Raw genomic sequence first — 72,089 nt, forward strand, 5'->3', positions numbered from 1 at the left:
GGAGGATATTGCCTTTGGCCCTATAGTCTCCAAAGGGATCCGAAATATCTGTTCTCAGATGCCACAGAAATAAGGCTAGCAAAGAGATCCACGAAATACAGATGTAACTCTGTGAGATGAATTAACGGAACACTAAGCCGTTTCTCAGAAAGCTTCTTTCCAGATTTCATCTGAGGATATTTCCTTTTTCACCAAAGCCCTCTAAGGGCTTCCAAATATCACTATGCCAAATCTACAAGAACTGTCTTAGCGAAAGGCTTCTTCATGAGAAAGCTGTAACTCTGTGAATTGATTTCACAGAACACAAAGAAGTTTCTCAGAAAGCTTCTTTCTCTTTGTTATCGGAGTATATTTCCTTTGGCCATATAGTCTCCACAGGTATCCGAATATCTGTTCTCAGATTCCACAGAAATAAGGCTAGCAAAGAGATCCACGAAATACAGATGCAACCCTGTGAGATGAATTAACAGAACACTAAGCAGTTTCTCATAAAGCTTCTTTCCAGATTTCATCTGAGGATATTTCCTTTTTCACCACAGCCCTCTAAGGGCTTACAAATATCACTTTGTCAATTCCACAAGAACTCTCTTAGCGAAAGGCTTCTTGAGGGTAAAGCTGTAACTCTGTGAGATGATTTCACAGAACACAAAGAAGTTTCTCAGAAAGCTTCTTTCTCTTTGTTATCGGAGGATATTTCCTTTGGCCCTATAGTCTCCAAAGGGATCCGAAATATCTGTTCTCAGATTCCACAGAAATAAGGCTAGCAAAGAGATCCACGAAATACAGATGTAACTCTGTGAGATGAATTAACAGAACACTAAGCAGTTTCTCAGAAAGCTTCTTTCCAGATTTCATCTGAGGATATTTCCTTTTTCACCATAGCCCTCTATGGGCTTCCAAATATCACTTTGCCAATTCCACAAGAACTGTCTTAGCGAAAGGCTTCTTGAGGGGAAAGCTGTAACTCTGTGAGAAGATTTCACAGAACACAAAGAAGTTTCTCAGAAAGCTTCTTTCTCTTTGTTATCGGAGGATATTTCCTTTGGCCCTATAGTCTCCAAAGGGATCCGAAATATCTGTTCTCAGATTCCACAGAAATAAGGCTAGCAAAGAGATCCACGAAATACAGATGTAACTCTGTGAGATGAATTAACAGAACAATAAGCAGTTTCTCAGAAAGCTTCTTTCCAGATTTCATCTGAGGATATTTCCTTTTTCACCATAGCCCTCTATGGGCTTGCAAATATCACTTTGCCAATTCCACAAGAACTGTATTTGAGAAAGGCTCTTGAGGGGAAAGCTGTAACTCTGTGAGATGATTTCACAGAACACAAAGAAGTTTCTCAGAAAGCTTCTTTCTCTTTGTTATCGGAGGATATTTCCTTTGGCCCTATAGTCTCCAAAGCGATCCGAAATATCTTTTCTCAGACTCCACAGAAATAAGCCGAGCAAAGAGATCCAGGAAATACAGATGTAGCTCTGTGAGATGAATTAACAGAACACTAAGCAGTTTCTCAGAAAGCTTCTTTCCAGATTTCATCTGAGGATATTTCCTTTTTCACCATAGCCCTCTATGGGCTTCCAAATATCACTTTGCCAATTCCACAAGTACTGTCTTAGCGAAAGGCTTCTTGAGGAGAAATCTGTAACTCTGTGAGATGATTTCACAGAACACAAAGAAGTTTCTCAGAAAGATTCTTTCTCTTTGTTATCGGAGGATATTTCCTTTGGCCCTATAGTCTCCAAAGGGATCCGAAATATCTGTTCTCAGATTCCACAGAAATAAGTCTAGCAAAGAGATCCACGAAATACAGATGTAACTCTGTGAGATGAATTAACAGAACACTAAGCAGTTTCTCAGAAAGCTTCTTTCCAGATTTCATCTGAGGATATTTCCTTTTTCACCATAGCCCTCTATGGGCTTCCAAATATCACTTTGCCAATTCCACAAGAACTGTCTTAGCGAAAGGCTTCTTGAGGGGAAAGCGGTAACTCTGTGAGATGATTTCACAGAACACTAAGAAGTTTCTCAGAAAGCTTCTTTCTCTTTGTTATCGGAGGATATTTCCTTTGGCCCTATAGTTTCCAAAGGGATCCGAAATATCTGTTCTCAGATTCCACAGAAATAAGGCTAGCAAAGAGATCCACGAAATACAGATGTAACTCTGTGAGATGAATTAACAGAACACTAAGCAGTCTCTCAGAAAGCTTCTTTCCAGATTTCATCTGAGGATATTTCCTTTTTCACCATAGCCCTCTATGGGGTTCCAAATATCACTTTGCCAATTCCACAACTACTGTCTTAGCGAAAGGCTTCTTGAGGGGAAAGCTGTAACTCTGTGAGATGATTTCACAGAACACAAAGAAGTTTCTCAGAAAGCTTCTTTCTCTTTGTTATCGGAGGATATTTCCTTTCGCCCTATAGTCTCCAAAGGGATCCGAAATATCTGTTCTCAGATTCCACAGAAATAAGGCTATCAAAGAGATCCACGAAATACAGATGTAACTCTGTGAGATGAATTAACAGAACACTAAGCATTTTCTCAGAAAGCTTCTTTCCAGATTTCATCTGAGGATATTTCCTTTTTCACCATAGCCCTCTATGGGCTTCCAAATATCACTTTGCCAATTCCACAAGAACTGTCTTAGCGAAAGGCTTCTTGAGGGGAAAGCTGTAACTCTGAGAGATGATTTCACAGAACACAAAGAAGTTTCTCAGAAAGCTTCTTTCTCTTTGTTATCGGAGGATATTTCCTTTGGCCCTATATTCTCCAAAGGGATCCGAAATATCTGTTCTCAGATTCCACAGAAATAAGGCTAGCAAAGAGAATCACGAAATACAGATGTAAATCTGTGAGATGAATTAACAGAACACTAAGCAGTTTCTCAGACAGCTTCTTTCCAGATTTCATCTGAGGATATTTCCTTTTTCACCGTAGCCCTCTATGGGCTTCCAAATATCACTTTGCCAATTCCACAAGAACTGTCTTACCGAAAGGCTTCTTGAGGGGAAAGCTGTAACTCTGTGAGATGATTTCACAGAACACAAAGAAGTTTTTCAGAAAGCTTCTTTCTCTTTGTTATCGGAGGATATTTCCTTTGGCCCTATAGTCTCCAAAGGGATCCGAAATATCTGTTCTCAGATTCCACAGAAATAAGGCTAGCAAAGAGATCCACGAAATACAGATGTAACTCTGTGAGATGAATTAACAGAACGCTAAGCAGTTTCTGAGAAAGCTTCTTTCCAGATTTCATCTGAGGATATTTCCTTTTTCACCATAGCCCTCTATGGGCTTCCAAATATCACTTTGCCATATCTACAAGAACTGTCTTAGCGAAAGGCTTCTTGAGGGGAAAGCTGTAACTCTGTGAGATGATTTCACAGAACACAAAGAAGTTTCTCAGAAAGCTTCTTTCTCTTTGTTATCGGAGTATATTTCCTTTGGCCATATAGTCTCCACAGGGATCCGAATTATCTGTTCTCAGATTCCACAGAAATAAGGCTAGCAAAGAGATCCACGAAATACAGATGTAACTCTGTGAGATGAATTAACAGAACACTAAGCAGTTTCTCAGAAAGCTTCTTTCCAGATTTCATCTGAGGATATTTCCTTTTTCACCATAGCCCTCTATGGGCTTCCAAATATCACTTTGCCAATTCCACAAGTACTGTCTTAGCGAAAGGCTTCTTGAGGAGAAATCTGTAACTCTGTGAGATGATTTCACAGAACACAAAGAAGTTTCTCAGAAAGATTCTTTCTCTTTGTTATCGGAGGATATTTCCTTTGGCCCTATAGTCTGCAAAGGGATCCGAAATATCTGTTCTCAGATTCCACAGAAATAAGTCTAGCAAAGAGATCCACGAAATACAGATGTAACTCTGTGAGATGAATTAACAGAACACTAAGCATTTTCTCAGAAAGCTTCTTTCCAGATTTCATCTGAGGATATTTCCTTTTTCACCATAGCCCTCTATGGGCTTCCAAATATCACTTTGCCAATTCCACAAGAACTGTCTTAGCGAAAGGCTTCTTGAGGGGAAAGCGGTAACTCTGTGAGATGATTTCACAGAACACTAAGAAGTTTCTCAGAAAGCTTCTTTCTCTTTGTTATCGGAGGATATTTCCTTTGGCCCTATAGTTTCCAAAGGGATCCGAAATATCTGTTCTCAGATTCCACAGAAATAAGGCTAGCAAAGAGATCCACGAAATACAGATGTAACTCTGTGAGATGAATTAACAGAACACTAAGCAGTCTCTCAGAAAGCTTCTTTCCAGATTTCATCTGAGGATATTTCCTTTTTCACCATAGCCCTCTATGGGGTTCCAAATATCACTTTGCCAATTCCACAACTACTGTCTTAGCGAAAGGCTTCTTGAGGGGAAAGCTGTAACTCTGTGAGATGATTTCACAGAACACAAAGAAGTTTCTCAGAAAGCTTCTTTCTCTTTGTTATCGGAGGATATTTCCTTTCGCCCTATAGTCTCCAAAGGGATCCGAAATATCTGTTCTCAGATTCCACAGAAATAAGGCTAGCAAAGAGATCCACGAAATACAGATGTAACTCTGTGAGATGAATTAACAGAACACTAAGCAGATTCTCAGAAAGCTTCTTTCCAGATTTCATCTGAGGATATTTCCTTTTTCACCATAGCCCTCTATGGGCTTCCAAATATCACTTTGCCAATTCCACAAGAACTGTCTTAGCGAAAGGCTTCTTGAGGGGAAAGCTGTAACTCTGAGAGATGATTTCACAGAACACAAAGAAGTTTCTCAGAAAGCTTCTTTCTCTTTGTTATCGGAGGATATTTCCTTTGGCCCTATATTCTCCAAAGGGATCCGAAATATCTGTTCTCAGATTCCACAGAAATAAGGCTAGCAAAGAGAATCACGAAATACAGATGTAAATCTGTGAGATGAATTAACAGAACACTAAGCAGTTTCTCAGACAGCTTCTTTCCAGATTTCATCTGAGGATATTTCCTTTTTCACCGTAGCCCTCTATGGGCTTCCAAATATCACTTTGCCAATTCCACAAGAACTGTCTTACCGAAAGGCTTCTTGAGGGGAAAGCTGTAACTCTGTGAGATGATTTCACAGAACACAAAGAAGTTTTTCAGAAAGCTTCTTTCTCTTTGTTATCGGAGGATATTTCCTTTGGCCCTATAGTCTCCAAAGGGATCCGAAATATCTGTTCTCAGATTCCACAGAAATAAGGCTAGCAAAGAGATCCACGAAATACAGATGTAACTCTGTGAGATGAATTAACAGAACGCTAAGCAGTTTCTCAGAAAGCTTCTTTCCAGATTTCATCTGAGGATATTTCCTTTTTCACCATAGCCCTCTATGGGCTTCCAAATATCACTTTGCCATATGTACAAGAACTGTCTTAGCGAAAGGCTTCTTGAGGGGAAAGCTGTAACTCTGTGAGATGATTTCACAGAACACAAAGAAGTTTCTCAGAAAGCTTCTTTCTCTTTGTTATCGGAGTATATTTCCTTTGGCCATATAGTCTCCACAGGGATCCGAATTATCTGTTCTCAGATTCCACAGAAATAAGGCTAGCAAAGAGATCCACGAAATACAGATGTAACTCTGTGAGATGAATTAACAGAACACTAAGCAGTTTCTCAGAAAGCTTCTTTCCAGATTTCATCTGAGGATATTTCCTTTTTCACCATAGCCCTCTATGGGCTTCCAAATATCACTTTGCCAATTCCACAAGAACTGTCTTAGCGAAAGGCTTCTTGAGGGGAAAGCTGTAACTCTGAGAGATGATTTCACAGAACACAAAGAAGTTTCTCAGAAAGCTTCTTTCTCTTTGTTATCGGAGGATATTTCCTTTGGCCCTATATTCTCCAAAGGGATCCGAAATATCTGTTCTCAGATTCCACAGAAATAAGGCTAGCAAAGAGAATCACGAAATACAGATGTAAATCTGTGAGATGAATTAACAGAACACTAAGCAGTTTCTCAGACAGCTTCTTTCCAGATTTCATCTGAGGATATTTCCTTTTTCACCGTAGCCCTCTATGGGCTTCCAAATATCACTTTGCCAATTCCACAAGAACTGTCTTACCGAAAGGCTTCTTGAGGGGAAAGCTGTAACTCTGTGAGATGATTTCACAGAACACAAAGAAGTTTTTCAGAAAGCTTCTTTCTCTTTGTTATCGGAGGATATTTCCTTTGGCCCTATAGTCTCCAAAGGGATCCGAAATATCTGTTCTCAGATTCCACAGAAATAAGGCTAGCAAAGAGATCCACGAAATACAGATGTAACTCTGTGAGATGAATTAACAGAACGCTAAGCAGTTTCTCAGAAAGCTTCTTTCCAGATTTCATCTGAGGATATTTCCTTTTTCACCATAGCCCTCTATGGGCTTCCAAATATCACTTTGCCATATCTACAAGAACTGTCTTAGCGAAAGGCTTCTTGAGGGGAAAGCTGTAACTATGTGAGATGATTTCACAGAACACAAAGAAGTTTCTCAGAAAGCTTCTTTCTCTTTGTTATCGGAGTATATTTCCTTTGGCCATATAGTCTCCACAGGGATCCGAATTATCTGTTCTCAGATTCCACAGAAATAAGGCTAGCAAAGAGATCCACGAAATACAGATGTAACTCTGTGAGATGAATTAACAGAACACTAAGCAGTTTCTCAGAAAGCTTCTTTCCAGATTTCATCTGAGGATATTTCCTTTTTCACCATAGCCCTCTATGTGCTTCCAAATATCACTTTGCCAATTCCACAAGAACTGTCTTAGCGAAAGGCTTCTTGAGGGGAAAGCTGTAACTCTGTGAGATGATTTCACAGAACACAAAGAAGTTTCTCAGAAAGCTTCTTTCTCTTTGTTATCGGAGGATATTTCCTTTGGCCCTATAGTCTCCAAAGGGAACCGAAATATCTGTTCTCAGATTCCACAGAAATAAGGCTAGCAAAGAGATCCACGAAATACCGATGTAACTCTGTGAGATGAATTAACAGAACACTAAGCAGTTTCTCAGAAAGCTTCTTTCCAGATTTCATCTGAGGATATTTCAATTTTCACCATAGCCCTCTATGGGCTTCCAAATATTACGTTGCCAATTCCACAGGAACTGTCTTTGCGAAAGGCTTCTTGAGGGGAAAGCTGTAACTCTGTGAGATGATTTCACTGAACACAAAGAAGTTTCTCTGAAAGCTTCTTTCTCTTTGTTATCGGAGGATATTTCCTTTGGCCCTATAGTCTCCAAAGCGATCCGAAATATCTTTTCTCAGACTCCACAGAAATAAGCCTAGCAAAGAGATCCAGGAAATACAGATGTAGCTCTGTGAGATGAATTAACAGAACACTAAGCAGTTTCTCAGAAAGCTTCTTTCCAGATTTCATCTGAGGATATTTCCTTTTTCAACATAGCCCTCTATGGGCTTCCAAATATCACTTTCCCAATTCCACAAGTACTGTCTTAGCGAAAGGCTTCTTGAGGAGAAATCTGTAACTCTGTGAGATGATTTCACAGAACACAAAGAAGTTTCTCAGAAAGATTCTTTCTCTTTGTTATCGGAGGATATTTCCTTTGGCCCTATAGTCTCCAAAGGGATCCGAAATATCTGTTCTCAGATTCCACAGAAATAAGTCTAGCAAAGAGATCCACGAAATACAGATGTAACTCTGTGAGATGAATTAACAGAACACTAAGCATTTTCTCAGAAAGCTTCTTTCCAGATTTCATCTGAGGATATTTCCTTTTTCACCATAGCCCTCTATGGGCTTCCAAATATCACTTTGCCAATTCCACAAGAACTGTCTTAGCGAAAGGCTTCTTGAGGGGAAAGCGGTAACTCTGTGAGATGATTTCACAGAACACTAAGAAGATTCTCAGAAAGCTTCTTTCTCTTTGTTATCGGAGGATATTTCCTTTGGCCCTATAGTTTCCAAAGGGATCCGAAATATCTGTTCTCAGATTCCACAGAAATAAGGCTAGCAAAGAGATCCACGAAATACAGATGTAACTCTGTGAGATGAATTAACAGAACACTAAGCAGTCTCTCAGAAAGCTTCTTTCCAGATTTCATCTGAGGATATTTCCTTTTTCACCATAGCCTTCTATGGGGTTCCATATATCACTTTGCCAATTCCACAACTACTGTCTTAGCGAAAGGCTTCTTGAGGGGAAAGCTGTAACTCTGTGAGATGATTTCACAGAACACAAAGAAGTTTCTCAGAAAGCTTCTTTCTCTTTGTTATCGGAGGATATTTCCTTTCGCCCTATAGTCTCCAAAGGGATCCGAAATATCTGTTCTCAGATTCCACAGAAATAAGGCTAGCAAAGAGATCCACGAAATACAGATGTAACTCTGTGAGATGAATTAACAGAACACTAAGCAGATTCTCAGAAAGCTTCTTTCCAGATTTCATCTGAGGATATTTCCTTTTTCACCATAGCCCTCTATGGGCTTCCAAATATCACTTTGCCAATTCCACAAGAACTGTCTTAGCGAAAGGCTTCTTGAGGGGAAAGCTGTAACTCTGAGAGATGATTTCACAGAACACAAAGAAGTTTCTCAGAAAGCTTCTTTCTCTTTGTTATCGGAGGATATTTCCTTTGGCCCTATATTCTCCAAAGGGATCCGAAATATCTGTTCTCAGATTCCTCAGAAATAAGGCTAGCAAAGAGAATCACCAAATACAGATGTAAATCTGTGAGATGAATTAACAGAACACTAAGCAGTTTCTCAGACAGCTTCTTTCCAGATTTCATCTGAGGATATTTCCTTTTTCACCGTAGCCCTCAATGGGCTTCCAAATATCACTTTGCCAATTCCACAAGAACTGTCTTACCGAAAAAGGCTTCTTGAGGGGAAAGCTGTAACTCTGTGAGATGATTTCACAGAACACAAAGAAGTTTTTCAGAAAGCTTCTTTCTCTTTGTTATCGGAGGATATTTCCTTTGGCCCTATAGTCTCCAAAGGGATCCGAAATATCTGTTCTCAGATTCCACAGAAATAAGGCTAGCAAAGAGATCCACGAAATACAGATGTAACTCTGTGAGATGAATTAACAGAACGCTAAGCAGTTTCTCAGAAAGCTTCTTTCCAGATTTCATCTGAGGATATTTCCTTTTTCACCATAGCCCTCTATGGGCTTCCAAATATCACTTTGCCATATCTACAAGAACTGTCTTAGCGAAAGGCTTCTTGAGGGGAAAGCTGTAACTCTGTGAGATGATTTCACAGAACACAAAGAAGTTTCTCAGAAAGCTTCTTTCTCTTTGTTATCGGAGTATATTTCCTTTGGCCATATAGTCTCCACAGGGATCCGAATTATCTGTTCTCAGATTCCACAGAAATAAGGCTAGCAAAGAGATCCACGAAATACAGATGTAACTCTGTGAGATGAATTAACAGAACACTAAACAGTTTCTCAGAAAGCTTCTTTCCAGATTTCATCTGAGGATATTTCCTTTTTCACCATAGCCCTCTATGGGCTTCCAAATATCACTTTGCCAATTCCACAAGAACTGTCTTAGCGAAAGTCTTCTTGAGGGGAAAGCTGTAACTCTGTGAGATGATTTCACAGAACACAAAGAAGTTTCTCAGAAAGCTTCTTTCTCTTTGTTATCGGAGGATATTTCCTTTGGCCCTATAGTCTTCAAAGGGATCCGAAATATCTGTTCTCAGATTCCACAGAAATAAGGCTAGCAAAGAGATCCACGAAATACAGATGTAACTCTGTGAGATGAATTAACAGAACACTAAGCAGTTTCTCAGAAAGCTTCTTTCCAGATTTCATCTGAGGATATTTCCTTTTTCACCATAGCCCTCTATGGGCTTCCAAATATCATTTTGCCAATTCCACAAGAACTGTCTTAGCGAAAGGCTTCTTGAGGGGAAAGCTGTAACTCTGTGAGATGATTTCACAGAACACAAAGTAATTTCTCAGAAAGCTTCTTTCTCTTTGTTATCGGAGGATATTTCCTTTGGCCCTATAGTCTCCAAAGGGATCCGAAATATCTGTTCTCAGATTCCACAGAAATAAGGCTAGCAAAGAGATCCACGAAATACAGATGTAACTCTGTGAGATGAATTAACAGAACACTAAGCAGTTTCTCAGAAAGCTTCTTTCCAGATTTCATCTGAGGATATTTCCTTTTTCACCACAGCCCTCTAAGGGCTTACAAATATCACTTTGTCAATTCCACAAGAACTCTCTTAGCGAAAGGCTTCTTGAGGGGAAAGCTGTAACTCTGTGAGATGATTTCACAGAACACAAAGAAGATTCTCAGAAAGCTTCTTTCTCTTTGTTATCGGAGGATATTTCCTTTGGCCCTATAGTCTCCAAAGGGATCCGAAATATCTGTTCTCAGATTCCACAGAAATAAGGCTAGCAAAGAGATCCACGAAATACAGATGTAACTCTGTGAGATGAATTAACAGAACACTAAGCAGTTTCTCAGAAAGCTTCTTTCCAGATTTCATCTGAGGATATTTCCTTTTTCACCATAGCCCTCTATGGGCTTCCAAATATCACTTTGCAAATTCCACAAGAACTGTCTTAGCGAAAGGCTTCTTGAGGGGAAAGCTGTAACTCTGTGAGATGATTTCACAGAACTCAAAGAAGTTTCTCAGAAAGCTTCTTTCTCTTTGTTATCGGAGGATATTTCCTTTGGCCCTATAGTCTCCAAAGGGAACCGAAATATCTGTTTTCAGATTCCACAGAAATAAGGCTAGCAAAGAGATCGACGAAATACAGATGTAACTCTGTGAGATGAATTAACAGAACACTAAGCAGTTTCTCAGACAACTTCTTTCCAGATTTCATCTGAGGATATTTCCTTTTTCACCATAGCCCTCTATGATCTTCCAAATATTACGTTGCCAATTCCACAGGAACTGTCTTAGCGAAAGGCTTCTTGAGGGGAAAGCTGTAACTCTGTGAGATGATTTCACAGAACTCAAAGAAGTTTCTCAGAAAGCTTCTTTCTCTTTGTTATCGGAGGATATTTCCTTTGGCCCTATAGTCTCCAAAGGCATCCGAAATATCTGTTCTCAGATTCCACAGAAATAAGGCTAGCAAAGAGATCCACGAAATACAGATGTAACTCTGTGAGATGAATTAACAGAACAATAAGCAGTTTCTCAGAAAGCTTCTTTCCAGATTTCATCTGAGGATATTTCCTTTTTCACCATAGCCCTCTATGGGCTTCCAAATATCACTTTGCCAATTCCACAAGAACTTTCTTTGAGAAAGGCTCTTGAGGGGAAAGCTGTAACTCTGTGAGATGATTTCACAGAACACAAAGAAGTTTCTCAGAAAGCTTCTTTCTCTTTGTTATCGGAGGATATTTCCTTTGGCCCTATAGTCTCCAACGCGATCCGAAATATCTTTTCTCAGACTCCACAGAAATAACCCTAGCAAAGAGATCCAGGAAATACAGATGTAGCTCTGTGAGATGAATTAACAGAACACTAAGCAGTTTCTCAGAAAGCTTCTTTCCAGATTTCATCTGAGGATATTTCCTTTTTCACGATAGCCCTCTATGGGCTTCCAAATATCACTTTGCCAATTCCACAAGTACTGTCTTAGCGAAAGGCTTCTTGAGGAGAAATCTGTAACTCTGTGAGATGATTTCACAGATCACAAAGAAGTTTCTCAGAAAGATTCTTTCTCTTTGTTATCGGAGGATATTTCCTTTGGCCCTATAGTCTCCAAAGGGATCCGAAATATCTGTTCTCAGATTCCACAGAAATAAGTCTAGCAAAGAGATCCACGAAATACAGATGTAACTCTGTGAGATGAATTAACAGAACACTAAGTATTTTCTCAGAAAGCTTCTTTCCAGATTTCATCTGAGGATATTTCCTTTTTCACCATAGCCCTCTATGGACTTCCAAATATCACTTTGCCAATTCCACAAGAACTGTCTTAGCGAAAGGCTTCTTGAGGGGAAAGCGGTAACTCTGTGAGATGATTTCACAGAACACAAAGAAGTTTCTCAGAAAGCTTCTTTCTCTTTGTTATCGGAGGATATTTCCTTTGGCCCTATAGTTTCCAAAGGGATCCGAAATATCTGTTCTCAGATTCCACAGAAATAAGGCTAGCAAAGAGATTCACGAAATACAGATGTAACTCTGTGAGATGAATTAACAGAACACTAAGCAGTCTCTCAGAAAGCTTCTTTCAGATTTCATCTGAGGATATTTCCTTTTTCACCATAGCCCTCTATGGGCTTCCAAATATCACTTTGCCAATTCCACAACTACTGTCTTAGCAAAAGGCTTCTTGAGGGGAAATCTGTAACTCTGTGAGATGATTTCACAGAACACAAAGAAGTTTCTCAGAAAGCTTCTTTCTCTTTGTTATCGGAGGATATTTCCTTTCGCCCTATAGTCTCCAAAGGGATCCGAAATATCTGTTCTCAGATTCCACAGAAATAAGGCTAGCAAAGAGATCCACGAAATACAGATGTAACTCTGTGAGATGAATTAACAGAACACTAAGCAGATTCCCAGAAAGCTTCTTTCCAGATTTCATCTGAGGATATTTCCTTTTTCACCATAGCCCTCTAAGGGCTTCCAAATATCACTTTGCCAATTCCACAAGAACTGTCTTAGCGAAAGGCTTCTTCAGGGGAAACCTGTAACTCTGTGAGATGATTTCACAGAACACAAAGAAGTTTCTCAGAAAGCTTCTTTCTCTTTGTTATCGGAGGATATTTCCTTTGGCCCTATATTCTCCAAAGGGATCCGAAATATCTGTTCTCAGATTCCACAGAAATAAGGCTAGCAAAGAGATCCACGAAATACCGATGTAAATCTGTGAGATGAATTAACAGAACACTAAGCAGTTTCTCAGACAGCTTCTTTCCAGATTTCATCTGAGGATATTTCCTTTTTCACCGTAGCCCTCTATGGGCTTCCAAATATCACTTTGCCAATTCCACAAGAACTGTCTTAACGAAAGGCTTCTTGAGGGGAAAACTGTAACTCTGTGAGATGATTTCACAGAACACAAAGAAGTTTCTCAGAAAGCTTCTTTCTCTTTGTTATCGGAGGATATTTCCTTTGGCCCTATAGTCTCCAAAGGGATCCGAAATATCTGTTCTCAGATTCCACAGAAATAAGGCTAGCAAAGAGATCCACGAAATACAGATGTAACTCTGTGAGATGAATTAATAGAACGCTAAGCAGTTTCTCAGAAAGCTTCTTTCCAGATTTCATCTGAGGATATTTCAATTATCACCATAGCCCTCTATGGGCTTCCAAATATTACGTTGCCAATTCCACAGGAACTGTCTTAGCGAAAGGCTTCTTGAGGGGAAAGCTGTAACTCTGTGAGATGATTTCACTGAACACAACGAAGTTTCTCTGAAAGCTTCTTTCTCTTTGTTATCGGAGGATATTTCCTTTGGCCCTATAGTCTCCAAAGGGATCCGAAATATCTCTTCTCAGATTCCACAGAAATAATGCTACCAATGGGATCCACGAATTACAGATGTAGCTCTGTGAGATGAATTAACAGAACACTAAGCAGTTTCTCAGAAAGCTTCTTTCCAGATTTCATCTGAGGATATTTCCTTTTTCACCATAGCCCTCTATGGGCTTCCAAATATCACTTTGCCAAATCTACAAGAACTGTCTTAGCGAAAGGCTTCTTGAGGGGAAAGCTGTAACTCTGTGAGATGATTTCACAGAACAGAAAGAAATTTCTCAGAAAGCTTCTTTCTCTTTGTTATCGGAGGATATTTCCTTTGGCCATACATTCTCCACAGGGATCCGAAATATCTGTTCTCTGATTCCACAGAAATAAGGCTAGCAAAGAGATCCACGAAATACAGATGTAACTCTGTGAGATGAATTAACAGAACACTAAGCAGTTTCTCAGAAAGCTTCTTTCCAGATTTCATCTGAGGATATTTCCTTTTTCACCATAGCCCTCTATGGGCTTCCAAATATCACTTTGCCAATTCCACAAGAACTGTCTTAGCGAAAGGCTTCTTGAGGGGAAAGCTGTAACTCTGTGAGATGATTTCACAGAACACAAAGAAGTTTCTCAGAAAGCTTCTTTCTCTTTGTTATCGGAGGATATTTCCTTTGGCCCTATAGGCTCTAAAGGGAACCGAAATATCTGTACTCAGATTACACAGAAATAAGGCTAGCAAAGAGATCCACGAAATACAGATGTAACTCTGTGAGATGAATTAACAGAACACTAAGCAGTTTCTCAGAAAGCTTCTTTCCAGATTTCATCTGAGGATATTTCCTTTTTCACCATAGCCCTCTAAGGGCTTCCAAATATCACTTTGACAAATCTACAAGAACTGTCTTAGCGAAAGGCTTCTTGAGGAGAAAGCTGTAACTCTGTGAGATGATTTCACAGAACACAAAGAAGTTTCTCAGAAAGCTTCTTTCTCTTTGTTATCGGAGTATATTTCCTTTGGCCCTATAGTCTCCACAGGGATCCGAAATATCTGTTCTCAGATTCCACAGAAATAAGGCTAGCAAAGAGATCCACGAAACACAGATGTAACTCTGTGAGATGAATTAACAGAACACTAAGCAGTTTCTCAGAAAGCTTCTTTCCAGATTTCATCTGAGGATATTTCCTTTTTCACCATAGCCCTCTATGGGCTTCCAAATATTACGTTGCCAATTCCACAGGAACTGTCTTAGCGAAAGGCTTCTTGAGGGGAAAGCTGTAACTCTGTGAGATGATTTCACAGAACACAAAGAAGTTTCTCAGAAAGCTTCTTTCTCTTTGTTATCGGAGGATATTACCTTTGGCCCTATAGTCTCCAAAGGGATCCGAAATATCTGTTCTCAGATTCCACAGAAATAAGGCTAGCAAAAAGATCCACGAAATACAGATGTAACTCTGTGAGATGAATTAACAGAACACTAAGCAGTTTCTCAGAAAGCTTCTTTCCAGATTTCATCTGAGGATATTTCCTTTTTCACCATAGCCCTCTATGGGCTTCCAAATATCACTTTGCCAATTCCACAAGAACTGTCTTAGCGAAAGGCTTCTTGAGGGGAAAGCTGTAACTCTGTGAGATGATTTCACAGAACACAAAGTAATTTCTCAGAAAGCTTCTTTCTCTTTGTTATCGGAGGATATTTCCTTTGGCCCTATAGTCTCCAAAGGGATCCGAAATATCTGTTCTCAGATGCCACAGAAATAAGGCTAGCAAAGAGATCCACGAAATACAGATGTAACTCTGTGAGATGAATTAACGAAACACTAAGCAGTTTCTCAGAAAGCTTCTTTCCAGATTTCATCTGAGGATATTTCCTTTTTCACCATAGCCCTCTATGGGCTTCCAAATATCACTATGCCAAATCTACAAGAACTGTCTTAGCGAAAGGCTTCTTCATGGGAAAGCTGTAACTCTGTGAATTGATTTCACAGAACACAAAGAAGTTTCTCAGAAAGCTTCTTTCTCTTTGTTATCGGAGTATATTTCCTTTGGCCATATAGTCTCCACAGGGATCCGAATATCTGTTCTCAGATTCCACAGAAATAAGGCTAGCAAAGAGATCCACGAAATACAGATGTAACTCTGTGAGATGAATTAACAGAACACTAAGCAGTTTCTCAGAAAGCTTCTTTCCAGATTTCATCTGAGGATATTTCCTTTTTCACCATAGCCCTCTATGGGCTTCCAAATATCACTTTGCCAATTCCACAAGAACTGTCTTAGCGAAAGGCTTCTTGAGGGGAAAGCTGTAACTCTGTGAGATGATTTCACAGAACACAAAGTAATTTCTCAGAAAGCTTCTTTCTCTTTGTTATCGGAGGATATTTCCTTTGGCCCTATAGTCTCCAAAGGGATCCGAAATATCTGTTCTCAGATGCCACAGAAATAAGACTAGCAAAGAGATCCACGAAATACAGATGTAACTGTGTGAGATGAATTAACGGAACACTAAGCAGTTTCTCAGAAAGCTTCTTTCCAGATTTCATCTGAGGATATTTCCTTTTTCACCATAGCCCTCTATGGGCTTCCAAATATCACTTTGCCAAATCCACAAGAACTGTCTTAGCGAAAGGCTTCTTGAGGGGAAAGATGTAACTCTGTGAGATGATTTCACAGAACACAAAGAAGTTTCTCAGAAAGCTTCTTTCTCTTTGTTATCGGAGGATATTTCCTTTGGCCCTATAGTCTCCAAAGGGAACCGAAATATCTGTTCTCAGATTCCACAGAAATAAGGCTAGCAAAGAGATCGACGAAATACAGATGTATCTCTGTGAGATGAATTAACAGAACACTAAGCAGTTTCTCAGAAAACTTCTTTCCAGATTTCAACTGTGGATATTTCCTTTTTCACCATAGCCCTCTTTGGGCTTCCAAATATTACGTTGCCAATTCCACAGGAACTGTCTTAGCGAAAGGCTTCTTGAGGGGAAAGCTGTAACTCTGTGATATGATTTCACAGAACACCAAGAAGTTTCTCAGAAAGCTTCTTTCTCTTTGTTATAGGAGGATATTTCCTTTGGCCCTATAGTCTTCAAAGGGATCCGAAAAATCTGTTCTCAGATTCCACAGAAATAAGGCTAGCAAAGAGATCCACGAAATACAGATGTAACTCTGTGAGATGAATTAACAGAACACTAAGCAGTTTCTCAGAAAGCTTCTTTCCAGATTTCATCTGAGGATATTTCCTTTTTCACCACAGCCCTCTAAGGGCTTACAAATATCACTTTGTCAATTCCACAAGAACTCTCTTAGCGAAAGGCTTCTTGAGGGGAAAGCTGTAACTCTGTGAGATGATTTCACAGAACACAAAGAAGATTCTCAGAAAGCTTCTTTCTCTTTGTTATCGGAGGATATTTCCTTTGGCCCTATAGTCTCCAAAGGGATCCGAAATATCTGTTCTCAGATTCCACAGAAATAAGGCTAGCAAAGAGATCCACGAAATACAGATGTAACTCTGTGAGATGAATTAACAGAACACTAAGCAGTTTCTCAGAAAGCTTCTTTCCAGATTTCAACTGAGGATATTTCCTTTTTCACTGTAGCCCTCTATGGGTTTCCAAATATCACTTTGCCAATTCCACAAGAACTGTCTTAGCGAAAGGCTTCTTGAGGGGAAAGCTGTAACTCTGTGAGATGATTTCACAGAACACAAAGAAGTTTCTCAGAAAGCTTCTTTCTCTTTGTTATCAGAGGATATTTCCTTTGGCCCTATAGTCTCCAAAGGGATCCGAAATATCTGTTCTCAGATTCCACAGAAAGAAGGCTAGCAAAGAGATCCACGAAATACAGATGTAACTCTGTGAGATGAATTAACAGAACAATAAGCAGTTTCTCAGAAAGCTTCTTTCCAGATTTCATCTGAGGATATTTCCTTTTTCACCATAGCCCTCTATGGGCTTCCAAATATCACTTTGCCAATTCCACAAGAACTGTCTTTGAGAAAGGCTTCTTGAGGGGAAAGCTGTAACTATGTGAGATGATTTCACAGAACACAAAGAAGTTTCTCAGAAAGCTTCTTTCTCTTTGTTATCGGAGGATATTTCCTTTGGCCCTATAGTCTCCAAAGGGATCCGAAATATCTGTTCTCAGATTCCACAGAAATAAGGCTAGCAAAGAGATCCACGAAATACAGATGTAACTCTGTGAGATGAATTAACAGAACACTAAGCAGTTTCTCAGAAAGCTTCTTTCCAGATTTCATCTGAGGATATTTCCTTTTTCACCATAGCCCTCTATGGGCTTCCAAATATAACTTTGCCAATTCCACAAGTACTGTCTTAGCGAAAGGCTTCTTGAGGGGAAATCTGTAACTCTGTGAGATGATTTCACAGAACACAAAGAAGTTTCTCAGAAAGCTTCTTTCTCTTTGTTATCGGAGGATATTACCTTTGGCCCTATAGTCTCCAAAGGGATCCGAAATATCTGTTCTCAGATTTCACAGAAATAAGGCTAGCAAAGAGATCCACGAAATACAGATGTAACTCTGTGAGATGAATTAACAGAACAATAAGCAGTTTCTAAGAAAGCTTCTTTCCAGATTTCATCTCAGGATATTTCCTTTTTCACCATAGCCCTCTACGGGCTTCCAAATATCACTTTGCCAATTCCACAAGAACTGTCTTTGAGAAAGGCTTCTTGAGGGGAAAGCTGTAACTCTGTGACATGATTTCACAGAACACAAAGAAGTTTCTCAGAAAGCTTCTTTCTCTTTGTTATCGGAGGATATTTCCTTTGGCCCTATAGTCTCCAAAGGGATCCGAAATATCTGTTCTCAGATTCCACAGAAGTAAGGCTAGCAAAGAGATCCACGAAATACAGATGTAACTCTGTGAGATGAATTAACAGAACACTAAGCAGTTTCTCAGAAAGCTTCTTTCCAGATTTCATCTCAGGATATTTCCTTTTTCACCATAGCCCTCTATGGGCTTCCAAATATCACTTTGCCCAATCCACAAGAACTGTCTTAGCGAAAGGCTTCTTGAGGAGAAAGCTGTAACTCTGTGAGATGATTTCACAGAACACAAAGAAGTTTCTCAGAAAGCTTCTTTCTCTTTGTTATCGGAGGATATTTCCTTTGGCCATATAGTCTCCACAGGGATCCGAAATATCTGTTCTCATATTCCACAGAAATAAGGCTACCAAAGAGATCCAGGAAATACAGATGTAACTCTGTGAGATGAATTAACAGAACACTAAGCAGTTTCTCAGAAAGCTTCTTTCCAGATTTCATCTGAGGATATTTCCTTTTTCACCCTAGCCCTCTATGGGCTTCCAAATATCACTTTGCCAATTCCACAAGAACTGTCTTAGCGAAAGGCTTCTTGAGGGGAAAGCTGTAACTCTGTGAGATGATTTCACAGAACACAAAGAAGTTTCTCAGAAAGCTTCTTTCTCTTTGTTATCAGAGGATATTTCCTTTGGCCCTATAGTCTCCAAAGGGATCCGAAATATCTGTTCTCAGATTCCACAGAAAGAAGGCTAGCAAAGAGATCCACGAAATACAGATGTAACTCTGTGAGATGAATTAACAGAACAATAAGCAGTTTCTCAGAAAGCTTCTTTCCAGATTTCATCTGAGGATATTTCCTTTTTCACCATAGCCCTCTATGGGCTTCCAAATATCACTTTGCCAATTCCACAAGAACTGTCTTTGAGAAAGGCTTCTTGAGGGGAAAGCTGTAACTATGTGAGATGATTTCACAGAACACAAAGAAGTTTCTCAGAAAGCTTCTTTCTCTTTGTTATCGGAGGATATTTCCTTTGGCCCTATAGTCTCCAAAGGGATCCGAAATATCTGTTCTCAGATTCCACAGAAATAAGGCTAGCAAAGAGATCGACGAAATACAGATGTAACTCTGTGAGATGAATTAACAGAACACTAAGCAGTTTCTCAGAAAGCTTCTTTCCAGATTTCATCTGAGGATATTTCCTTTTTCACCATAGCCCTCTATGGGCTTCCAAATATCACTTTGCCAATTCCACAAGTACTGTCTTAGCGAAAGGCTTCTTGAGGGGAAATCTGTAACTCTGTGAGATGATTTCACAGAACACAAAGAAGTTTCTCAGAAAGCTTCTTTCTCTTTGTTATCGGAGGATATTTCCTTTGGCCCTATAGTCTCCAAAGGGATCCGAAATATCTGTTCTCAGATTTCACAGAAATAAGGCTAGCAAAGAGATCCACGAAATACAGATGTAACTCTGTGAGATGAATTAACAGAACAATAAGCAGTTTCTCAGAAAGCTTCTCTCCAGATTTCATCTGAGGATATTTCCTTTTTCACCATAGCCCTCTATGGGCTTCCAAATATCACTTTGCCAATTCCACAAGAACTGTCTTAGCGAAAGGCTTCTTGAGGGGAAAGCTGTAACTCTGTGACATGATTTCACAGAACACAAAGAAGTTTCTCAGAAAGCTTCTTTCTCTTTGTTATCGGAGGATATTTCCTTTGGCCCTATAGTCTCCAAAGGGATCCGAAATATCTGTTCTCAGATTCCACAGAAGTAAGGCTAGCAAAGAGATCCACGAAATACAGATGTAACTCTGTGAGATGAATTAACAGAACACTAAGCAGTTTCTCAGAAAGATTCTTTCCAGATTTCATCTCAGGATATTTCCTTTTTCACCATAGCCCTCTATGGGCTTCCAAATATCACTTTGCCCAATCCACAAGAACTGTCTTAGCGAAAGGCTTCTTGAGGAGAAAGCTGTAACTCTGTGAGATGATTTCACAGAACACAAAGAAGTTTCTCAGAAAGCTTCTTTCTCTTTGTTATCGGAGGATATTTCCTTTGGCCATATAGTCTCCACAGGGATCCGAAATATCTGTTCTCATATTCCACAGAAATAAGGCTAGCAAAGAGATCCAGGAAATACAGATGTAACTCTGTGAGATGAATTAACAGAACACTAAGCAGTTTCTCAGAAAGCTTCTTTCCAGATTTCATCTGAGGATATTTCCTTTTTCACCATAGCCCTCTATGGGCTTCCAAATATCACTTTGCAAATTCCACAAGAACTGTCTTAGCGAAAGGCTTCTTGAGGGGAAAGCTGTAACTCTGTGAGATGATTTCACAGAACTCAAAGAAGTTTTTCAGAAAGCTTCTTTCTCTTTGTTATCGGAGGATATTTCCTTTGGCCCTATAGTCTCCAAAGGGAACTGAAATATCTGTTTTCAGATTCCACAGAAATAAGGCTAGCAAAGAGATCGACGAAATACAGATGTAACTCTGTGAGATGAATTAACAGAACACTAAGCAGTTTCTCAGAAAGCTTCTTTCCAGATTTCATCTGTGGATATTTCCTTTTTCACCATAGCCCTCTATGGGCTTCCAAATATCACTTTGCCAATTCCACAAGAACGGTCTTAGTGAAAGGCTTCTTGAGGGGAAAGCTGTAACTCGGTGAGATGATTTCACAGAACACAAAGAAGTTTCTCAGAAAGCTTCTTTCTCTTTGTTATCGGAGGATATTACCTTTGGCCCTATAGTCTCCAAAGGGATCCGAAATATCTGTTCTCAGATTCCACAGAAATAAGGCTAGCAACGAGATCCACGAAATACAGATGTAACTCTGTGAGATTAATTAACAGAACACTAAGCAGTTTCTCAGAAAGCTTCTTTCCAGATTTCATCTGAGGATATTTCCTTTTTCACCATAGCCCTCTATGGGCTTCCAAATATCACTTTGCCAATTCCACAAGAACTGTCTTTGAGAACGGCTTCTTGAGGGGAAAGCTGTAACTCTGTGACATGATTTCACAGAACACAAAGAAGTTTCTCAGAAAGCTTCTTTCTCTTTGTTATCCGAGTTTATTTCCTTTGGCCCTGTAGTCTCCAAAGGGATCCGAAATATCTCTTCTCAGATTCCACAGAAATAAGGCTAGCAAAGAGATCCACGAAATACAGATGTAACCCTGTGAGATGAATTAACAGAACACTAAGCAGTTTCTCAGAAAGCTTCTTTCCAGATTTCATCTGGGGGTATTTCCTTTTTCACCATAGCCCTCTATGGGCTTCCAAATATCACAATGTCAATTCCACAAGAACTGTCTTAGCGAAAGGCTTCTTGAGGGGAAAGCTGTAACTCTGTGAGATGATTTCACAGAACACGAAAAAGTTTCTCAGAAAGCTTCTTTCTCTTTGTTATCGGAGGATATTTCCTTTGGCCCTGTAGTCTCCATAGGGAACAGAAATATCTATTCTCAGATTCCACAAAAAAAAGGGTAGCAAAGAGATCCACGAAATACAGATGTAACTCTGTGAGATGAATTAACAGAACACTAAGCAGTTTCTCAAAAAGCTTCTTTCCAGATTTCATCTGAGAATATTTCCTTTTTCACCATAGCCCTCTATGGACTTCCAAATATCACTTTGCCAATTCCACAAGAACTGTCTTAGCGAAAGGCTTCTTGAGGGGAAAGCTGTAACTCTGTGAGATGATTTCACAGAACACAAAGAAGATTCTCAGAAAGCTTCTTTCTCTTTGTTATCGGAGGATATTTCCTTTGGCCCTATAGTCTCCAAAGGGAACCGAAATATCTGTTCTCAGATTCCACAGAAATAAGGCTAGCAAAGAGATCCACGAAATACAGATGTAACTCTGTGAGATGAATTAACAGAACACTAAGCGTTTCTCAGAAAGCTTCTTTCCAGATTTCATCTGAGGATATTTCCTTTTTCACCATAGCCCTCTAGGGGTTCCAAATATCACTTTGCCAATTCCACAAGAACTGTCTTTGAAAAAGGCTTCTTGAGGGGAAAGCTGTAACTCTGTGAGATGATTTCACAGAACACAAAGAAGTTTCTCAGACAGCTTCTTTCTCTTTGTTATCGGAGGATATTTCCTTTGGCCCTATAGTCTCCAAAGGGATCCGAAATATCTGTTCTCAGATTCCACAGAAATAAGGCTAGCAAAGAGATCCACGAAATAGAGATGTAACTCTGTGAGATGGATTAACAGAACGCTAAGCAGTTTCTCAGAAAGCTTCTTTCCAGATTTCATCTGAGGATATTTCCTTTTTCACCATAGCCTCTATGGGCTTCCAAATATTACGTTGCCAATTCCACAGGAACTGTGTTAGCGAAAGGCTTCTTGAGGGGAAAGCTGTAACTCTGTGAGATGATTTCACAGAACACAAAGAAGTTTCTCAGAAAGCTTCTTTCTCTTTGTTATCGGAGGATATTTCCTTTGGCCCTATAGTCTCCAAAGGGATCCGAAATATCTGTTCTCAGATTTCACAGAAATAAGGCTAGCAAAGAGATCCACGAAATACAGATGTAACTCTGTGAGATGTATTAACAGAACAATAAGCAGTTTCTCAGAAAGCTTCTCTCCAGATTTCATCTGAGGATATTTCCTTTTTCACCATAGCCCTCTATGGGCTTCCAAATATCACTTTGCCAATTCCACAAGAACTGTCTTAGCGAAAGGCTTCTTGAGGGGAAAGCTGTAACTCTGTGACATGATTTCACAGAACACAAAGAAGTTTCTCAGAAAGCTTCTTTCTCTTTGTTATCGGAGGATATTTCCTTTGGCCCTATAGTCTCCAAAGGGATCCGAAATATCTGTTCTCAGATTCCACAGAAGTAAGGCTAGCAAAGAGATCCACGAAATACAGATGTAACTCTGTGAGATGAATTAACAGAACACTAAGCAGTTTCTCAGAAAGATTCTTTCCAGATTTCATCTCAGGATATTTCCTTTTTCACCATAGCCCTCTATGGGCTTCCAAATATCACTTTGCCCAATCCACAAGAACTGTCTTAGCGAAAGGCTTCTTGAGGAGAAAGCTGTAACTCTGTGAGATGATTTCACAGAACACAAAGAAGTTTCTCAGAAAGCTTCTTTCTCTTTGTTATCGGAGGATATTTCCTTTGGCCATATAGTCTCCACAGGGATCCGAAATATCTGTTCTCATATTCCACAGAAATAAGGCTAGCAAAGAGATCCAGGAAATACAGATGTAACTCTGTGAGATGAATTAACAGAACACTAAGCAGTTTCTCAGAAAGCTTCTTTCCAGATTTCATCTGAGGATATTTCCTTTTTCACCATAGCCCTCTATGGGCTTCCAAATATCACTTTGCAAATTCCACAAGAACTGTCTTAGCGAACGGCTTCTTGAGGGGAAAGCTGTAACTCTGTGAGATGATTTCACAGAACTCAAAGAAGTTTTTCAGAAAGCTTCTTTCTCTTTGTTATCGGAGGATATTTCCTTTGGCCCTATAGTCTCCAAAGGGAACTGAAATATCTGTTTTCAGATTCCACAGAAATAAGGCTAGCAAAGAGATCGACGAAATACAGATGTAACTCTGTGAGATGAATTAACAGAACACTAAGCAGTTTCTCAGAAAGCTTCTTTCCAGATTTCATCTGTGGATATTTCCTTTTTCACCATAGCCCTCTATGGGCTTCCAAATATCACTTTGCCAATTCCACAAGAACGGTCTTAGTGAAAGGCTTCTTGAGGGGAAAGCTGTAACTCGGTGAGATGATTTCACAGAACACAAAGAAGTTTCTCAGAAAGCTTCTTTCTCTTTGTTATCGGAGGATATTACCTTTGGCCCTATAGTCTCCAAAGGGATCCGAAATATCTGTTCTCAGATTCCACAGAAATAAGGCTAGCAACGAGATCCACGAAATACAGATGTAACTCTGTGAGATTAATTAACAGAACACTAAGCAGTTTCTCAGAAAGCTTCTTTCCAGATTTCATCTGAGGATATTTCCTTTTTCACCATAGCCCTCTATGGGCTTCCAAATATCACTTTGCCAATTCCACAAGAACTGTCTTTGAGAACGGCTTCTTGAGGGGAAAGCTGTAACTCTGTGACATGATTTCACAGAACACAAAGAAGTTTCTCAGAAAGCTTCTTTCTCTTTGTTATCCGAGTTTATTTCCTTTGGCCCTGTAGTCTCCAAAGGGATCCGAAATATCTCTTCTCAGATTCCACAGAAATAAGGCTAGCAAAGAGATCCACGAAATACAGATGTAACCCTGTGAGATGAATTAACAGAACACTAAGCAGTTTCTCAGAAAGCTTCTTTCCAGATTTCATCTGGGGATATTTCCTTTTTCACCATAGCCCTCTATGGGCTTCCAAATATCACAATGTCAATTCCACAAGAACTGTCTTAGCGAAAGGCTTCTTGAGGGGAAAGCTGTAACTCTGTGAGATGATTTCACAGAACACGAAAAAGTTTCTCAGAAAGCTTCTTTCTCTTTGTTATCGGAGGATATTTCCTTTGGCCCTGTAGTCTCCATAGGGAACAGAAATATCTATTCTCAGATTCCACAAAAAAAAGGGTAGCAAAGAGATCCACGAAATACAGATGTAACTCTGTGAGATGAATTAACAGAACACTAAGCAGTTTCTCAAAAAGCTTCTTTCCAGATTTCATCTGAGAATATTTCCTTTTTCACCATAGCCCTCTATGGACTTCCAAATATCACTTTGCCAATTCCACAAGAACTGTCTTAGCGAAAGGCTTCTTGAGGGGAAAGCTGTAACTCTGTGAGATGATTTCACAGAACACAAAGAAGTTTCTCAGAAAGCTTCTTTCTCTTTGTTATCGGAGGATATTTCCTTTGGCCCTATAGTCTCCAAAGGGAACCGAAATATCTGTTCTCAGATTCCACAGAAATAAGGCTAGCAAAGAGATCCACGAAATACAGATGTAACTCTGTGAGATGAATTAACAGAACACTAAGCGTTTCTCAGAAAGCTTCTTTCCAGATTTCATCTGAGGATATTTCCTTTTTCACCATAGCCCTCTAGGGGTTCCAAATATCACTTTGCCAATTCCACAAGAACTGTCTTTGAAAAAGGCTTCTTGAGGGGAAAGCTGTAACTCTGTGAGATGATTTCACAGAACACAAAGAAGTTTCTCAGACAGCTTCTTTCTCTTTGTTATCGGAGGATATTTCCTTTGGCCCTATAGTCTCCAAAGGGATCCGAAATATCTGTTCTCAGATTCCACAGAAATAAGGCTAGCAAAGAGATCCACGAAATAGAGATGTAACTCTGTGAGATGGATTAACAGAACGCTAAGCAGTTTCTCAGAAAGCTTCTTTCCAGATTTCATCTGAGGATATTTCCTTTTTCACCATAGCCTCTATGGGCTTCCAAATATTACGTTGCCAATTCCACAGGAACTGTGTTAGCGAAAGGCTTCTTGAGGGGAAAGCTGTAACTCTGTGAGATGATTTCACAGAACACAAAGAAGTTTCTCAGAAAGCTTCTTTCTCTTTGTTATCGGAGGATATTTCCTTTGGCCCTATAGTCTCCAAAGGGATCCGAAATATCTGTTCTCAGATTTCACAGAAATAAGGCTAGCAAAGAGATCCACGAAATACAGATGTAACTCTGTGAGATGTATTAACAGAACAATAAGCAGTTTCTCAGAAAGCTTCTCTCCAGATTTCATCTGAGGATATTTCCTTTTTCACCATAGCCCTCTATGGGCTTCCAAATATCACTTTGCCAATTCCACAAGAACTGTCTTAGCGAAAGGCTTCTTGAGGGGAAAGCTGTAACTCTGTGACATGATTTCACAGAACACAAAGAAGTTTCTCAGAAAGCTTCTTTCTCTTTGTTATCGGAGGATATTTCCTTTGGCCCTATAGTCTCCAAAGGGATCCGAAATATCTGTTCTCAGATTCCACAGAAGTAAGGCTAGCAAAGAGATCCACGAAATACAGATGTAACTCTGTGAGATGAATTAACAGAACACTAAGCAGTTTCTCAGAAAGATTCTTTCCAGATTTCATCTCAGGATATTTCCTTTTTCACCATAGCCCTCTATGGGCTTCCAAATATCACTTTGCCCAATCCACAAGAACTGTCTTAGCGAAAGGCTTCTTGAGGAGAAAGCTGTAACTCTGTGAGATGATTTCACAGAACACAAAGAAGTTTCTCAGAAAGCTTCTTTCTCTTTGTTATCGGAGGATATTTCCTTTGGCCATATAGTCTCCACAGGGATCCGAAATATCTGTTCTCATATTCCACAGAAATAAGGCTAGCAAAGAGATCCAGGAAATACAGATGTAACTCTGTGAGATGAATTAACAGAACACTAAGCAGTTTCTCAGAAAGCTTCTTTCCAGATTTCATCTGAGGATATTTCCTTTTTCACCATAGCCCTCTATGGGCTTCCAAATATCACTTTGCAAATTCCACAAGAACTGTCTTAGCGAAAGGCTTCTTGAGGGGAAAGCTGTAACTCTGTGAGATGATTTCACAGAACTCAAAGAAGTTTCTCAGAAAGCTTCTTTCTCTTTGTTATCGGAGGATATTTCCTTTGGCCCTATAGTCTCCAAAGGGAACTGAAATATCTGTTTTCAGATTCCACAGAAATAAGGCTAGCAAAGAGATCGACGAAATACAGATGTAACTCTGTGAGATGAATTAACAGAACACTAAGCAGTTTCTCAGAAAGCTTCTTTCCAGATTTCATCTGTGGATATTTCCTTTTTCACCATAGCCCTCTATGGGCTTCCAAATATCACTTTGCCAATTCCACAAGAACGGTCTTAGTGAAAGGCTTCTTGAGGGGAAAGCTGTAACTCGGTGAGATGATTTCACAGAACACAAAGAAGTTTCTCAGAAAGCTTCTTTCTCTTTGTTATCGGAGGATATTACCTTTGGCCCTATAGTCTCCAAAGGGATCCGAAATATCTGTTCTCAGATTCCACAGAAATAAGGCTAGCAACGAGATCCACGAAATACAGATGTAACTCTGTGAGATTAATTAACAGAACACTAAGCAGTTTCTCAGAAAGCTTCTTTCCAGATTTCATCTGAGGATATTTCCTTTTTCACCATAGCCCTCTATGGGCTTCCAAATATCACTTTGCCAATTCCACAAGAACTGTCTTTGAGAACGGCTTCTTGAGGGGAAAGCTGTAACTCTGTGACATGATTTCACAGAACACAAAGAAGTTTCTCAGAAAGCTTCTTTCTCTTTGTTATCCGAGTTTATTTCCTTTGGCCCTGTAGTCTCCAAAGGGATCCGAAATATCTCTTCTCAGATTCCACAGAAATAAGGCTAGCAAAGAGATCCACGAAATACAGATGTAACCCTGTGAGATGAATTAACAGAACACTAAGCAGTTTCTCAGAAAGCTTCTTTCCAGATTTCATCTGGGGATATTTCCTTTTTCACCATAGCCCTCTATGGGCTTCCAAATATCACAATGTCAATTCCACAAGAACTGTCTTAGCGAAAGTCTTCTTGAGGGGAAAGCTGTAACTCTGTGAGATGATTTCACAGAACACGAAAAAGTTTCTCAGAAAGCTTCTTTCTCTTTGTTATCGGAGGATATTTCCTTTGGCCCTGTAGTCTCCATAGGGAACAGAAATATCTATTCTCAGATTCCACAAAAAAAAGGGTAGCAAAGAGATCCACGAAATACAGATGTAACTCTGTGAGATGAATTAACAGAACACTAAGCAGTTTCTCAAAAAGCTTCTTTCCAGATTTCATCTGAGAATATTTCCTTTTTCACCATAGCCCTCTATGGACTTCCAAATATCACTTTGCCAATTCCACAAGAACTGTCTTAGCGAAAGGCTTCTTGAGGGGAAAGCTGTAACTCTGTGAGATGATTTCACAGAACACAAAGAAGTTTCTCAGAAAGCTTCTTTCTCTTTGTTATCGGAGGATATTTCCTTTGGCCCTATAGTCTCCAAAGGGAACCGAAATATCTGTTCTCAGATTCCACAGAAATAAGGCTAGCAAAGAGATCCACGAAATACAGATGTAACTCTGTGAGATGAATTAACAGAACACTAAGCGTTTCTCAGAAAGCTTCTTTCCAGATTTCATCTGAGGATATTTCCTTTTTCACCATAGCCCTCTAGGGGTTCCAAATATCACTTTGCCAATTCCACAAGAACTGTCTTTGAAAAAGGCTTCTTGAGGGGAAAGCTGTAACTCTGTGAGATGATTTCACAGAACACAAAGAAGTTTCTCAGACAGCTTCTTTCTCTTTGTTATCGGAGGATATTTCCTTTGGCCCTATAGTCTCCAAAGGGATCCGAAATATCTGTTCTCAGATTCCACAGAAATAAGGCTAGCAAAGAGATCCACGAAATAGAGATGTAACTCTGTGAGATGGATTAACAGAACGCTAAGCAGTTTCTCAGAAAGCTTCTTTCCAGATTTCATCTGAGGATATTTCCTTTTTCACCATAGCCTCTATGGGCTTCCAAATATTACGTTGCCAATTCCACAGGAACTGTGTTAGCGAAAGGCTTCTTGAGGGGAAAGCTGTAACTCTGTGAGATGATTTCACAGAACACAAAGAAGTTTCTCAGAAAGCTTCTTTCTCTTTGTTATCGGAGGATATTTCCTTTGGCCCTATAGTCTCCAAAGGGATCCGAAATATCTGTTCTCAGATTCCACAGAAATAAGGCTAGCAAAGAGATCCACGAAATACAGATGTAACCCTGTGAGATGAATTAACAGAACACTAAGTAGTTTCTCAGATAGCTTCTTTCCAGATTTCATCTGAGGATATTTCCTTTTTCACCATAGCCCTCTATGGGCTTCCAAATATCACTTTGTCAATTCCACAAGAACTGTCTTAGCGAAAGGCTTCTTGAGGGGAAAGCTGTAACTCTGTGAGATGATTTCACAGAACACAAAGAAGTTTCTCAGAAATCTTCTTTCTCTTTGTTATCGGAGGATATTTCCTTTGGCCCTGTAGTCTCCATAGGGAACAGAAATATCTGTTCTCAGATTCCACAAAAATAAGGCTAGCAAAGAGATCCACGAAATACAGATGTAACTCTGTGAGATGAATTAACAGAACACTAAGCAGTTTCTCAGAAAGCTTCTTTCCAGATTTCATCTGAGGATATTTCCTTTTTCACTATAGCCCTCTATGGACTTCCAAATATCACTTTGCCAATTCCACAAGAACTGTCTTAGGGAAAGGCTTCTTGAGGGGAAAGCTGTAACTCTGTGAGATGATTTCACAGAACACAAAGAAGTTTCTCAGAAAGCTTCTTTCTCTTTGTTATCGGAGGATATTTCCTTTGGCCCTGTAGTCTCCAAAGGGATGCGAAATATCTTTTCTCAGATTCCACAGAAATAAGGCTAGCAAAGAGATCCACGAAATACAGATGTAACTCTGTGAGATGAATTAACAGAACACTAAGCAGTTTCTCAGAAAGCTTCTTTCCAGATTTCATCTGAGGATATTTCCTTTTTCACCATAGCCCTCTATGGACTTCCAAATATCACTTTGCCAATTCCACAAGAACTGTCTTAGCGAAAGGCTTCTTGAGGGGAAAGCTGTAACTCTGTGATATGATTTCACAGAACACAAAGAAGTTTCTCAGAAAGCTTCTTTCTCTTTGTTATCGGAGGATATTTCCTTTGGCCCTATAGTCTCCAAAGGGATCTGAAATATCTGTTCTCAGATTCCACAGAAATAAGGCTAGCAAAGACATCCACGAAATACAGATGTAACTCTGTGAGATGAATTAACAGAACACGAAGCAGTTTCTCAGAAAGCTTCTTTCCAGATTTCATCTGAGGATATTTCCTTTTTCACCATAGCCCTCTATGGGCTTCCAAATATTACGTTGCCAATTCCACAGGAACTGTCTTAGCGAAAGGCTTCTTGAGGGGAAAGCTGTAACTCTGTGAGATGATTTCACAGAACACAAAGAAGTTTCTCAGAAAGCTTCTTTCTCTTTGTTATTGGAGGATATTTCCTTTGGCCCTATAGTCTTCAAAGGGATCCGAAATATCCGTTCTCAGATTCCACAGAAATAAGGCTAGCAAAGAGATCCACGAAATACAGATGTAACTCTGTGAGATGAATTAACAGAACACTAAGCAGTTTCTCAGAAAGCTTCCTTCCAGATTTCATCTGAGGATATTTCCTTTTTCACCATAGCCCTCTATGGGCTTCCAAATATCACTTTGCCAATTCCACAAGAACTGTCTTTGAGAAAGGCTTCTTGAGGGGAAAGCTGTAACTCTGTGAGATGATTTCACAGAACACAAAGAAGTTTCTCAGAAAGCTTCTTTCTCTTTGTTATCGGAGGATATTTCCTTTGGCCCTATAGTCTCCAAAGGGATCCGAAATATCTGTTCTCAGATTGCACAGAAATGAGGCAAGCAAAGAGATCCACGAAATACAGATGTAACGCTGTGAGATGAATTAACAGAACACTAAGCAGTTTCTCAGAAAGCTTCTTTCCAGATTTCCTCTCAGGATATTTCCTTTATAACCATAGCCCTCTATGGGCTCCCAAATATCACTTTGCCAATTCCACAAGAACTGTCTTAGCGAAAGGCTTCTTGAGGGGAAAGCTGTAACTCTGTGAGATGATTTCACAGAACACAAAGAAGTTTCTCACAAAGCTTCTTTCTCTTTGTTATCGGAGGATATTTCCTTTGGCCCTATAGTCTTCAAAGGGATCCGAAATATCTGTTCTCAGATTCCACAGAAATAACGCTAGCAAAGAGATCCACGAAATACAGATGTAACTCTGTGAGATGAATTAACAGAACACTAAGCAGTTTCTCAGAAAGCTTCTTTCCAGATTTCATCTGAGGATATTTCCTTTTTCACCATCGCCCTCTATGGGCTTCCTAATATCACTTTGCCAATTCCACAAGAACTGTCTTAGCGAAAGGGTTCTTGAGGGGAAAGCTGTAACTCTGTGAGATGATTTCACAGAACACAAAGAAGTTTCTCAGAAAGCTTCTTTCTCTTTGTTATCGGAGGATATTTCCTTTGGCCCTATAGTCTCCAAAGGGATCCGAAATATCTGTTCTCAGATTCCACAGAAATGAGGCAAGCAAAGAGATCCACGAAATACAGATGTAACGCTGTGAGATGAATTAACAGAACACTAAGCAGTTTCTCAGAAAGCTTCTTTCTAGATTTCCTCTCAGGATATTTCCTTTTTAACCATAGCCCTCTATGGGCTCCCAAATATCACTTTGCCAATTCCACAAGAACTGTCTTAGCGAAAGGCTTCTTGAGGGGAAAGCTGTAACTCTCTGAGATGATTTCACAGAACACAAAGAAGTTTCTCACAAAGCTTCTTTCTCTTTGTTATCGGAGGATATTTCCTTTGGCCCTATAGTCTTCAAAGGGATCCGAAATATCTGTTCTCAGATTCCACAGAAATAAGGCTAGCAAAGAGATCCACGAAATACAGATGTAACTCTGTGAGATGAATTAACAGAACACTAAGCAGTTTCTCAGAAAGCTTCTTTCCAGATTTCATCTGAGGATATTTCCTTTTTCACCATCGCCCTCTATGGGCTTCCTAATATCACTTTGCCAATTCCACAAGAACTGTCTTAGCGAAAGGGTTCTTGAGGGGAAAGCTGTAACTCTGTGAGATGATTTCACAGAACACAAAGAAGTTTCTCAGAAAGCTTCTTTCTCTTTGTTATCGGAGGATATTTCCTTTGGCCCTATAGTCTCCAAAGGGATGCGAAATATCTGTTCTCAGATTCCACAGAAATAAGGCTAGCAAAGAGATCCACGAAATACAGATGTAACTCTGTGAGATGAATTAACAGAACACTAAGCAGTTTCTCAGAAAGCTTCTTTCCAGATTTCATCTGAGGATATTTCCTTTTTCACCATAGCCCTCTATGGGCTTCCAAATATCACTTTGCCAATTCCACAAGAACTGTCTTAGCGAAAGGCTTCTTGAGGGTAAAGCTGTAACTCTGTGAGATGATTTCACAGAACACAAAGAAGTTTCTCAGAAAGCTTCTTTCTCTTTGTTATCGGAGGATATTACCTTTGGCCCTGTAGTCTCCAAAGGGATCCGAAATATCTGTTCTCAGATTCCACAGAAATAAGGCTAGCAAAGAGATCCACGAAATACAGATGTACCTCTGTGAGATGAATTAACAGAACACTAAGCAGTTTCTCAGAAAGCTTCTTTCCAGATTTCATCTGAGGATGTTTCCTTTTTCACCATAGCCCTCTATGGGCTTCGAAATATCACTTTGCCAATTCCACAAGAACTGTCTTTGAGAAAGGCTTCTTGAGGGGAAAGCTGTAACTCTATGAGATGATTTCACAGAACACAAAGAAGTTTCTCAGAAAGCTTCTTTCTCTTTGTTATCGGAGGATATTTCCTTTGGCCCTATAGTCTCCAAAGGGATCCGAAATATCTGTTCTCAGATTCCACAGAAATAAGGCTAGCAAAGAGATCCACGAAATAGAGATGTAACTCTGTGAGATGAATTAACAGAACACTAAGCAGTTTCTCAGAAAGCTTCTTTCCAGATTTCATCTGAGGATATTTCCTTTTTCACCATAGCCCTCTATGGGCTTCCAAATATTACGTTGCCAATTCCACAGGAACGGTCTTAGGGAAAGGCTTCTTGAGGGGAAAGCTGTAACTCTGTGAGATGATTTCACAGAACACAAAGAAGTTTCTCAGAAAGCTTCTTTCTCTTTGTTATCGGAGGATATTTCCTTTGGCCCTCTAGTCTTCAAAGGGATCCGAAATATCTGTTCTCAGATTCCACAGAAATAAGGCTAGCAAAGAGATCCACGAAATACAGATGTAACTCTGTGAGATGAATTAACAGAACACTAAGCAGTTTCTCAGAAAGCTTCTTTCCAGATTTCATCTGAGGATATTTCCTTTTTCACCGTAGCCCTCTATGGGCTTCCAAATATCACTTTGTCAGTTCCACAGAACTGTCTTAGCGAAAGGCTTCTTGAGGGGAAAGCTGTAACTCTGTGAGATGATTTCACAGAACACGAAGAAGTTTCTGAGAAAGCTTCTTTGTCTTTGTTATCGGAGGATATTTCCTTTGGCCCTGTAGTCTCCATAGGGAACAGAAATATCTGTTCTCAGATTCCACAAAAATAAGGGTAGCAAAGAGATCCACGAAATACAGATGTAACTCTGTGAGATGAATTAACAGAACACTAAGCAGTTTCTCAGAAAGCTTATTTCCAGATTTCATCTGAGGATACTACCTTTTTCACCATACCCCTCTATGGACTTCCAAATATCACTTTGCCAAATCCACAAGAACTGTCTTAGGGAAAGGCGTCTTGAGGGGAAAGCTGTAACTCTGTGAGATGATTTCACAGAACAGAAAGAAGTTTCTCAGAAAGTTTCTTTCTCTTTGTTATCGGAGGATATTTCCTTTGGCCCTATAGTCTCCACAGGGATCCGAAATATCTGTTCTCAGATTCCACAGAAATAAGGCTAGCAAGGAGATCCACGAAATACAGATGTAACTCTGTGAGATGAATTAACAGAACACTAAGCAGTTTCTCAGAAAGCTTCTTTGCAGATTTCATCTGAGGATATTTCCTTTTTCACCATAGCCCTCTATGGGCTTCCAAATATCACTTTGTCAATTCCACAAGAACTGTCTTATCGAAAGGCTTCTTGAGGGGAAAGCTGTAACTCTTTGAGATGATTTCACAGAACACGAAGAAGTTTCTCACAAAGCTTCTTTCTCTTTGTTATCGGAGGATATTTCCTTTGGCCCTGTAGTCTCTATCGGGAACAGAAATATCTGTTCTCAGATTCCACAAAAATAAGGGTAGCAAAGAGATCCACGAACTACAGATGTAACTTTGTGAGATGAATTAACAGAACACTAAGCAGTTTCTCAGAAAGCTTCTTTCCAGATTTCATCTGAGGATATTTCCTTTTTCACCGTAGCCCTCTATGGACTTCCAAATATCACTTTGCCAATTCCACAAGAACTGTCTTAGCGAAAGGCTTCTTGAGGGGAAAGCTGTAACTCTGTGAGATGATTTCACAGAACACAAAGAAGTTTCTCAGAAAGCTTCTTTCTCTTTGTTATCGGAGGATATTTCCTTTGGCCCTATAGTCTAAAAAGAGATCCGAAATATCTGTTCTCAGATTCCACAGAAATAAGGCTTGCAAAGAGATCCACGAAATACAGATGTAACTCTGTGAGATGAATTAACAGAACACTAAGCAGTTTCTCAGAAAGCTTCTTTCCAGATTTCATCTGAGAATATTTCCTTTTTCACCATAGCCCTCTATGGACTTCCAAATATCACTTTGCCAATTCCACAAGAACTGTCTTAGCGAAACGCTTCTTGAGGGGAAAGCTGTAACTCTGTGAGATGATTTCACAGAACACAAAGAAGTTTCTCAGAAAGCTTCTTTCTCTTTGTTATCAGAGGATATTTCCTTTGGCCCTATAGTCTCCAAAGGGAGGCGAAATATCTGTTCTCAGATTCCACAGAAATAAGGCTAGCAAAGAGATCCACGAAATACAGATGTAACTCTGTGAGATGAATTAACAGAACACTAAGCAGTTTCTCAGAAAGCTTCTTTCCAGATTTCATCTGAGGATATTTCCTTTTTCACCATAGCCCTCTAAGGGCTTCCAAATATCACTTTGCCAATTCCACAAGAACTGTCTTAGCGAAAGGCTTCTTGAGGGGAAAGCTGTAACTCTGTGAGATGATTTCACAGAACACAAAGAAGTTTCTCAGAAAGCTTCTTTCTCTTTGTTATCGGAGGATATTACCTTTGGCCCTATAGTCTCCAAAGGGATCCGAATTATCTGTTCTCAGATTTCACAGAAATAAGGCTAGCAAAGAGATCCACGAAATACAGATGAAGCTCTGTGAGATGAATTAACAGAACACTAAGCGTTTCTCAGAAAGCTTCTTTCCAGATTTCATCTGAGGATATTTCCTTTTTCCCCATAGCCCTCTATGGGCTTCCAAATATCACTTTGCCAATTCCACGAGAACTGTCTTTGAGAAAGGCTCCTTGAGGGGAAAGCTGTAACTCTCTGAGATGATTTCACAGAACACAAAGAAGTTTCTCAGAAAGCTTCTTTCTCTTTTTTATCGGAGGATATTTCCTTTGGCCCTATAGTCTTCAAAGGGATCCGAAATATCTGTTCTCGGATTCCACAGAAATAAGGCTAGCAAAGAGATCCACGAAATACAGATGTAACCCTGTGAGATGAATTAACAGAACACTAAGCAGTTTCTCAGAAAGCTTCTTTCCAGATTTCATCTGAGGATATTTCCTTTTTCACCATCGCCCTCTATGGGCTTCCTAATATCACTTTGCCAATTCCACAAGAACTGTCTTAGCGAAAGGGTTCTTGAGGGGAAAGCTGTAACTCTGTGAGATGATTTCACAGAACACAAAGAAGTTTCTCAGAAAGCTTCTTTCTCTTTGTTATCGGAGGATATTTCCTTTGGCCCTATAGTCTCCAAAGGGATGCGAAATATCTGTTCTCAGATTCCACAGAAATAAGGCTAGCAAAGAGATCCACGAAATACAGATGTAACTCTGTGAGATGAATTAACAGAACACTAAGCAGTTTCTCAGAAAGCTTCTTTCCAGATTTCATCTGAGGATATTTCCTTTTTCACCATAGCCCTCTATGGGCTTCCAAATATCACTTTGCCAATTCCACAAGAACTGTCTTAGCGAAAGGCTTCTTGAGGGGAAAGCTGTAACTCTGTGAGATGATTTCACAGAACACAAAGAAGTTTCTCAGAAAGCTTCTTTCTCTTTGTTATCGGAGGATATTACCTTTGGCCCTGTAGTCTCCAAAGGGATCCGAAATATCTGTTCTCAGATTCCACAGAAATAAGGCTAGCAAAGAGATCCACGAAATACAGATGTAACTCTGTGAGATGAATTAACAGAACACTAAGCAGTTTCTCAGAAAGCTTCTTTCCAGATTTCATCTGAGGATGTTTCCTTTTCCACCATAGCCCTCTATGGGCTTCGAAATATCACTTTGCCAATTCCACAAGAACTGTCTTTGAGAAAGGCTTCTTGAGGGGAAAGCTGTAACTCTATGAGATGATTTCACAGAACACAAAGAAGTTTCTCAGAAAGCTTCTTTCTCTTTGTTATCGGAGGATATTTCCTTTGGCCCTATAGTCTCCAAAGGGATCCGAAATATCTGTTCTCAGATTCCACAGAAATAAGGCTAGCAAAGAGATCCACGAAATAGAGATGTAACTCTGTGAGATGAATTAACAGAACACTAAGCAGTTTCTCAGAAAGCTTCTTTCCAGATTTCATCTGAGGATATTTCCTTTTTCACCATAGCCCTCTATGGGCTTCCAAATATTACGTTGCCAATTCCACAGGAACGGTCTTAGGGAAAGGCTTCTTGAGGGGAAAGCTGTAACTCTGTGAGATGATTTCACAGAACACAAAGAAGTTTCTCAGAAAGCTTCTTTCTCTTTGTTATCGGAGGATATTTCCTTTGGCCCTCTAGTCTTCAAAGGGATCCGAAATATCTGTTCTCAGATTCCACAGAAATAAGGCTAGCAAAGAGATCCACGAAATACAGATGTAACTCTGTGAGATGAATTAACAGAACACTAAGCAGTTTCTCAGAAAGCTTCTTTCCAGATTTCATCTGAGGATATTTCCTTTTTCACCGTAGCCCTCTATGGGCTTCCAAATATCACTTTGTCAGTTCCACAGAACTGTCTTAGCGAAAGGCTTCTTGAGGGGAAAGCTGTAACTCTGTGAGATGATTTCACAGAACACGAAGAAGTTTCTGAGAAAGCTTCTTTGTCTTTGTTATCGGAGGATATTTCCTTTGGCCCTGTAGTCTCCATAGGGAACAGAAATATCTGTTCTCAGATTCCACAAAAATAAGGGTAGCAAAGAGATCCACGAAATACAGATGTAACTCTGTGAGATGAATTAACAGAACACTAAGCAGTTTCTCAGAAAGCTTATTTCCAGATTTCATCTGAGGATACTACCTTTTTCACCATACCCCTCTATGGACTTCCAAATATCACTTTGCCAAATCCACAAGAACTGTCTTAGGGAAAGGCGTCTTGAGGGGAAAGCTGTAACTCTGTGAGATGATTTCACAGAACAGAAAGAAGTTTCTCAGAAAGCTTCTTTCTCTTTGTTATCGGAGGATATTTCCTTTGGCCCTATAGTCTCCACAGGGATCCGAAATATCTGTTCTCAGATTCCACAGAAATAAGGCTAGCAAGGAGATCCACGAAATACAGATGTAACTCTGTGAGATGAATTAACAGAACACTAAGCAGTTTCTCAGAAAGCTTCTTTGCAGATTTCATCTGAGGATATTTCCTTTTTCACCATAGCCCTCTATGGGCTTCCAAATATCACTTTGTCAATTCCACAAGAACTGTCTTATCGAAAGGCTTCTTGAGGGGAAAGCTGTAACTCTTTGAGATGATTTCACAGAACACGAAGAAGTTTCTCACAAAGCTTCTTTCTCTTTGTTATCGGAGGATATTTCCTTTGGCCCTGTAGTCTCTATCGGGAACAGAAATATCTGTTCTCAGATTCCACAAAAATAAGGGTAGCAAAGAGATCCACGAACTACAGATGTAACTCTGTGAGATGAATTAACAGAACACTAAGCAGTTTCTCAGAAAGCTTCTTTCCAGATTTCATCTGAGGATATTTCCTTTTTCACCGTAGCCCTCTATGGACTTCCAAATATCACTTTGCCAATTCCACAAGAACTGTCTTAGCGAAAGGCTTCTTGAGGGGAAAGCTGTAACTCTGTGAGATGATTTCACAGAACACAAAGAAGTTTCTCAGAAAGCTTCTTTCTCTTTGTTATCGGAGGATATTTCCTTTGGCCCTATAGTCTAAAAAGAGATCCGAAATATCTGTTCTCAGATTCCACAGAAATAAGGCTTGCAAAGAGATCCACGAAATACAGATGTAACTCTGTGAGATGAATTAACAGAACACTAAGCAGTTTCTCAGAAAGCTTCTTTCCAGATTTCATCTGAGAATATTTCCTTTTTCACCATAGCCCTCTATGGACTTCCAAATATCACTTTGCCAATTCCACAAGAACTGTCTTAGCGAAACGCTTCTTGAGGGGAAAGCTGTAACTCTGTGAGATGATTTCACAGAACACAAAGAAGTTTCTCAGAAAGCTTCTTTCTCTTTGTTATCAGAGGATATTTCCTTTGGCCCTATAGTCTCCAAAGGGAGGCGAAATATCTGTTCTCAGATTCCACAGAAATAAGGCTAGCAAAGAGATCCACGAAATACAGATGTAACTCTGTGAGATGAATTAACAGAACACTAAGCAGTTTCTCAGAAAGCTTCTTTCCAGATTTCATCTGAGGATATTTCCTTTTTCACCATAGCCCTCTAAGGGCTTCCAAATATCACTTTGCCAATTCCACAAGAACTGTCTTAGCGAAAGGCTTCTTGAGGGGAAAGCTGTAACTCTGTGAGATGATTTCACAGAACACAAAGAAGTTTCTCAGAAAGCTTCTTTCTCTTTGTTATCGGAGGATATTACCTTTGGCCCTATAGTCTCCAAAGGGATCCGAATTATCTGTTCTCAGATTTCACAGAAATAAGGCTAGCAAAGAGATCCACGAAATACAGATGAAGCTCTGTGAGATGAATTAACAGAACACTAAGCGTTTCTCAGAAAGCTTCTTTCCAGATTTCATCTGAGGATATTTCCTTTTTCCCCATAGCCCTCTATGGGCTTCCAAATATCACTTTGCCAATTCCACGAGAACTGTCTTTGAGAAAGGCTCCTTGAGGGGAAAGCTGTAACTCTCTGAGATGATTTCACAGAACACAAAGAAGTTTCTCAGAAAGCTTCTTTCTCTTTTTTATCGGAGGATATTTCCTTTGGCCCTATAGTCTTCAAAGGGATCCGAAATATCTGTTCTCGGATTCCACAGAAATAAGGCTAGCAAAGAGATCCACGAAATACAGATGTAACCCTGTGAGATGAATTAACAGAACACTAAGTAGTTTCTCAGAAAGCTTCTTTCCAGATTTCATCTGAGGATATTTCCTTTTTCACCATAGCCCTCTATGGGCTTCCAAATATCACTTTGTCAATTCCACAAGAACTGTCTTAGCGAAAGGCTTCTTGAGGGGAAAGCTGTAACTCTGTGAGATGATTTCACAGAACACAAAGAAGTTTCTCAGAAAGCTTCTTTCTCTTTGTTATCGGAGGATATTTCCTTTGGCCCTGTAGTCTCCATAGGGAACAGAAATATCTGTTCTCAGATTCCACAAAAATAAGGGTAGTAAAGAGATCCACGAAATACAGATGTAACCCTGTGAGACGAATTAACAGAACACTAAGCAGTTTCTCAGAAAGCTTCTTTCCAGATTTCATCTGAGGATATTTCCTTTTTCACCATAGCCCTCTATGGACTTCCAAATATCACTTTGCCAATTCCACAAGAACTGTCTTAGCGAAAGGCTTCTTGAAGGGAAAGCTGTAACTCTGTGAGATGATTTCACAGAACACAAAGAAGTTTCTCAGAAAGTTTCTTTCTCTTTTTTATCGGAGGATATTTCCATTGGCCCTATAGTCTCCAAAGGGATCCGAAATATCTTTTCTCAGATTCCACAGAAATAAGGCCAGCAAAGAGATTCACGAAATACAGATGTAACTCTGTGAGATGAATTAACAGAACACTAAGCAGTTTCCCAGAAAGCTTCTTTCTAGATTTCATCTGAGGATATTTCCTTTTTCACCATAGCCCTCTATGGGCTTCCAAATATCACTTTGCCAAATCTATAAGAACTGTCTTAGCGAAAGGCTTCTTGAGGGGAAAGCTGTAACTCTGTGAGATGATTTCACAGAACACGAAGAAGTTTCTCAGAAAGCTTCTTTCTCTTTGTTATCGGAGGATATTTCCTTTGGCCCTATAGTTTCCAAAGGGAACCGAAATATCTGTTCTCAGATTCCACAGAAATAAGACTAGCAAAGAGATCGACGAAATACAGATGTAACTCTGTGAGATGAATTAACAGAACACTAAGCAGTTTCTCAGAAAGCTTCTTTCCAGATTTCATCTGAGGATATTACCTTTTTCACCATAGCCCTCTATGGGCTTCCAAATATTACGTTGCCAATTCCACAGGAACTGTCTTAGCGAAAGGCTTCTTGAGGGGAAAGCTGTAACTCTGTGAGATGATTTCACAGAACACAAAGAAGTTTCTCAGAAAGCTTCTTTCTCTTTGTTATCCGAGTTTATTTCCTTTGGCCCTATAGTCTCCAAAGGGATCCGAAATATCTGTTCTCAGATTCCACAGAAATAAGGCTAGCAAAGAGATCCACGAAATACAGATGTAACTCTGTGAGATGAATTAACAGAACACTAAGCAGTTTCTCAGAAAGCTTCATTCCAGATTTCATCTGAGGATATTTCCTTTTTCACCATAGCCCTCTATGGGCTTCCAAATATCACATTGTCAATTCCACAAGAACTGTCTTAGCGAAAGGCTTCTTGAGGGGAAAGCTGTAACTCTGTGAGATGATTTCACAGAACACGAAAAAGTTTCTCAGAAAGCTTCTTTCTCTTTGTTATCGGAGGATATTTCCTTTGGCCCTGTAGTCTCCATAGGGAACAGAAATATCTATTCTCAGAATCCACAAAAAAAAGGGTAGCAAAGAGATCCACGAAATACAGATGTAACTCTGTTAGATGAATTAACAGAACACTAAGCAGTTTCTCAAAAAGCTTCTTTCCAGATTTCATCTGAGAATATTTCCTTTTTCACCATAGCCCTCTATGGACTTCCAAATATCACTTTGCCAATTCCACAAGAACTGTCTTAGCGAAAGGCTTCTTGAGGGGAAAGCTGTTACTCTGTGAGATGATTTCACAGAACACAAAGAAGTTTCTCAGAAAGCTTCTTTCTCTTTGTTATCGGAGGATATTTCCTTTGGCCCTATAGTCTCCAAAGGGAACCGAAATATCTGTTCTCAGATTCCACAGAAATAAGGCTAGCAAAGAGATCCACGAAATACAGATGTAACTCTGTGAGATGAATTAACAGAACACTAAGCGTTTCTCAGAAAGCTTCTTTCCAGATTTCATCTGAGGATATTTCCTTTTTCACCATAGCCCTCTAGGGGTTCCAAATATCACTTTGCCAATTCCACAAGAACTGTCTTTGAGAAAGGCTTCTTGAGGGGAAAGCTGTAACTCTGTGAGATGATTTCACAGAACACAAAGAAGTTTCTCAGAAAGCTTCTTTCTCTTTGTTATCGCAGGATATTTCCTTTGGCCCTATAGTCTCCAAAGGGATCCGAAATATCTGTTCTCAGATTCCACAGAAATAAGGCTAGCAAAGAGATCCACGAAATAGAGATGTAACTCTGTGAGATGAATTAACAGAACGCTAAGTAGTTTCTCAGAAAGCTTCTTTCCAGATTTCATATGAGGATATTTCCTTTTTCACCATAGCCCTCTATGGGCTTCCAAATATCACTTTGTCAATTCCACAAGAACTGTCTTAGCGAAAGGCTTCTTGAGGGGAAAGCTGTAACTCTGTGAGATGATTTCACAGAACACAAAGAAGTTTCTCAGAAATCTTCTTCCTCTTTGTTATTGGAGGATATTTCCTTTGGCCCTATAGTCTTCAAAGGGATCCGAAATATCTGTTCTCAGATTCCACAGAAATAAGGCTAGCAAAGAGATCCACGAAATACAGATGTAACTCTGTGAGATGAATTAACAGAACACTAAGCAGTTTCTCAGAAAGCTTCTTTCCAGATTTCATCTGAGGATATTTCCTTTTTCACCATAGCCCTCTATGGGCTTCCAAATATCACTTTGCCAATTCCACAAGAACTGTCTTAGCGAAATGCTTTTGAAGGGAAAGCTGTAACTCTATGAGTAATTTCACAGAACACAAAGAAGTTTCTCAGAAAGCTTTTTTCTCTTTGTTATCGGAGGATATTTCCTTTGGCCCTATAGTCTCCTAAGGGAACCGAAATATCTGTTCTCAGATTCCACAGAAATAAGGCTAGCAAAGAGATCCACGAAATACAGATGTAACTCTGTGAGATGAATTAACAGAACACTAAGCAGTTTCTCAGAAGGCTTCTTTCCAGATTTCATCTGAGGATATTTCCTTTTTCACCATAGCCCTCTATGCGCTTCCAAATATCACTTTGCCAATTCCACAAGAACTGTCTTAGCGAAAGACTTCTTGAGGGGAAAGCTGTAACTCTGTGAGATGATGTCAAAGAACACAAAGAAGTTTCTCAGAAAGCTTCTTTTTCTTTGTTATCGGAGGATATTTCCTTTGGCCCTATAGTCTTCTAAGGGATCCGAAATATCTCTTCTCAGATTCCACAGAAATAAGGCTAGCAAAGATATCCACGAAATGGAGATGCAACTCCGAGAGAGGAATTAACAGAACACTAAGCAGTTTCTCAGAAAGCTTCTTTCCAGATTTCATCTCAGGATATTTCCTTTTTCACCATAGCCGTCTAAGGGCTTCCAAATTTCACTTTGCCAATTCCACAAGAACTGTCTTAGCGAAAGGCTTCTTGAGGGGAAAGCTGTAACTCTGTGAGATGATTTCACAGAACACAAAGAAGTTTCTCAGAAGATTTCTTTCTCCTTGTTATCGGAGGATATTTCCTTTGACCCTATATTCTTCTAAGGGATCCAAAATATCTGTTCTGAGATTCCACAGAAATAAGGCTAGCAAGGAGATACACGAAATACAGATGTAACTGTGTGAGATGAATTAACAGAACACTAAGCAGTTTCTCAGAGAGCTGCTTTCCAGATTTCATCTGAGTATATTTCCTTTTTCACCATAGCCCTCTATGTGCTTCCTAATATCACTTTGCCAATTCCACAAGAACCGTGTTAGCGAAAGTCTTCTTGGGGGAAAGCTGTAACTCTGTGAGATGATTTCACAGAACACAAAGAAGTTTCTCAGAAACCTTCTTTCTCTTTTTTATCGGAGGATATTTCCTTTGGCCCTATAGTCTTCAAAGGGATCTGAAGTATCTGTTCTCAGATTCCACAGAAGTAAGGCTAGCAAAGAGATCCACGAAATACAGATCTAACTCTACGAGATGAATTAACAGAACACTAAACAGATTCTCAGAAAGCTTCTTTCCAGATTTCATCTGAGGATATTTCCTTTTTCACCATAGCCCTCTATGGGCTTCCAAATATCACTTTGCCAATTCCACAAAAACTGTCTTACCGAAAGACTTCTTGAGGGGAAAGCTGTAACTCTGCGAGATGATTTCACAGAACACAAAGAAGTTTCTCAGAAAGCTTCTTTATCTTTGATATCGGAGTTTATTTCCTTTGCCCCTATAGTCTTCAAAGGGATCCGAAATATCTGTTGTCAGATTCCACAGAAATAAGGCTAGCAAAGAGATCCACGAAATGCAGATGTAACTCTGTGAGATGAATTAACAGAACACTAAGCAGTTTCTCAGAAATCTTCTTTCCAGATTTCATCTGAGGATATTTCCTTTTTCAGCATAGCCCTCTATGGGCTTCCAAATATCACTTTGCCACTTCCACAAGAACTGTCTTAGCGAAAGGCTTCTTGAGGGGAAAGGTGTAACTCTGTGAGATGATTTCAAAGAACACAAAGAAATTTCTCAGAGAGCTTCTTTCTCTTTGTTATCGGAGGATATTTCCTTTCCCCTTTAGTGTTCTAAGGGATCCGAATTATCTGTTCTCAGATTCCACAGAAATAAAGCTAGCAAAGAGATCCACGAAACACAGATGTAACTCTGTGAGATGAATTAACAGAACACTAAGCAGTTTCTCCAAAAGCTTCTTTCCAGATTTCATCTGAGGATATTTCCTTTTTCACCATAGCCCTCTATGGGATCCCAAATATCACTTTGCCATTTCCACAAGAACTATCTTAGCGAAAGGCTTCTTGTGGGTAAAGCTGTAACTCTCTGAGGTGCTTTCACAGATCCCAAAGAAGTTTCTCTGAAAGCTTCTTTTTGTAATCGGAGGATACTTCCTTTGGCCCTATAGTCTTCTAAGGGATCCGAAATATCTGTTCTCAGATTCCACAGAAATAAGGCTAGCAAGGAGATCCACGAAATACAGATGTAACTCTGTGAGATGAATTAACAGAACACTAAGCAGTTTCTAAGAAAGCTTTTTTCCAGATTTCATCTGAGGATATTTCCTTTTTCACCGTAGCCCTCTATGGGCTTCCAAATATCACTTTGCCAATTCTACAAGAACTGTCTTAGCGAAAGGCTTCTTGAGGGGAAAGCTGTAACTCTGTGAGATGATTTCACAGAACATAAAGAAGTTTCTCAGAAAGCTTCTTTCTCTTTGTTATCGGAGGATATTTCCTTTGGTCCTGTAGTGTTCTAACAGATCCGAAATATCTGTTCTCAGATTCCACAGAAATAAGGCTAGCAAAGAGATCCAGGAAATACAGATGTAACTCTGTGAGATGAATTAACAGAACACTAAGCAGTTTCTCAGAAAGCTTCTTTCCAGATTTCATCTGAGGATATTTCCTTTTTCACCATAGCCCTCTATGGGCTTCCAAATATTACGTTGCCAATTCCACAGGAACGGTCTTAGGGAAAGGCTTCTTGAGGGAAAAGCTGTAACTCTGTGAGATGATTTCACAGAACACAAAGAAGTTTCTCAGAAAGCTTCTTTCTCTTTGTTATCGGATGATATTTCCTTTGGCCATATAGTCTCCACAGGGATCCGAAATATCTGTTCTCAGATTCCACAGAAATAAGGCTAGCAAGGAGATCCACGAAATACAGATGTAACTCTGTGAGATGAATTAACAGAACACTAAGCAGTTGCTCAGAAAGCTTCTTTCCAGATTACATCTGAGGATATTTCCTTTTTCACCATAGCCCTCTATGGGCTTCCAAATATCACTTTGTCAATTCCACAAGAACTGTCTTAGCGAAAGGCTTCTTGAGGGGAAAGCTGTAACTCTGTGAGATGATTTCACAGAACACGAAGAAGTTTCTCACAAAGCTTCTTTCTCTTTGTTATCGGAGGATATTTCCTTTAGCCCTGTAGTCTCCATCGGGAACAGAAATATCTGTTCTCAGATTCCACAAAAATAAGGGTAGCAAAGAGATCCACGATCTACAGATGTAACTCTGTGAGATGAATTAACAGAACACTAAGCAGTTTCTCAGAAAGCTTCTTTCCAGATTTCATCTGAGGATATTTCCTTTTTCACCGTAGCCCTCTATGGACTTCCAAATATCACTTTGCCAATTCCACAAGAACTGTCTTAGGGAAAGGCTTCTTGAGGGGAAAGCTGTAACTCTGTGAGATGATTTCACAGAACACAAAGAAGTTTCTCAGAAAGCTTCTTTCTCTTTGTTATCGGAGGATATTTCCTTTGGCCCTATAGTCTCCAAAGAGATCCGAAATATCTGTTCTCAGATTCCACAGAAATAAGGCTTGGAAAGAGATCCACGAAATACAGATGTAACTCTGTGAGATGAATTAACAGAACACTAAGCAGTTTCTCAGAAAGCTTCTTTCCAGATTTCATCTGAGGATATTTCCTTTTTCACCATAGCCCTCTATGGGCTTCCAAATATTACGTTGCCAATTCCACAGGAACGGTCTTAGGGAAAGGCTTCTTGAGGGAAAAGCTGTAACTCTGTGAGATGATTTCACAGAACACAAAGAAGTTTCTCAGAAAGCTTCTTTCTCTTTGTTATCGGATGATATTTCCTTTGGCCATATAGTCTCCACAGGGATCCGAAATATCTGTTCTCAGATTCCACAGAAATAAGGCTAGCAAGGAGATCCACGAAATACAGATGTAACTCTGTGAGATGAATTAACAGAACACTAAGCAGTTTCTCAGAAAGCTTCTTTCCAGATTACATCTGAGGATATTTCCTTTTTCACCATAGCCCTCTATGGGCTTCCAAATATCACTTTGTCAATTCCACAAGAACTGTCTTAGCGAAAGGCTTCTTGAGGGGAAAGCTGTAACTCTGTGAGATGATTTCACAGAACACGAAGAAGTTTCTCACAAAGCTTCTTTCTCTTTGTTATCGGAGGATATTTCCTTTAGCCCTGTAGTCTCCATCGGGAACAGAAATATCTGTTCTCAGATTCCACAAAAATAAGGGTAGCAAAGAGATCCACGATCTACAGATGTAACTCTGTGAGATGAATTAACAGAACACTAAGCAGTTTCTCAGAAAGCTTCTTTCCAGATTTCATCTGAGGATATTTCCTTTTTCACCGTAGCCCTCTATGGACTTCCAAATATCAGTTTGCCAATTCCACAAGAACTGTCTTAGGGAAAGGCTTCTTGAGGGGAAAGCTGTAACTCTGTGAGATGATTTCACAGAACACAAAGAAGTTTCTCAGAAAGCTTCTTTCTCTTTGTTATCGGAGGATATTTCCTTTGGCCCTATAGTCTCCAAAGAGATCCGAAATATCTGTTCTCAGATTCCACAGAAATAAGGCTTGGAAAGAGATCCACGAAATACAGATGTAACTCTGTGAGATGAATTAACAGAACACTAAGCAGTTTCTCAGAAAGCTTCTTTCCAGATTTCATCTGAGCATATTTCCTTTTTCACCATAGCCCTCTATGGACTTCCAAATATCACTTTGCCAATTCCACAAGAACTGTCTTAGCGAAAGACTTCTTGAGGGGAAAGCTGTAACTCTGTGAGATGATGTCAAAGAACACAAAGAAGTTTCACAGAAAGCTTCTTTTTCTTTGTTATCGGAGGATATTTCCTTTGGCCCTATAGTGTTCTAAGGGATCCGAAATATCTCTTCTCAGATTCCACAGAAATAAGGCTAGCAAAGATATCCACGAAATAGAGATGCAACGCCGAGAGAGGAATTAACAGAACACTAAGCAGTTTCTCAGAAAGCTTCTTTCCAGATTTCATCTCAGGATATTTCCTTTTTCACCATAGCCCTCTATGGGCTTCCAAATATCCCTTTGCCAATTCCACAAGAACTGTCCTAGCGAAAGGCTTCTTGAGGGGAAAGCTGTAACTCTGTGAGATGATTTCACAGAACATAAAGAACTTTCTCAGAAAGCTTCTTTCTCTTTGTTATCGGAGGTTATTTGCTATGGCCCTATAGTGTTCTAAGGGATCCGAATTATCTGTTCTCAGATTCCACAGAAATAAGGCTAGCAAAGAGATCCTCGAAACACTGATGCAACTCTGTGAGATGAATTAACCGAACACTAAGCAGTTTCTCAGAAAGCTTCTTTCCAGATTTCATCTGAGGATATTTCCTGTTTCAGCATAGCCCTCTATGGGCTTCCAAATATCACTTTGCCAATTCCACAAGAACTGTCTTAGCGAAAGGCTTCTTGAGGGGAAAGCTGTAACTCTGTGAGATGATTTCACAGAACACAAAGAAGTTTCTCAGAAATCTTCTTTCTCTTTGTAATCGGAGGATATTTCCTTTGGCCCTATAGTCATCTAAGGGATCCGTAATATCTGTTCTCAGATTCCACAGAAATAAGACCAGCAAAGAGATCCATGAAATACAGATGTAACTATGTGAGATGAATTAACAGAACACTAAGCAGTTTCTCAGAAAGCTTCTTTCCAGATATCATCTCAGGATATTTCCTTTTTCACCATAGCCCTCTATGGGCTTCCAAATATCACTTTGCCAATTCCACAAGAACTGTCTTAGCGAAAGGCTTCTTGACGTGAAAGCTGTAAGTCTGTGAGATGATTTCACAAAACACAAAGAAGTTTCTCAGAAAGCTTCTTTCTCTTTGTTATCCGAGTATATTTCCTTTGGCCCTACAGTCTTCCAAGGGATCCGAAATATCTGTTCTCAGCTTCCACAGAAATAAGGCTAGCAAAGAAATCCACGAAATACAGATGTAATGCTCTGAGATGAATTAACAGAACACTAAGCAGTTTCTCAGAAAGCTTCTTTCCAGATTTCATCTGAGGATATTTCCTTTTTCACCGTAGCCCTCTATGGGCTTCCAAATATCACTTTGCCAATTCCACAAGAACTGTCTTAGCGAAAGGCTTCTTGAGGGGAAAGCTGTAACTCTCTGAGATGATTTCACAGAACACAAAAAAGTTTCTCAGAAAGCTTCTTTCTCTTTGTAATCGGAGGATATTTCCTTTGGCCCTATAGTGTGGTAAGAGATCCGAAATATCTGTTCTCAGAGTCCACAGAAATAAGGCTAGCAAAGAGATCCACGAAATACAGATGTAACTCTGTGAGATGAATTAACAGAACACTAAGCAGTTTCTCAGAAAGCTTCTTTCCAGATTTCATCTGAGGATATTTCCTTTTTCACCATAGCCCTCTATGGGCTTCCAAATATTACGTTGCCAATTCCACAGGAACTGTCTTAGCGAAAGGCTTCTTGTGGGGAAAGATGTAACTCTGCGAGAAGATTTCACAGAACACAAAGAAGTTTCTCAGAAAGCTTCTTTCTCTTTGTTATCGGAGGATATTTCCTTTGGCCCTATAGTCTCCAAAGGGAACCGAAATATCTGTTCTCAGATTGCACAGAAATAAGGCTAACAAAGGGATCCACGAAATACAGATGTAACTCTGTGAGATGAATAAACAGAACACTAAGCAGTTTCTCAGAAAGCTTCTTTCCAGATTTCATCTGAGGATATTTCCTTTTTCACCATAGCCATATATGGGCTTCCAAATATCACTTTGCCAATTCCACAAGTACTGTCTTATCGAAAGGCTTCTTGAGGGGAAATCTGTAACTCTGTGAGATGATTTCATAGAACACAAAGAAGTTTCTCAGAAAGCTTCTTTCTCTTTGTTATCGGAGGATATTTCCTTTGGCCCTATAGTCTCCAAAGAGATCAGAAATATCTGTTCTCAGATTCCACAGAAATAAGGCTAGCAAAGAGATCCACGAAATACAGATGTAACTCTGTGAGATGAATTAACAGAACACTAAGCAGTTTCTCAGAAAGCTTCTTTCCAGATTTCATCTCAGGATATTTCCTTTTTCACCATAGCCCTCTATGGGCTTCCAAATATCACTTTGCCAAATCCACAAGAACTGTATTAGCGAAAGGCTTCTTGAGGGGAAAGCTGTAACTCTGTGAGATGATTTCACAGAACACAAAGAAGTTTCTCAGAAAGCTTCTTTCTCTTTGTTATCGGAGGATATTTCCTTTGGCCATATAGTCTCCACAGGGATCCGAAATATCTATTCTCTGATTCCACAGAAAGAAGGCTAGCAAAGAGATCCACGAAATACAGATGTAACTCTGTGAGATGAATTAACAGAACACTAAGCAGATTCTCAGAAAGCTTCTTTCCAGATTTCATCTGAGGATATTTCCTTTTTCACCATAGCCCTCTTTGGGCTTCCAAATATCACTTTGCCAATTCCACAAGAACTGTCTTAGCGAAAGGCTTCTTGAGGGTAAACCTGTAACTCTGTGAGATGATTTCACAGAACACAAAGAAGTTTCTCAGAAAGCTTCTTTCTCTTTGTTATCGGAGGATATTTCCTTTGGCCCTATAGTCTCCAAAGGGAACCGAAATATCTGTTCTCAGATTCCACAGAAATAAGGCTACCAAAGAGATCCAAGAAATACAGATGTAACTCTGTGAGATGAATTAACAGAACACTAAGCAGTTTCTCAGAAAGCTTCTTTCCAGATTTCATCTGAGGATATTTCCTTTTTCACCATAGCCCTCTATGGGCTTCCAAATATTACGTTGCCAATTCCACAGGAACTGTCTTAGCGAAAGGCTTCTTGTGGGGAAAGATGTAACTCTGTGAGATGATTTCACAGAACACAAAGAAGTTTCTCAGAAAGCTTCTTTCTCTTTGTTATCGGAGGATATTTCCTTTGGCCCTATATTCTCCAAAGGGATCCGAAATATCTGTTCTCAGAATCCACAGAAATAAGCCTAGCAAAGAGATCCACGAAATACAGATGTAACTCTGTGAGATGAATTAACAGAACACTAAGCAGTTTCTCAGAAAGCTTCTTTCCAGATTTCATCTGAGGATATTTCAATTTTCACCATAGCCCTCTATTGGCTTCCAAATATCACTTTGCCAATTCCACAAGAACTGTCTTAGCGAAAGGCTTCTTGAGGGGAAAGCTGTAACTCTGTGAGATGATTTCACAGAACACAAAGAAGTTTCTCAGAAAGCTTCTTTCTCTTTGTTATCGGAGGATATTTCCTTTGGCCCTATAATCTCCAAAGGGAACCGAAATATCTGTTCTCAGATTGCACAGAAATAAGGCTAGCAAAGAGATCCACGAAATACAGATGTAACTCTGTGAGATGAATTAACAGAACACTAAGCAGTTTCTCAGAAAGCTTCTTTCCAGATTTCATCTGATGATATTTCCTTTTTCACCATAGCCCTCTATGGGTTTTCAAATATCACTTTGCCAAATCCACAAGAACTGTCTTAGCGAAAGGCTTCTTGAGGGGAAAGCTCTAACTCTGCGAGATGATTTCACAGAACACAAAGAAGTTTCCCAGAAAGCTTCTTTCTGTTTGTTATCGGAGGATATTCCTTTTGGCCATATAGTCTCCACAGGGATCCGAAATATCTGTTCTCAGATTCCACAGAAATAAGGCTAGCAAAGAGATCCACGAGATACAGATGTAACTCTGTGAGATGAATTAACAGAACACTAAGCAGTTTCTCAGAAAGCTTCTTTCCAGATTTCATCTGAGGATATTTCCTTTTTCACCATTGCGCTCTATGGGCTTCCAAATATCACTTTGCCAATTCCACAAGAACTGTCTTAGCGAAAGGCTTCTTGAGGGTAAAGCTGTAACTCTGTGAGTTGATTTCACAGAACACAAAGAAGTTTCACAGAAAGCTTCTTTCTCTTTGTTATCGGAGGATATTTCCTTTGGCCCTATAGTCTCCAAAGGGAACCGAAATATCTGTTCTCAGATTCCACAGAAATAAGGCTAGCAAAGAGATCGACGAAATACAGATGTAATTCTGTGAGATGAATTAACAGAACACTAAGCAGTTTCTCAGAAAGCTTCTTTCCAGATTTCATCTGAGGATATTTCCTTTTTCACCATAGCCCTCTATGGGCTTCCAAATATTACGTTGCCAATTCCACAGAAACTGATTTAGCGAAAGGCTTCTTGTGGGGAAAGCTGTAACTCTGTGAGATGATTTCACAGAACACAAAGAAGTTTCTCAGAAAGCTTCTTTCTCTTTATTATCGGAGGATATTTCCTTTGTCCCTATAGTCTCCAAAGGGATCCGAAATATCTGTTCTCAGAATCCACAGAAATAAGGCTAGCAAAGGGATCCACGAAATACAGATGTAACTCTGTGAGATGAATAAACAGAACACTAAGCAGTTTCTCAGAAAGCTTCTTTGCAGATTTCATCTGAGGATATTTCCTTTTTCACCTTAGCCCTCTATGGGCTTCCAAATATCACTTTGCCAATTCCACAAGTACTGTCTTATCGAAAGGCTTCTTGAGGGAAAATCTGTAACTCTGTGAGATGATTTCATAGAAAACAAAGAAGTTTCTCAGAAAGCTTCTTTCTCTTTGTTATCGGAGGATATTTCCTTTGACCCTATAGTCTCCAAAGGGATCAGAAATATCTGTTCTCAGATTCCACAGAAATAAGGCTAGCAAAGAGATCCACGAAATACAGATGTAACTCTGTGAGATGAATTAACAGAACACTAAGCAGTTTCTCAGAAAGCTACTTTCCAGATTTCATCTCAGGATATTTCCTTTTTCACCACAGCCCTCTATGGGCTTCCAAATATCACTTTGCCAAATCTACAAGAACTGTATTAGCGAAAGGCTTCTTGAGAGGAAAGGTGTAACTCTTTGAGATGATTTCACAGAACACAAAGAAGTTTCTCAGAAAGCTTCTTTCTCTTTGTTATCGGAGGATATTTCCTTTGGCCATATAGTCTCCACAGGGATCCGAAATATCTATTCTCAGATTGCACAGAAATAAGGCTAGCAAAGAGATCCACGAAATACAGATGTAACTCTGTGATGAATTAACAGAACACTAAGGAGATTCTCAGAAAGCTTCTTTCCAGATTTCATCTGAGGATATTTCCTTTTTCACCATAGCCCTCTTTGGGCTTCCAAATATCACTTTGCCAATTCCACAAGAACTGTCTTAGCGAAAGGCTTCTTGAGGGTAAAGCTGTAACTCTGTGTGATGATTTCACAGAACAGAAAGAAGTTTCTCAGAAAGCTTCTTTCTCTTTGTTATCGGAGGATATTTCCTTTGGCCCTATGGTCTCCAAAGGGAACCGAAATATCTGTTCTCAGATTCCACAGAAATAAGGCTAGCAAAGAGATCCACGAAATACAGATGTAACTCTGTGAGATGAATTAACAGAACACTAAGCAGTTTCTCAGAAAGCTTCTTTCCAGATTTCATCTGAGGATATTTCCTTTTTCACCATAGCCCTCTATGGGCTTCCAAATATTACGTTGCCAATTCCACAGGAACTGTCTTAGCGAAAGGCTTCTTGTGGGGAAAGATGTAACTCTGTGAGATGATTTCACAGAACACAAAGAAGTTTCTCAGAAAGCTTCTTTCTCCTTGTTATCGAAGGATATTTCCTTTGGCCATATAGTCTCCACAGGGATCCGAAATATCTGTTCTCAGATTCCACAGAAATAAGGCTATCAAAGAGATCCCACAAAATACAGATGTAACTCTGTGAGATGAATTAACAGAACACTAAGCAGTTTCTCAGAAAGCTTCTTTCCAGATTTCATCTGAGGATATTTCCTTTTTCACCATAGCCCTCTATGGGCTTCCAAATATCACTTTGCCAATTCCAGGAGAACTGTCTTAGCGAAAGGCTTCTTGAGGGTAAAGCTGTAACTCTGTGAGATGATTTCACAGAACACAAAGAAGTTTCTCAGAAAGCTTCTTTCTCTCTGTTATCGGAGGATATTTCCTTTGGCCCTATAGTCTCCAAAGGGAACCGAAATATCGGTTCTCAGATTCCACAGAAATAAGGCTAGCAAAGAGATCGACGAAATACAGATGTAACTCTGTGAGATGAATTAACAGAACACTAAGGAGTTTCTCAGAAAGCTTCTTTCCAGATTTCATCTGAGGATATTTCCTTTTTCACCCTAGCCCTCTATGGGCTTCCAAATATTACCTTGCCAATTCCACAGGAACTGTCTTAGCGAAAGACTTCTCGAGGGGAAAGCTGTAACTCTGTGAGATGATTTCACAGAACACAAAGAAGTTTCTCAGAAACCTTCTTTCTCTTTGTTATCGGAGGATATTTCCTTTGGCCCTATAGTCTCCAAAGGGATCCGAAATATCTGTTCTCAGATTCCACAGAAATAAGGCTAGCAAAGAGATCCACGAAATACAGATGTAACTCTGTGAGATGAATTAACAGAACACTAAGCAGTTTCTCAGAAAGCTTCTTTCCAGATTTCATCTGAGGATATTTCCTTTTTCACCATAGCCCTCTATGGGCTTCCAAATATCACTTTGCCAATTCCACAAGAACTGCCTTAGCGAAAGGCTTCTTGAGGGGAAAGCTGTAACTCTGTGAGATGATTTCACAGAACACAAAGAAGTTTCTCAGAAAGCTTCTTTCTCTTTGTTATCGGAGGATATTTCCTTTGGCCCTATAGTCTCCAAAGGGATCCGAAATATCTGTTCTCAGATTCCACAGAAATAAGGCTAGCAAAGAGATCCACGAAATACAGATGTAACTCTGTGAGATGAATTAACAGAACACTAAGCAGTTTCTCAGAAAGCTTCTTTCCAGATTTCATCTGAGGATATTTCCTTTTTCACCATAGCCCTCTATGGGCTTCCAAATATCACTATGCCAATTCCACAAGAACTGTCTTAGCGAAAGGCTTCTTGAGGGGAAAGCTGTAACTCTGTGAGATGATTTCACAGAACACAAAGAAGTTTCTCAGAAAGCTTCTTTCTCTTTGTTATCGGAGGATATTTCCTTTGGCCATATAGTCTCCAAAGGGATCCGAAATATCTGTTCTCAGATTGCACAGAAATAAGGCTAGCAAAGAGATCCACGAAATACAGATGTAACTCTGTGAGATGAATTAACAGAACACTAAGCAGTTTCTCAGAAAGCTTCTTTCCAGATTTCATCTGAGGATATTTCCTTTTTCACCATAGCCCTCTATGGGCTTCCAAATATCACTTTGCCAATTCCACAAGAACTGTCTTAGCGAAAGGCTTCTTGAAGGGAAAGCTGTAACTCTGTGAGATGATTTCACAGAACACAAAGAAGTTTCTCAGAAAGCTTCTTTCTCTTTGTTATCGGAGGATATTTCCTTTGGCCCTATAGTCTCCAAAGGGATCCGAAATATCTGTTCTCAGATTCCACAGAAATAAGGCTAGCAAAGAGATCTACGAAATACAGATGTAACTCTGTGAGATGAATTAACAGAACACTAAGCAGTTTCTCAGAAAGCTTCTTTCCAGATTTCATCTGAGGATATTTCCTTTTTCACCATAGCCCTCTATGGGTTTCCAAATATCACTTTGCCAATTCCACAAGAACTGTCTTAGCGAAAGGCTTCTTGAGGGGAAAGCTGTAACTCTGTGAGATGATTTCACAGAACACAAAGAAGTTTCTCAGAAAGCTTCTTTCTCTTTGTTATCAGAGGATATTTCCTTTGGCCCTATAGACTCCAAAGGGAACCGAAATATCTGTTCTCAGATTGCACAGAAATAAGGCTAGCAAAGAGATCCACGAAATACAGATGTAACTCTGTGAGATGAATTAACAGAACACTAAGCAGTTTCTCAGAAAGCTTCTTTCCAGATTTCATCTGAGGATATTTCCTTTTTCACCATAGCCCTCTATGGGCTTCCAAATATCACTTTGCCAATTCCACAAGAACTGTCTTAGCGAAAGGCTTCTTGAAGGGAAAGCTGTAACTCTGTGAGATGATTTCACAGAACACAAAGAAGTTTCTCAGAAAGCTTCTTTCTCTTTGTTATCGGAGGATATTTCCTTTGGCCCTATAGTCTCCAAAGGGATCCGAAATATCTGTTCTCAGATTCCACAGAAATAAGGCTAGCAAAGAGATCTACGAAATACAGATGTAACTCTGTGAGATGAATTAACAGAACACTAAGCAGTTTCTCAGAAAGCTTCTTTCCAGATTTCATCTGAGGATATTTCCTTTTTCACCATAGCCCTCTATGGGTTTCCAAATATCACTTTGCCAATTCCACAAGAACTGTCTTAGCGAAAGGCTTCTTGAGGGGAAAGCTGTAACTCTGTGAGATGATTTCACAGAACACAAAGAAGTTTCTCAGAAAGCTTCTTTCTCTTTGTTATCAGAGGATATTTCCTTTGGCCCTATAGACTCCAAAGGGAACCGAAATATCTGTTCTCAGATTGCACAGAAATAAGGCTAGCAAAGAGATCCACGAAATACAGATGTAACTCTGTGAGATGAATTAAAAGAACACTAAGCAGTTTCTCAGAAAGCTTCTTTCCAGATTTCATCTGAGGATATTTCCTTTTTCACCATAGCCCTCTATGGGCTTCCAAATATCACTTTGCCAATTCCACAAGAACTGTCTTAGCGAAAGGCTACTTGAGGGGAAAGCTGTAACTCTGTGAGATGATTTCACAGAACACAAAGAATTTTCTCAGAAAGCTTCTTTCTCTTTGTTATCGGAGGATATTTCCTTTGGCCCTATAGTCTCCAAAGGGATCCGAGATATCTGTTCTCAGATTCCACAGATAAGGCTAGCAAAGAGATCCACGAAATACAGATGTAACTCTGTGAGATGAATTAACAGAACACTAAGCAGTTTCTCAGAAAGCTTCTTTCCAGATTTCATCTCAGGATATTTCCTTTTTCACCATAGGCCTCTATGGGCTTCCAAATATCACTTTGCCAAATCCTCAAGAACTGTCTTAGCGAAAGGCTTCTTGAGGGGAAAGCTGTAACTCTGTGAGATGATTTCACAGAACACAAAGAAGTTTCTCAGAAAGCTTCTTTCTCTTTGTTATCCGAGGATATTTCTTTTGGCCATATAGTCTCCACAGGGATCCGAAATATCTGTTCTCAGATTCCACAGAAATAAGGCTAGCAAAGAGATCCAGGAAATACAGATGTAACTCTGTGATATGAATTAAGAGACACTAAGCAGTTTCTCAGAAAGCTTCTTTCCAGATTTCATATGAGGATATTCCTTTTTCACCATAGCCCTCTATGGGCTTCCAAATATCACTTTGCCAATTCCACAAGATCTGTCTTAGCGAAAGGCTTCTTGAGGGTAAAGCTGTAACTCTGTGAGATGATTTCAGAGAACACAAAGAAGTTTCTCAGTAAGATTCTTTCTCTTTGTTATCGGAGGATATTTCCTTTGGTCCTATAGTCTACAAAGGGAACCGAAATCTGTTCTCAGATTCCACAGAAATAAGGCTAGCAAAGAGATCGACGAAATACAGATGTAACTCTGTGAGATGAATTAACAGAACACTAAGCAGTTTCTCAGAAAGCTTCTTTCCAGATTTCATCTGAGGATATTTCCTTTTTCACCATAGCCCTCTATTGGCTTCCAAATATCACTTTGCCAATTCCACAAGAACTGTCTTAGCGAAAGGCTTCTTGAGGGGAAAGCTGTAACTCTGTGAGATGATTTCACAGAACACAAAGAAGTTTCTCAGAAAGCTTCTTTCTCTTTGTTATCGGAGGATATTTCCTTTGGCCCTATAGTCTCCAAAGGGATCCGAAATATCTGTTCTCAGAATCCACAGAAATAAGGCTAGCAAAGAGATCCACGAAATACAGATGTAACTCTGTGAGATGAATTAACAGAACACTAAGCAGTTTCTCAGAAAGCTTCTTTCCAGATTTCATCTGAGGATATTTCCTTTTTCACCATAGCCCTCTATGGGCTTCCAAATATCACTTTGCCAATTCCACAAGAACTGTCTTAGCGAAAGGCTTCTTGAGGGGAAAGCTGTAACTCTGTGAGATGATTTCACAGAACACAAAGAAGTTTCTCAGAAAGCTTCTTTCGCTTTGTTATCGGAGGATATTTCCTTTGGCCCTATAGTCTCCAAAGGGAACCGAAATATCTGTTCTCAGATTGCACTGAAATAAGGCTAGCAAAGAGATCCACGAAATACAGATGTAACTCTTTTAGATGAATTAACAGAACACTTAGCAGTTTCTCAGAAAGCTTCTTTCCAGATTTCATCTGAGGATATTTCCTTTTTCACCATAGCCCTCTATGGGCTTCCAAATATCACTTTGCCAATTCCACAAGAACTGTCTTAGCGAAAGGCTTCTTGAGGGGAAAGCTGTAACTCTGTGACATGATTTCACAGAACACAAAGAATTTTCTCAGAAAGCTTCTTTCTCTTTATTATCGGAGGATATTTCCTTTGGACCTATAGTCTCCAAAGGGATCCGAAATATCTGTTCTCAGATTCCACAGAAATAAGGCTAGCAAAGAGATCCACGAAATACAGATATAACTCTGTGAGATGAATTAACAGAACACTAAGCAGTTTCTCAGAAAGCTTCTTTCCAGATTTCATTTGAGGATATTTCCTGTTTCAACATAGCCCTCTATGGGCTTCCAAATATCACTTTGCCAATTCCACAAGTACTGTCTTAGCGAAAGGCTTCTTGAGGGGAAATCTGTAACTCTGTGAGATGATTTCACAGAACACAAAGAAGTTTCTCAGAAAGCTTCTTTCTCTTTGTTATCGGAGGATATTTCCTTTGGCCCTATAGTCTCCAAAGGGATCGGAAATATCTGTTCTCAGATTCCACAGATAAGGCTAGCAAAGAGATCCACGAAATGCAGATGTAACTCTGTGAGATGAATTATCAGAACACTAAGCAGTTTCTCAGAAAGCTTCTTTCCAGATTTCATCTCAGGATATTTCCTTTTTCACCATAGGCCTCTATGGGCTTCCAAATATCACTTTGCCAAATCCACAAGAACTGTCTTAGCGAAAGGCTTCTTGAGGGGAAAGCTGTAACTCTGTGAGATGATTTCACAGAACACAAAGAAGTTTCTCAGAAAGCTTCTTTCTCTTTGTTTTCGGAGGATATTTCCATTGGCCCTATAGTCTCCAAAGGGATCCGAAATATCTGTTCTCAGATTCCACAGAAATAAGGCTAGCAAAGAGATCCACGAAATACAGATGTAACTCTGTGAGATGAATTAACAGAACACTAAGCAGTTTCTCAGAAAGCTTCTTTCCAGATTTCATCTGAGGATATTTCCTTTTTCACCATAGCCCTCTATGGGCTTCCAAATATCACTTTGCCAATTCCACAAGTACTGTCTTATCGAAAGGCTTCTTGAGGGGAACTCTGTAACTCTGTGACATGAATTCATAGAACACAAAGAAGTTTCTCAGAAAGCTTCTTTCTCTTTGTTATCGGAGGATATTTCCTTTGGCCCTATAGTCTCCAAAGGGATCCGAAATATCTGTTCTCAGACTCCACAGAAATAAGGCTAGCAAAGAGATCCACGAAATACAGATGTAACTCTGTGAGATGAATTAACATAACACTAAGCAGTTTCTCAGAAATCTTCTTTCCAGTTTTCATCTCAGGATATTTCCTTTTTCACCATAGCCCTCTATAGGCTTCCAATTATCACTTTGCCAAATCCACAAGAAGTGTCTTAGCGAAAGGCTTCTTGAGGGGAAAGCTGTAACTCTGTGAGATGATTTCACAGAACACAAAGAAGTTTCTCAGAAAGCTTCTTTCTCTTTGTTATCAGAGGATATTTCCTTTGGCCCTATAGACTCCAAAGGGAACCGAAATATCTGTTCTCAGATTGCACAGAAATAAGGCTAGCAAAGAGATCCACGAAATACAGATGTAACTCTGTGAGATGAATTAAAAGAACACTAAGCAGTTTCTCAGAAAGCTTCTTTCCAGATTTCATCTGAGGATATTTCCTTTTTCACCATAGCCCTCTATGGGCTTCCAAATATCACTTTGCCAATTCCACAAGAACTGTCTTAGCGAAAGGCTACTTGAGGGGAAAGCTGTAACTCTGTGAGATGATTTCACAGAACACAAAGAATTTTCTCAGAAAGCTTCTTTCTCTTTGTTATCGGAGGATATTTCCTTTGGCCCTATAGTCTCCAAAGGGATCCGAGATATCTGTTCTCAGATTCCACAGATAAGGCTAGCAAAGAGATCCACGAAATACAGATGTAACTCTGTGAGATGAATTAACAGAACACTAAGCAGTTTCTCAGAAAGCTTCTTTCCAGATTTCATCTCAGGATATTTCCTTTTTCACCATAGGCCTCTATGGGCTTCCAAATATCACTTTGCCAAATCCTCAAGAACTGTCTTAGCGAAAGGCTTCTTGAGGGGAAAGCTGTAACTCTGTGAGATGATTTCACAGAACACAAAGAAGTTTCTCAGAAAGCTTCTTTCTCTTTGTTATCCGAGGATATTTCTTTTGGCCATATAGTCTCCACAGGGATCCGAAATATCTGTTCTCAGATTCCACAGAAATAAGGCTAGCAAAGAGATCCAGGAAATACAGATGTAACTCTGTGATATGAATTAAGAGACACTAAGCAGTTTCTCAGAAAGCTTCTTTCCAGATTTCATATGAGGATATTCCTTTTTCACCATAGCCCTCTATGGGCTTCCAAATATCACTTTGCCAATTCCACAAGATCTGTCTTAGCGAAAGGCTTCTTGAGGGTAAAGCTGTAACTCTGTGAGATGATTTCAGAGAACACAAAGAAGTTTCTCAGTAAGATTCTTTCTCTTTGTTATCGGAGGATATTTCCTTTGGTCCTATAGTCTACAAAGGGAACCGAAATCTGTTCTCAGATTCCACAGAAATAAGGCTAGCAAAGAGATCGACGAAATACAGATGTAACTCTGTGAGATGAATTAACAGAACACTAAGCAGTTTCTCAGAAAGCTTCTTTCCAGATTTCATCTGAGGATATTTCCTTTTTCACCATAGCCCTCTATTGGCTTCCAAATATCACTTTGCCAATTCCACAAGAACTGTCTTAGCGAAAGGCTTCTTGAGGGGAAAGCTGTAACTCTGTGAGATGATTTCACAGAACACAAAGAAGTTTCTCAGAAAGCTTCTTTCTCTTTGTTATCGGAGGATATTTCCTTTGGCCCTATAGTCTCCAAAGGGATCCGAAATATCTGTTCTCAGAATCCACAGAAATAAGGCTAGCAAAGAGATCCACGAAATACAGATGTAACTCTGTGAGATGAATTAACAGAACACTAAGCAGTTTCTCAGAAAGCTTCTTTCCAGATTTCATCTGAGGATATTTCCTTTTTCACCATAGCCCTCTATGGGCTTCCAAATATCACTTTGCCAATTCCACAAGAACTGTCTTAGCGAAAGGCTTCTTGAGGGGAAAGCTGTAACTCTGTGAGATGATTTCACAGAACACAAAGAAGTTTCTCAGAAAGCTTCTTTCGCTTTGTTATCGGAGGATATTTCCTTTGGCCCTATAGTCTCCAAAGGGAACCGAAATATCTGTTCTCAGATTGCACTGAAATAAGGCTAGCAAAGAGATCCACGAAATACAGATGTAACTCTTTTAGATGAATTAACAGAACACTTAGCAGTTTCTCAGAAAGCTTCTTTCCAGATTTCATCTGAGGATATTTCCTTTTTCACCATAGCCCTCTATGGGCTTCCAAATATCACTTTGCCAATTCCACAAGAACTGTCTTAGCGAAAGGCTTCTTGAGGGGAAAGCTGTAACTCTGTGACATGATTTCACAGAACACAAAGAATTTTCTCAGAAAGCTTCTTTCTCTTTATTATCGGAGGATATTTCCTTTGGACCTATAGTCTCCAAAGGGATCCGAAATATCTGTTCTCAGATTCCACAGAAATAAGGCTAGCAAAGAGATCCACGAAATACAGATATAACTCTGTGAGATGAATTAACAGAACACTAAGCAGTTTCTCAGAAAGCTTCTTTCCAGATTTCATTTGAGGATATTTCCTGTTTCAACATAGCCCTCTATGGGCTTCCAAATATCACTTTGCCAATTCCACAAGTACTGTCTTAGCGAAAGGCTTCTTGAGGGGAAATCTGTAACTCTGTGAGATGATTTCACAGAACACAAAGAAGTTTCTCAGAAAGCTTCTTTCTCTTTGTTATCGGAGGATATTTCCTTTGGCCCTATAGTCTCCAAAGGGATCGGAAATATCTGTTCTCAGATTCCACAGATAAGGCTAGCAAAGAGATCCACGAAATGCAGATGTAACTCTGTGAGATGAATTATCAGAACACTAAGCAGTTTCTCAGAAAGCTTCTTTCCAGATTTCATCTCAGGATATTTCCTTTTTCACCATAGGCCTCTATGGGCTTCCAAATATCACTTTGCCAAATCCACAAGAACTGTCTTAGCGAAAGGCTTCTTGAGGGGAAAGCTGTAACTCTGTGAGATGATTTCACAGAACACAAAGAAGTTTCTCAGAAAGCTTCTTTCTCTTTGTTTTCGGAGGATATTTCCATTGGCCCTATAGTCTCCAAAGGGATCCGAAATATCTGTTCTCAGATTCCACAGAAATAAGGCTAGCAAAGAGATCCACGAAATACAGATGTAACTCTGTGAGATGAATTAACAGAACACTAAGCAGTTTCTCAGAAAGCTTCTTTCCAGATTTCATCTGAGGATATTTCCTTTTTCACCATAGCCCTCTATGGGCTTCCAAATATCACTTTGCCAATTCCACAAGTACTGTCTTATCGAAAGGCTTCTTGAGGGGAACTCTGTAACTCTGTGACATGAATTCATAGAACACAAAGAAGTTTCTCAGAAAGCTTCTTTCTCTTTGTTATCGGAGGATATTTCCTTTGGCCCTATAGTCTCCAAAGGGATCCGAAATATCTGTTCTCAGACTCCACAGAAATAAGGCTAGCAAAGAGATCCACGAAATACAGATGTAACTCTGTGAGATGAATTAACATAACACTAAGCAGTTTCTCAGAAATCTTCTTTCCAGTTTTCATCTCAGGATATTTCCTTTTTCACCATAGCCCTCTATAGGCTTCCAATTATCACTTTGCCAAATCCACAAGAAGTGTCTTAGCGAAAGGCTTCTTGAGGGGAAAGCTGTAACTCTGTGAGATGATTTCACAGAACACAAAGAAGTTTCTCAGAAAGCTTCTTTCTCCTTGTTATCGAAGGATATTTCCTTTGGCCATATAGTCTCCACAGGGATCCGGAATATCTGTTCTCAGATTCCACAGAAATAAGGCTATCAAAGAGATCCCACAAAATACAGATGTAACTCTGTGAGATGAATTAACAGAACACTAAGCAGTTTCTCAGAAAGCTTCTTTCCAGATTTCATCTGAGGATATTTCCTTTTTCACCATAGCCCTCTATGGGCTTCCAAATATCACTTTGCCAATTCCAGGAGAACTGTCTTAGCGAAAGGCTTCTTGAGGGTAAAGCTGTAACTCTGTGAGATGATTTCACAGAACACAAAGAAGTTTCTCAGAAAGCTTCTTTCTCTTTGTTATCGGAGGATATTTCCTTTGGCCCTATAGTCTCCAAAGGGAACCGAAATATCTGTTCTCAGATTCCACAGAAATAAGGCTAGCAAAGAGATCCACGAAATACAGATGTAACTCTGTGAGATGAATTAACAGAACACTAAGCAGTTTCTCAGAAAGCTTCTTTCCAGATTTCATCTGAGGATATTTCCTTTTTCACCATAGCCCTCTATGGGCTTCCAAATATCACTTTGCCAATTCCACAAGAACTGTCTTAGCGAAAGGCTTCTTGAAGGGAAAGCTGTAACTCTGTGAGATGATTTCACAGAACACAAAGAAGTTTCTCAGAAAGCTTCTTTCTCTTTGTTATCGGAGGATATTTCCTTTGGCCCTATAGTCTCCAAAGGGATCCGAAATATCTGTTCTCAGATTCCACAGAAATAAGGCTAGCAAAGAGATCTACGAAATACAGATGTAACTCTGTGAGATGAATTAACAGAACACTAAGCAGTTTCTCAGAAAGCTTCTTTCCAGATTTCATCTGAGGATATTTCCTTTTTCACCATAGCCCTCTATGGGTTTCCAAATATCACTTTGCCAATTCCACAAGAACTGTCTTAGCAAAAGGCTTCTTGAGGGGAAAGCTGTAACTCTGTGAGATGATTTCACAGAACACAAAGAAGTTTCTCAGAAAGCTTCTTTCTCTTTGTTATCGGAGGATATTTCCTTTGGCCCTATAGTCTCCAAAGGGAACCGAAATATCTGTTCTCAGATTGCACAGAAATAAGGCTAGCAAAGAGATCCACGAAACACAGATGTAACTCTGTGAGATAAATTAACAGAACACTAAGCAGTTTCTCAGAAAGCTTCTTTCCAGATTTCATCTGAGGATATTTCCTTTTTCACCATAGCCCTCTATGGGCTTCCAAATATCGCTTTGCCAATTCCACAAGAACTGTCTTAGCGAAAGGCTACTTGAGGGGAAAGCTGTAACTCTGTGAGATGATTTCACAGAACACAAAGAATTTTCTCAGAAAGCTTCTTTCTCTTTGTTATCGGAGGATATTTCCTTTGGCCCTATAGTCTCCAAAGGGATCCGAAATATCTGTTCTCAGATTCCACAGATAAGGCTAGCAAAGAGATCCACGAAATACAGATGTAACTCTGTGAGATGAATTAACAGAACACTAAGCAGTTTCTCAGAAAGCTTCTTTCCAGATTTCATCTCAGGATATTTCCTTTTTCACCATAGGCCTCTATGGGCTTCCAAATATCACTTTGCCAAATCCTCAAGAACAGTCTTAGCGAAAGGCTTCTTGAGGGGAAAGCTGTAACTCTGTGAGATGATTTCACAGAACACAAAGAAGTTTCTCAGAAAGCTTCTTTCTCTTTGTTATCCGAGGATATTTCTTTTGGCCATATAGTCTCCACAGGGATCCGAAATATCTGTTCTCAGATTCCACAGAAATAAGGCTAGCAAAGAGATCCAGGAAATACAGATGTAACTCTGTGATATGAATTAAGAGACACTAAGCAGTTTCTCAGAAAGCTTCTTTCCAGATTTCATATGAGGATATTCCTTTTTCACCATAGCCCTCTATGGGCTTCCAAATATCACTTTGCCAATTCCACAAGAACTGTCTTAGCGAAAGGCTTCTTGAGGGTAAAGCTGTAACTCTGTGAGATGATTTCAGAGAACACAAAGAAGTTTCTCAGTAAGCTTCTTTCTCTTTGTTATCGGAGGATATTTCCTTTGGTCCTATAGTCTACAAAGGGAACCGAAATCTGTTCTCAGATTCCACAGAAATAAGGCTAGCAAAGAGATCGACGAAATACAGATGTAACTCTGTGAGATGAATTAACAGAACACTAAGCAGTTTCTCAGAAAGCTTCTTTCCAGATTTCATCTGAGGATATTTCCTTTTTCACCATAGCCCTCTATTGGCTTCCAAATATCACTTTGCCAATTCCACAAGAACTGTCTTAGCGAAAGGCTTCTTGAGGGGAAAGCTGTAACTCTGTGAGATGATTTCACAGAACACAAAGAAGTTTCTCAGAAAGCTTCTTTCTCTTTGTTATCGGAGGATATTTCCTTTGGCCCTATAGTCTCCAAAGGGATCCGAAATATCTGTTCTCAGAATCCACAGAAATAAGGCTAGCAAAGAGATCCACGAAATACAGATGTAACTCTGTGAGATGAATTAACAGAACACTAAGCAGTTTCTCATAAAGCTTCTTTCCAGATTTCATCTGAGGATATTTCCTTTTTCACCATAGCCCTCTATGGGCTTCCAAATATCACTTTGCCAATTCCACAAGAACTGTCTTAGCGAAAGGCTACTTGAGGGGAAAGCTGTAACTCTGTGAGATGATTTCACAGAACACAAAGAAGTTTCTCAGAAAGCTTCTTTCGTTTTGTTATCGGAGGATATTTCCTTTGACCCTATAGTCTCCAAAGGGAACCGAAATATCTGTTCTCAGATTGCACAGAAATAAGGCTAGCAAAGAGATCCACGAAATACAGATGTAACTCTGTGAGATGAATTAACAGAACACTAAGCAGTTTCTCAGAAAGCTTCTTTCCAGATTTCATCTGAGGATATTTCCTTTTTCACCATAGCCCTCTATGGGCTTCCAAATATCACTTTGCCCATTCCACAAGAACTGTCTTAGCGAAAGGCTTCTTGAGGGGAAAGCTGTAACTCTGTGACATGATTTCACAGAAAACAAAGAATTTTCTCAGAAAGCTTCTTTCTCTTTATTATCGGAGGATATTTCCTTTGGACCTATAGTCTCCAAACGGATCCGAAATATCTGTTCTCAGATTCCACAGAAATAAGGCTAGCAAAGAGATCCACGAAATACAGATATAACTCTGTGAGATGAATTAACAGAACACTTAGCAGTTTCTCAGAAAGCTTCTTTCCAGATTTCATTTGAGGATATTTCCTGTTTCAACATAGCCCTCTATGGGCTTCCAAATATCACTTTGCCAATTCCACAAGTACTGTCTTAGCGAAAGGCTTCTTGAGGGGAAATCTGTAACTCTGTGAGATGATTTCACAGAACACAAAGAAGTTTCTCAGAAAGCTTCTTTCTCTTTGTTATCGGAGGATATTTCCTTTGGCCCTATAGTCTCCAAAGGGATCCGAAATATCTGTTCTCAGATTCCACAGATAAGGCTAGCAAAGAGATCCACGAAATACAGATGTAACTCTGTGAGATGAATTAACAGAACACTAAGCAGTTTCTCAGAAAGCTTCTTTCCAGATTTCATCTCAGGATATTTCCTTTTTCACCATAGGCCTCTATGGGCTTCCAAATATCACTTTGCCAAATCCACAAGAACTGTCTTAGCGAAAGGCTTCTTGAGGGGAAAGCTGTAACTCTGTGAGATGATTTCACAGAACACAAAGAAGTTTCTCAGAAAGCTTCTTTCTCTTTGTTTTCGGAGGATATTTCCTTTGGCCCTATAGTCTCCAAAGGGATCCGAAATATCTGTTCTCAGATTCCACAGAAATAAGGCTAGCAAAGAGATCCACGAAATACAGATGTAACTCTGTGAGATGAATTAACAGAACACTAAGCAGTTTCTCAGAAAGCTTCTTTCCAGATTTCATCTCAGGATATTTCCTTTTTCACCATAGCCCTCTATGGGCTTCCAAATATCACTTTGCCAATTCCACAAGTACTGTCTTATCGAAAGGCTTCTTGAGGGGAACTCTGTAACTCTGTGACATGAATTCATAGAACACAAAGAAGTTTCTCAGAAAGCTTCTTTCTCTTTGTTATCGGAGGATATTTCCTTTGGCCCTATAGTCTCCAAAGGGATCCGAAATATCTGTTCTCAGAATCCACAGAAATAAGGCTAGCAAAGAGATCCACGAAATACAGATGTAACTCTGTGAGATGAATTAACATAACACTAAGCAGTTTCTCAGAAATCTTCTTTCCAGTTTTCATCTCAGGATATTTCCTTTTTCACCATAGCCCTCTATGGGCTTCCAAATATCACTTTGCCAAATCCACAAGAAGTGTCTTAGCGAAAGGCTTCTTGAGGGGAAAGCTGTAACTCTGTGAGATGATTTCACAGAACACAAAGAAGTTTCTCAGAAAGCTTCTTTCTCCTTGTTATCGAAGGATATTTCCTTTGGCCATATAGTCTCCACAGGGATCCGGAATATCTGTTCTCAGATTCCACAGAAATAAGGCTATCAAAGAGATCCCACAAAATACAGATGTAACTCTGTGAGATGAATTAACAGAACACTAAGCAGTTTCTCAGAAAGCTTCTTTCCAGATTTCATCTGAGGATATTTCCTTTTTCACCATAGCCCTCTATGGGCTTCCAAATATCACTTTGCCAATTCCAGGAGAACTGTCTTAGCGAAAGGCTTCTTGAGGGGAAAGCTGTAACTCTGTGAGATGATTTCACAGAACACAAAGAATTTTCTCAGAAAGCTTCTTTCTCTTTGTTATCGGAGGATATTTCCTTTGGCCCTATAGTCTCCAAAGGGATCCGAAATATCTGTTCTCAGATTCCACAGATAAGGCTAGCAAAGAGATCCACGAAATACAGATGTAACTCTGTGAGATGAATTAACAGAACACTAAGCAGTTTCTCAGAAAGCTTCTTTCCAGATTTCATCTCAGGATATTTCCTTTTTCACCATAGGCCTCTATGGGCTTCCAAATATCACTTTGCCAAATCCTCAAGAACTGTCTTAGCGAAAGGCTTCTTGAGGGGAAAGCTGTAACTCTGTGAGATGATTTCACAGAACACAAAGAAGTTTCTCAGAAAGCTTCTTTCTCTTTGTTATCCGAGGATATTTCTTTTGGCCATATAGTCTCCACAGGGATCCGAAATATCTGTTCTCAGATTCCACAGAAATAAGGCTAGCAAAGAGATCCAGGAAATACAGATGTAACTCTGTGATATGAATTAAGAGACACTAAGCAGTTTCTCAGAAAGCTTCTTTCCAGATTTCATATGAGGATATTCCTTTTTCACCATAGCCCTCTATGGGCTTCCAAATATCACTTTGCCAATTCCACAAGAACTGTCTTAGCGAAAGGCTTCTTGAGGGTAAAGCTGTAACTCTGTGAGATGATTTCAGAGAACACAAAGAAGTTTCTCAGTAAGATTCTTTCTCTTTGTTATCGGAGGATATTTCCTTTGGTCCTATAGTCTACAAAGGGAACAGAAATCTGTTCTCAGATTCCACAGAAATAAGGCTAGCAAAGAGATCGACGAAATACAGATGTAACTCTGTGAGATGAATTAACAGAACACTAAGCAGTTTCTCAGAAAGCTTCTTTCCAGATTTCATCTGAGGATATTTCCTTTTTCACCATAGCCCTCTATTGGCTTCCAAATATCACTTTGCCAATTCCACAAGAACTGTCTTAGCGAAAGGCTTCTTGAGGGGAAAGCTGTAACTCTGTGAGATGATTTCACAGAACACAAAGAAGTTTCTCAGAAACCTTCTTTCTCTTTGTTATCGGAGGATATTTCCTTTGTCCCTATAGTCTCCAAAGGGATCCGAAATATCTGTTCTCAGAATCCACAGAAATAAGGCTAGCAAAGAGATCCACGAAATACAGATGTAACTCTGTGAGATGAATTAACAGAACACTAAGCAGTTTCTCAGAAAGCTTCTTTCCAGATTTCATCTGAGGATATTTCCTTTTTCACCATAGCCCTCTATGGGCTTCCAAATATCACTTTGCCAATTCCACAAGAACTGTCTTAGCGAAAGGCTTCTTGAGGGGAAAGCTGTAACTCTGTGAGATGATTTCACAGAACACAAAGAAGTTTCTCAGAAAGCTTCTTTCGCTTTGTTATCGGAGGATATTTCCTTTGGCCCTATAGTCTCCAAAGGGAACCGAAATATCTGTTCTCAGATTGCACTGAAATAAGGCTAGCAAAGAGATCCACGAAATACAGATGTAACTCTGTTAGATGAATTAACAGAACACTAAGCAGTTTCTCAGAAAGCTTCTTTCCAGATTTCATCTGAGGATATTTCCTTTTTCACCATAGCCCTCTATGGGCTTCCAAATATCACTTTGCCAATTCCACAAGAACTGTCTTAGCGAAAGGCTTCTTGAGGGGAAAGCTGTAACTCTGTGACATGATTTCACAGAACACAAAGAATTTTCTCAGAAACCTTCTTTCTCTTTATTATCGGAGGATATTTCCTTTGGACCTATAGTCTCCAAAGGGATCCGAAATATCTGTTCTCAGATTCCACAGAAATAAGGCTAGCAAAGAGATCCACGAAATACAGATATAACTCTGTGAGATGAATTAACAGAACACTAAGCAGTTTCTCAGAAAGCTTCTTTCCAGATTTCATTTGAGGATATTTCCTGTTTCAACATAGCCCTCTATGGGCTTCCAAATATCACTTTGCCAATTCCACAAGTACTGTCTTAGCGAAAGGCTTCTTGAGGGGAAATCTGTAACTCTGTGAGATGATTTCACAGAACACAAAGAAGTTTCTCAGAAAGCTTCTTTCTCTTTGTTATCGGAGGATATTTCCTTTGGCCCTATAGTCTCCAAAGGGATCCGAAATATCTGTTCTCAGATTCCACAGATAAGGCTAGCAAAGAGATCCACGAAATACAGATGTAACTCTGTGAGATGAATTAACAGAACACTAAGCAGTTTCTCAGAAAGCTTCTTTCCAGATTTCATCTCAGGATATTTCCTTTTTCACCATAGGCCTCTATGGGCTTCCAAATATCACTTTGCCAAATCCACAAGAACTGTCTTAGCGAAAGGTTTCTTGAGGGGAAAGCTGTAACTCTGTGAGATGATTTCACAGAACACAAAGAAGTTTCTCAGAAAGCTTCTTTCTCTTTGTTTTCGGAGGATATTTCCTTTGGCCCTATAGTCTCCAAAGGGATCCGAAATATCTGTTCTCAGATTCCACAGAAATAAGGCTAGCAAAGAGATCCACGAAATACAGATGTAACTCTGTGAGATGAATTAACAGAACACTAAGCAGTTTCTCAGAAAGCTTCTTTCCAGATTTCATCTGAGGATATTTCCTTTTTCACCATAGCCCTCTATGGGCTTCCAAATATCACTTTGCCAATTCCACAAGTACTGTCTTATCGAAAGGCTTCTTGAGGGGAACTCTGTAACTCTGTGACATGAATTCATAGAACACAAAGAAGTTTCTCAGAAAGCTTCTTTCTCTTTGTTATCGGAGGATATTTCCTTTGGCCCTATAGTCTCCAAAGGGATCCGAAATATCTGTTCTCAGACTCCACAGAAATAAGGCTAGCAAAGAGATCCACGAAATGCAGATGTAACTCTGTGAGATGAATTAACATAACACTAAGCAGTTTCTCAGAAATCTTCTTTCCAGTTTTCATCTCAGGATATTTCCTTTTTCACCATAGCCCTCTATAGGCTTCCAATTATCACTTTGCCAAATCCACAAGAAGTGTCTTAGCGAAAGGCTTCTTGAGGGGAAAGCTGTAACTCTGTGAGATGATTTCACAGAACACAAAGAAGTTTCTCAGAAAGCTTCTTTCTCCTTGTTATCGAAGGATATTTCCTTTGGCCATATAGTCTCCACAGGGATCCGGAATATCTGTTCTCAGATTCCACAGAAATAAGGCTATCAAAGAGATCCCACAAAATACAGATGTAACTCTGTGAGATGAATTAACAGAACACTAAGCAGTTTCTCAGAAAGCTTCTTTCCAGATTTCATCTGAGGATATTTCCTTTCTCACCATAGCCCTCTATGGGCTTCCAAATATCACTTTGCCAATTCCAGGAGAACTGTCTTAGCGAAAGGCTTCTTGAGGGTAAAGCTGTAACTCTGTGAGATGATTTCACAGAACACAAAGAAGTTTCTCAGAAAGCTTCTTTCTCTTTGTTATCGGAGGATATTTCCTTTGGCCCTATAGTCTCCAAAGGGAACCGAAATATCGGTTCTCAGATTCCACAGAAATAAGGCTAGCAAAGAGATCGACGAAATACAGATGTAACTCTGTGAGATGAATTAGCAGAACACTAAGGAGTTTCTCAGAAAGCTTCTTTCCAGATTTCATCTGAGGATATTTCCTTTTTCACCCTAGCCCTCTATGGGCTTCCAAATATTACCTTGCCAATTCCAAAGGAACTGTCTTAGCGAAAGACTTCTCGAGGGCAAAGCTGTACCTCTGTGAGATGATTTCACAGAACACAATTAAGTTTCTCAGAAAGCTTCTTTCTCTTTGTTATCGGAGGATATTTCCTTTGGCCCTATAGTCTCCAAAGGGATCCGAAATATCTGTTCTCAGATTCCACAGAAATAAGGCTAGCAAAGAGATCCACGAAATACAGATGTAACTCTGTGAGATGAATTAACAGAACACTAAGCAGTTTCTCAGAAAGCTTCTTTCCAGATTTCATCTGAGGATATTTCCTTTTTCACCATAGCCCTCTATGGGCTTCCAAATATCACTTTGCCAATTCCACAAGAACTGTCTTAGCGAAAGGCTTCTTGAAGGGAAAGCTGTAACTCTGTGAGATGATTTCACAGAACACAAAGAAGTTTCTCAGAAAGCTTCTTTCTCTTTGTTATCGGAGGATATTTCCTTTGGCCCTATAGTCTCCAAAGGGATCCGAAATATCTGTTCTCAGATTCCACAGAAATAAGGCTAGCAAAGAGATCTACGAAATACAGATGTAACTCTGTGAGATGAATTAACAGAACACTAAGCAGTTTCTCAGAAAGCTTCTTTCCAGATTTCATCTGAGGATATTTCCTTTTTCACCATAGCCCTCTATGGGTTTCCAAATATCACTTTGCCAATTCCACAAGAACTGTCTTAGCGAAAGGCTTCTTGAGGGGAAAGCTGTAACTCTGTGAGATGATTTCACAGAACACAAAGAAGTTTCTCAGAAAGCTTCTTTCTCTTTGTTATCGGAGGATATTTCCTTTGGCCCTATAGTCTCCAAAGGGAACCGAAATATCTGTTCTCAGATTGCACAGAAATAAGGCTAGCAAAGAGATCCACGAAACACAGATGTAACTCTGTGAGATGAATTAACAGAACACTAAGCAGTTTCTCAGAAAGCTTCTCTCCAGATTTCATCTGAGGATATTTCCTTTTTCACCATAGCCCTCTATGGGCTTCCAAATATCGCTTTGCCAATTCCACAAGAACTGTCTTAGCGAAAGGCTACTTGAGGGGAAAGCTGTAACTCTGTGAGATGATTTCACAGAACACAAAGAATTTTCTCAGAAAGCTTCTTTCTCTTTGTTATCGGAGGATATTTCCTTTGGCCCTATAGTCTCCAAAGGGATCCGAAATATCTGTTCTCAGATTCCACAGATAAGGCTAGCAAAGAGATCCACGAAATACAGATGTAACTCTGTGAGA

Source organism: Macaca mulatta, chromosome 20 (genome assembly GCF_049350105.2).
Source record: "Macaca mulatta isolate MMU2019108-1 chromosome 20, T2T-MMU8v2.0, whole genome shotgun sequence".
Taxonomy (NCBI): domain Eukaryota; kingdom Metazoa; phylum Chordata; class Mammalia; order Primates; family Cercopithecidae; genus Macaca; species Macaca mulatta.